The sequence below is a fragment of the Dipodomys spectabilis genome, unplaced genomic scaffold, assembly GCF_019054845.1.
Source record: "Dipodomys spectabilis isolate Male_0828 unplaced genomic scaffold, ASM1905484v1 ptg000001l, whole genome shotgun sequence".
In the NCBI taxonomy this organism is placed as follows: Eukaryota; Metazoa; Chordata; class Mammalia; order Rodentia; family Heteromyidae; genus Dipodomys; species Dipodomys spectabilis.
The window spans coordinates 6,852,278-6,924,366 of record NW_024870678.1 but is presented as its reverse complement, the minus strand read 5'-3'; the positions used below and the strand labels follow the sequence as shown (position 1 = coordinate 6,924,366).

General features: G+C 38.3%; 1 protein-coding gene across 1 annotated transcript; it reads left to right on the top strand.

Moving 5' to 3' along the window:
• The first annotated feature begins 39,251 nt into the window (after window positions 1–39,251).
• Window positions 39,252–69,335, top strand: Hdac2 (histone deacetylase 2). Its single transcript, XM_042695845.1, has 14 exons — window positions 39,252–39,547; window positions 51,032–51,144; window positions 51,528–51,645; window positions 53,983–54,057; window positions 55,622–55,760; window positions 57,892–58,033; window positions 61,150–61,242; window positions 61,320–61,428; window positions 63,774–63,914; window positions 64,084–64,192; window positions 64,844–64,974; window positions 65,743–65,898; window positions 68,526–68,583; window positions 68,962–69,335. The coding sequence occupies exons 1-14, from the start codon at window positions 39,496–39,498 to the stop codon at window positions 68,990–68,992; spliced, it is 1,467 nt and encodes a 488-aa protein (XP_042551779.1). The 5' UTR covers window positions 39,252–39,495; the 3' UTR covers window positions 68,993–69,335.
• Window positions 69,336–72,089: the final 2,754 nt, after the last annotated feature.

The following is a 72,089-nucleotide window of genomic DNA, read 5'->3' as shown; positions in this document are numbered from 1 at the left end:
TATATTCTAGTACTTACTAAATATTTAATATACATTTCTAACTGCATGCCAGTATAATTTCATTTTTAGTAATGCCTATATTTAACAACTGGGTCTCAAATTTTCCAATTTTATCAGCTAGTTCTTAAGAGCTTGTGTGGGCCACCTATAATACACCACTGATTGTCACCTATTGTCTGGCCAGGTGCCACTATTGAGAGTCATTATTTTACTGATGAATAAGAGGATCTCAAAAAGGTTAAATAACTTAGTTGGAATCACATAGCTAAGCTATGTCTATGTGACTTCCATTCTTTAAGTTTCTATATTCTATTATACCACACAGAAATTTGGTTTTAAATTGCTTTATTCTTTATCTGAAGGAATAGATTGTGTTTCATGCAGACTGGAGCCCTCTGAACTCATTGAGTCTGTGACCATCAGTGTGTGATTGAGTTCACTGACACTGAGATAATTTGGCTGCTGAAAGTACTGCTAAGCTGGATAAGATGCCAGTGCTGGGCAGGACATAGGCTATGTGGGCATGTAGAAGACCAAAAAGGACTGATTACCCCACGTTGAGCCTTCCACTCACAAACAGGAGGAATCGCATTAGTCTCCCCTCTCAGTGTGCTTTCTTTTCCTTAAACTAATTCCAACTCAAAACAACTGTTTTAGTAAGCAATTCCATTTTTTTGAACAATGAATCTAAAAGCATTCACTTAATAACATTTCAGCCACTGTTTTCAATGAATTCATAATACTTGCTATGGTTCAGTTGTCATTTTTTCTTATATCATAACATGGTGGTGGTTTTTTTTCTTTCTAATAAGGGACATCACTAAAAGGAAGAATAGAAGCTACTAAGAAAATAACCTTACAAATTAATAACACCATATGCACAAAATAGAAAGAGCAGAGAAAATGAATATATTTTGTAATTCAAGTGTTTAGTACATATTTATTAGGTAATATTTCATCCTTTACATGATTTGTCCAAAGGTTCAAAGGCAATTGTTTGCAATCATGAGTGTTATCAGAGGATACTAAAATTAACTACTGTCATCTCTTTTCAACAACAGTACATTTTGTGTGTTTGTGTGTGTGTGTGTGTGTGTGTGTGTGTGTGTGAATTGTTGTGAAAACTCATTTTCTCTATCACTGGTTAAATTATTTTCGTATGCATTTTGTATAGTGATCATAGGGTTTGGAAAAATGTGTACATAACTTTTAGTTATGTCATCAATTTATAGTATTATTTTTCCCCGTTTTGCCTTGGGGACTTTACAAGAAGGTATAAAAAACCTTGTGCGGCCTGGAAGCCTGATCTGATATTGGATGTGGTTTTTCTGCTTATCTTCACAATTCTGCTTCTCTGTCTCCTGCCCTCAGTTATTCTCTTGTTTTCTTGTGGATTCTCTCATTTCCTCCTTGTCTTCTCCTTTTCACTCCTGACATTCAGTAATGAAGCATGCGGGAAGGCAGAGAGGAAATTGGCTATGTGTCTTTAATTTCAGTGTAACTGAAGCCTGGCAATTGTACCTAACACATCTTTGGAGCCCAGAAGAAAAATGAGTAAAGGGTTAGGAAGAGTACAAGAAGCAGAGGTCCCTTATTCTATATTTACATCTTTTGTGCTAATCTTTTATATATGAGAGTTTTATTTTGCATTGAAATACAGAACATACTGAAAAGATAGAGTGAGGAAAGAAATGAAATATAAGTAATCAAAAAGTTTGGGGCAAGAATAGCTAAACAACTAAAAACACTGTTTTCTTCTGTTTTTGTTCTCAGCACGAAGCCAAATGTTTCTACCGTTTTGATGTGATAAGGCAGAGCTAGTCTATACTGACACTATTTAGAAGCAGGGGAGATTTACTAACTAAACTCATAACTCAGAACAAAAGGGGATGATCATGGATGATGAATGATAAAATGAAACATTCCATTGTAGTTAATATACTTGTGTTCTTGAAAAAGTCCACCAAAAAAAAGTATTTGGCAACTTAAAATGTACCTGCTGGATACTCTGCTCAGAGCAATGGTTGCCTTTCAGCATCTTTGTAATATTCCTTCTTCAGTAACTATAGTAGTAATAATTATTTTTTAGATACTAATCACTAATATTGATCAAGTGCTCTGTGACAAACACGGTTCTAGTTAATTAATGTTTCACAATAACACTATGTAATTGGAACTATTATTATTCTAACAATAGTAAATTGAAATACAAAAAGATGATTCTGCTTCTTAACTGCATATTATTCTAAAGATAAATTCCAGATTCATTAAGATTCTAAGCAAGACCTTCCATGATCTAATTCCAAAAGATTTTTCAAAGTTAGATACTGTTCTTAGGCTGAGAGGTGTGACTGTCATTCTCCCCACTGTCCCTTCCAACCAGCCCTCTTCCTTGTTTTCTGTCTACTTGGATCTGCTTTATCACTCAAAACTGGTAGCACCAACTCATAGTGTCAACTCTTTGACCACAGTCCCACAATGACTTTATACTCCTCTGAACTCATAACCGACACTTGCTAATACGGCCTAGTAACTTTACCGGACTTGTCTCATATTATTTAAATCACCATTTTGAAATCATGTTCTTCCACCTAGGATGCTAACGTGGTATAAATCATGTTCCCATAATATATCTACAATGCTTGGCACAGTTCTGCATAAAGTTACGTTCAATGCCTTTTTTATTAAGTTAATGTATTCTATAGTTTATGTAGATATTATTCATGTCATCAGAATGCACATTAGTCTTCTTGGAGCCACACTGCACCAGTGTTCAGTATGAAAAATACTCCACGGGCCAAAGGCTACACTTATTCTGGTAAAAACAATTAATGAGATTTATCTATTAATCAGAATACTTCTTATTCCATACCCAAATTCTTTAGTGCATTTTCATATTCCAAAAAATTAGAACATTAAAAATAAATCTAGTTGAAATAACATTGGGAAATATATACACTTATACTCCCAGCACTCAAAAGGCAGAATTAGGAGAATCACCAGGTTCAGATAAGCTGTGATGCATAGTGAGGAATAATCAATCAATCTATTTATCTATCTAATATAATTATATAATGTATAATGTATAGTATAATATGAATATTGTATATTATGTATTATAATATTATATATTATGTATTGTGTATATATTATATATTAGTTATATATACATTTATATATGTCTATACATATATCATTGAGAAAAGTCATAACAGAAGCAAGAAATAAGAAGTTAAATAACTTTTCATGGACTAGTGTAGAAAATCAAAAGTCAGATAGCTTTCAGGGAGGCAGAGTTACTTTTGAGAACTTCAAAGATCTTTGAAGATGGAAAACTTACAAGTATTTAGATAAGGAAGAAAAAATGTTAATGTTAGGTGAATTAGAAACTTTGGAAACATTTCAGGTTCCTAGTTTACAGCTTTCTACCTCATTTTAAATGAGGTAGAAACTGACAGTATTGACTTGTTTGGGGGAATAAACAAGCCCAGCACTGACGAGGAGTAGATGTGGGGGTATTGTACCAGGGAGAAAACACATTGAATGCTGCTTACCTCAGGTTGAGGATGGATCATTAGGCTAAAGATGAGAAAGAAAACGAGAACGGAAAATAGCACTTCACTTAAAATGGAAGTAATAAACACCCTAGCTGCTTTGAATCTTCTTTGCCTGGTATGATGCTCCTTTGGCATCAGCTATCCATCATCTCCTGCAAGAGGGCAGCAGGAACCGTATTTGTGTCCCCTAGTGATCCCTGTTTGCTCAGGAAACGAGAATGAACGAGAGTGCAGGGTCAGCATTTACTGACCACACTATCAAAATTAGTCAAATGTATTTTTAAAAGTCTTGATGGGATAAATCTTTAGCCCAACATTTAATTATCTGGGTGATTTCACTGGAGTAACATCAGCCAAGGATTCCTGAGAAATTCGTGAGATATTGAAATTAGGTAACCATAAGAGCCCAGTAATGTGCTAGATTCAGACATTTGAAGGTTTAAATTCTGTCCTCAAGAAAGTCTTAGACTTTGTATTTAGAAGCAAGTAGGATTTCTAATAGACAAACCTTCCCTTCATTACAAGGATCTAACCCATATACATACAGGATAATATGCTTGATCTCACTAACAGAGGTAATAGCAATTGTCATATTTAGATGATTAGAGCTGAGGCACCTAAAAAGGAAAAGTCAATATCATGATTAGATTTCCACAAAGTACAGGAGAGCATTTCATATTCGGGCTATGAGGTATAGAGAACAGGGTGAGGGAGGGGCTGGTAATGACCTTCCAAAGGCTCACTGTTAACACTCACATGCCAGAAACAAGCTGTAACCTTGGAATGTTAGAAGGTCTCAGGGGTAGTGCCCTAAGTGTGAAATTGTTATGTACTGAGGAGCTGCTTTTATTAAATATAAATAATAGATTACAGATTGTCTAAATATATGTCTCAATATGGAGGACAATATGATATTAAGAACCATTACTGAGTGAGAAAAATTCAATCCAACACAAAACTTGATCAATCAAAGCTATACTTCTCACCTGTTCTGATTTCTGGGGAGCGGGGGAAGGTACAAGTAGACAAAAGAACTTATCTAGAAGTTTCTAGACAAAAGTATATGTCTCATATTTCTTATCACAAACTTTCACTCTAAAAATATACATTTGGCATTGGTCAGAACAGCTGGCTGATTCAGTCCAGTTCCACCAATCATAGGAAGGCTCTCAGGCAGCTGTTACTGACAAACTTTCTTAGGTATTGACTCTCCATTTTGGTGACATAAGATTATTCAAAGATGTAAGTGATTTCTTAAGAAACAAGATTTTCCCCCATGGGTGTGCTAACTTGTTCAGTTCCTAGACACTTAAGCAGTAAATGCTACCCCATCACCATCACCAAAAATGTATTGAGACAAAACTGGTGGGTAAGTAAAGGCCCAGAGATTGGAGTTCATCTGCTTTATCTAATTTCAATGTAATTCAAGATTACTATTGCAAATGTAATGGAAAATAAATGTAGAAAGGTAATTAAGATGCCCATAAACTGATGCTATTTCTTGAATATCAGATTTAAAGATTCTGCTGATATCTAGAAAGGTAATGAGATGCTATGAACAGAATGGGCTTAAAGAGTGAAGATGGAGAAACCATCAAGAAAACTATCTCAATTATCCAAACCAATCCAATCAAACTCATGTACTAGTGGGCCAAAGTACAAATCAGGCCCACAGCTGATTTAAGTTGGCCTACCTATTTCTGACAAACTCAAAACGAAGCACCAACATTTTAAATGGAAGATTTTATACTACACCCTAAATTTCCTACTTTTTTTGTCAGTGTTGGGGCTTGAACTTGGGACCTGGGAGCTGTCCCTCAGCTCTTCAACTCAAGCTTAGTGCTCTACCATTTGAGCTATAGCGCCACTTCTGGTTTTCTAGTGGTTAACTGGAGATCAGAGTCTCACAGACTTTCCTGCCTGGGCTGACTGAATGGCAATCCTCAGATCTCAGCCTTCTAAGTAACTAGGATTAAAGGCCTGAGCAACCAGCACCCGGCCAAATTACCTACTTTCTCAGCAAGATTGTTTCTTTACCATCATAGTCCCAGTCCTTAGTATTCCTATAGTCTGGAAACCCTACCCTACTTTCTTTTTTTTTCTTTTTTTTTTTAAATTTTATTTTATTTTATTTGAGAACATACTGTACAGAGGGGTTACAATTACATGGGCAGGATAATGCATACATTTCTTACCAAGCATTGCAGCCTCCTCCTTTGTTTACCCTTCACCTCCCTTCCCAGCCTCCCCCCTCCCTCCCACCCAATCATACCCCCCCACCACCCCCCCACCGACATTGTAAAGCTGGTTTTGACATGACATTTTGTACTTCTCATTGTTGCAACAGGTCCACCTGAATCCTTAAACGACTTGTTTGTCCCCATCTCCTCCACATGTTATACTGACATCAAATATAGTGAAAGCGGGGGTTACACTGTGGGGGAGGGACATACAAAGCAACAAAGAAATAATCTTATAAATGCGTTAGAAACACATGCATGAAAGAAACAAAAACATTAAAATACATATTTGAGGTTTCGTTTTCCTAACATCACATTCTCTGACTTTTTCCGCTTGACTCATACCTATACTAGATATTGCAAATAAGGGAAACCATGGGACCTATGTTTCTTTGGGCCTGGCTTACTTCACTTAATATAATTTTTTCCAAGCCTTTCCATTTCCTAACAAATGGGGCAATGTCATTCTTTCTGATGGAGGCATAGAATTCCATTGTGTATATATACCACATCTTCTTGATCCATTCATCTACTGAGGGGCAACTGGGTTGGTTCCATGTCTTAGCTATGGTAAATAATGCTGCAATAAACATAGTTGTGCTGGTAGCTTTAGTGTGGCCTTGTTTGTGATCATTTGGGTAAATGCCCAAAAGTGGGATTGCTGGGTCATTGGGGAGCTCTATGTGGAGTCTTTTGAGGAACCTCCATACTGCTTTCCAAAGTGGTTGAACAAGTTTACATTCCCACCAACAATGAAGTAAGGTTCCTTTCTGTCCACATCCCCTCCAGCATCTGTTGTTGTTAGAGTTCTTGATTTTTGCTGTTCTAACTGGAGTGAGGTGATATCTCAATGTTGTTTTGATTTGCATTTCTTTTATGGCTAGGGATGTTGAACATTTCTTCATGTGTCTATTGGCCATCTTTCTTTCTTCTTCAGAGAAGCTTCTCTTTAAGTCTTTCGCCCACTTACTTATTGGGCAGTTGTTTCTTTGAGGATTTGTTGTTGGGTGGTTTAATTTTTTGAGTTCCAAGTATATTTTAGATATGAGACCCTTGTCTGTTGTATGGCTAGTAAAGATCTTCTCCCAGTCCGTGGGCTTTCTATTGATCTTGCTAGCTATGTCATTTGCCCTGCAGATACAATCCCATTTGTCCAGCCTTTCTTTGATTTGTTGTGTTTCCGGGTCTCTATTCAGAAAATTTCGGCCTGAGCCAAGGAGACCCAGGGTTTCTCCTATTCCATCCTGTAATGTTTTCAGAGTGTCTGCTTTGAGTTCAAGGTCTTTGATCCATTTGGAGTTGATTCTGGTGCAGGGTGATATATAAGGATCTAGCTTTAGTTTTCTACATGTAGTTAACCAGTTTTGCCAGCACCATTTACTGAAGAGGCTGTCTGTCTTCCATTCTATTGTTTTAGCTCCCTTATCGAAGATTAGATGGCTATAGGTCTGTAGGTTCATTTCTGGGTTTTCAATTCTATTCCATTGGTCCTGAGGTCTGTTCTTATGCCAATACCAAGCTGTTTTGATTACTATGGCTTTATAGTAGAGTTTGAAATTTGGTATTGATATTCCTCCAGCCGTGTTCTTTCCGTTGAGGAGCGTTTTTGCTATTCGGGGTCTTTTATTGTTCCATATGAATTTTTGGATTGCCTCTTCTATTTCCTTGAAGAATGAGGGTGGAATTTTGATAGGTATTGCGTTGAATTTGTAGATAGCCTTGGGAAGTATTGCCATTTTCACGATGTTAATCTTTCCAATCCAGGAGCATGGGAGGTTTTGCGATTTTTTAAGTTCTGTGTTGATTTCCTTTTTCAAGATTTTAAAGTTTTCATCATAGAGGTCCTTCACTTCTTTAGTTAAGTTAATTCCTAGGTATTTTATTTTTTGTGGGGCTATTACAAATGGAGTTGCTTCCCTAACTTCAGCCACACTTTTCTCATTGTTGGCATACAGAAAAGCCATTGATTTTGGGGGGTTAATTTTATAACCTGCTACTTTGCCAAAGTTTTGAATCAACTTGAGTAATTTGGGAGTGGAGTCTATGGGATTCTTTAAATACAAGATCATGTCATCTGCAAAGAGGGAGAGTTTTATTTCTTCTTTCCCTATTTCGATCCCCTTTATGTCTGCATCTTGTCTTATTGCTGTAGCTAGGCATTCTAATACTAGATTGAAGAGAAGTGGAGAGAGTGGGCATCCTTGTCTTGTCCCTGAGTTAAGAGGAAATGGCTTTAGTTTTTCACCATTGAGTATAATGCTGGCTGTAGGTTTGTCATATACAGCCTTTATTGTATTGAGGAATGTTCCATGGATTCCTAATTTTTCCAAAACCTTCATCATAAAGGGGTGTTGGATCTTGTCGAATGCTTTTTCTGCGTCTATTGAGATAACCATGTGGTTCTTATTCTTGCTCCTGTTGATATGATGAATAATATTAATTGATTTGCATATATTGAACCAGCTTTGCATCCCTGAAATGAATCCTGTTTGATCGTGGTGTATGATTTTTTGGATGAATTGTTGAAGTCGGTTGGCCAAAATTTTGTTGAGAAATTTTGCATCAATGTTCATCAAAGAAATGGGTCTATAGTTCTCTTTCTTTGATGAGTCCCTGCCTGGTTTTGGGATGAGGGTTATGATGGCTTCATAGAATGTGTTCGGTAGTGAGCTTTCTCTTTCAATTTCATTGAAGAGTTGGAGGAGAATTGGTGTGAGCTCTGCTTTGAAGGCCTTGTAAAATTCCGCTGTGAAATCATCTGGTCCTGGACTTTTCTTAGCTGGGAGGTCTCTTATTGCTGTTTCTATTTCAATGCTTGATATGGGCCTGTTAAGATAGTTTGCCTCATCTTGGTTTAGTTTTGGCATGTCAATATTTGCTAGGAAGAGGTCCATTTCTGTCAAGTTCTCAAACTTATTAGCATAAAGTTTTGAGAAGTATTCCCTTATAATGTTCTGAATCTTGCTTGTTTCCGTGGTGATGTTTCCATTCTCATCTCTGAGTTTATTAATTTGGGTGTGTTCTCTTCTTTTTCTGATAAGATTTGCTAAGGGTCTTTCAATTTTGTTAAGTTTTTCGAAGAACCAACTCTTTGTTTTGTTGATTCTTTCTATAGTTTTTTTGGATTCTAATTCATTTAATTCTGATTTAATTTTGATTATTTCTTTCCGTCTACTGGATTGGGGTTTATCTTGCTGCTCTTTTTCAAGGAGGTTTAGATGTGTCATTAAATTGTTAGTTTCAGATCTCTCCAATTTGTTGATGTAGGAGCTCAGAGCTATAAACTTGCCTCTGAGTACTGCCTTTGCTGTGTCCCAGAGGAGCTGGTATTTTGTGTGTTCATTTTTGTTGAATAGCATGAACATTTGAATTTCCTTTCTAATCTCTTCGATGACCCACTCATGATTCAGCAGTGTGTTGTTCAGCCTCCATGTGATACCGGACTTTCTTTGGTGGCTTTTGGTGTTGAGTTCTAACTTTATTCCCTTGTGGTCAGAGAGAATGCAAGGTATAACTTCAATGTTTCTGAATTTAGACAAGTTTGCTTTGTGGCCTAAAATGTGGTCTATTTTAGAAAACGTTCCATGTGCTGCTGAGAAAAACGTGTATTCTGATGCTGCTGGGTGAAATGTTCGGTAAATGTCTGTTAAGTCTAGTTGATCTATGCAGCTGTTTAGATCTGCGGTTTCTCTGTTGAGTTTTTGCCAAGTTGATCTATCTAGTGGGGAGAGTGGTGTGTTAAAATCCCCAACAATTAATGTCTTTGGATCTATATGGGATTTGAGGGAAAGTAGTGTTTCTTTGATAAATTTGGGTGCTCCATTGTTTGGCGAATAGATATTTAGAATTGTAATATCCTCCTGAAGGAGAGATCCTTTAATTAGTATGTAGCGACCTTCTTTATCTCTTTTCATGAATTTTAATTTGAAGTCTATTTTATCTGATATTAGGATTGCAACTCCCGCCTGTTTATGCGGTCCGTTTGCTTGGTAGATTTTGTTCCAGCCTTTAACATTGAAAATGTGTTTGTTTTTATGGGCAAGATGTGACTCCTGTAGGCAGCAGATAGAAGGGTCTTGTTTTTTAATCCAACTAGACAGTCTATGTCGCTTAATTGGAGATTTCAGTCCGTTAACATTAAGAGATAGGACTGAGAGGTATTTGGGAGTTCCTGCCATGTTATCTACCTTTTTGGGGGCTGCAAAAACTGGGTTCTTCCTATGGTTCTTGGATTCTCAGTTTGGGTGCAGTTTCTTGGCCTTTATTGCGGTCTTGTTGGTTTTCTATGTGTAGGACATCTTTAAGAATCTTTTGTAGGGCTGGTTTGGTGGAGATGTATTGTTTCAATTTTTCTTTGCTATGGAAGATTTTTATTTGGCCTTCAGTTATGAAGGAGAGTTTAGCTGGGTACAGTATTCTTGGTTGATAGTTGTTTGTTTTTAGGGCATGGCATACATCATTCCAGGCTCTTCTTGCTTTGATTGTCTCTGCTGAGAAATCTGAGGTGATTCTAATTGGTTTCCCTTTATAAGTGATTACCCTTTTCTCTCTGACAGCTTTAAGGATCTTTTCCTTGTTCTGAGTTGATCCTGTGTGGATTATAATGTGACGGTGGGATGTCCTATTCTGGTCTGGTCTATTTGGGGTTCTAAAGGCTTCTTGTATCTGGACAGGCCTATCTTTTTGCATGTTTGGGAAGTTCTCTGCTAGGATCCTGTTAAACAGATTTCCTAGACCATTAACTTCTGTTTCTAGTTGCTCCTCTACACCCATTATCCTTAGATTAGGCCTTCTGATGGTGTCTTCCAGGTGTTGGATAGATCTATCATATTTCTTGGACTTGTCTTGGATGGTTGTATGTTCTTTCTCTATAATATCTAGGCTGTCTTCAATCCCTGAGATTCGATCTTCTGCATGGTCTAACCTGCTGTCAAGACTCTCTACTTTGTTTTTTATCTCTTTTCCTTCTAGTTGGTCAGCTTTGATGCCTTCAAGTTCTTTGTTGAAGCTCTGTTTTAGGTCTTGTATGAATTTCTTTACTTCCTTAATTTGGTGTTCAGTGTTTGTCCTCAAATCACTTAGTTGATTGGTTATGGTTTCTTTGGGCTCCCATTCCTTCTGTTGGGTTCCATTCAGCATTCCCTTTGTGGTCTCCCTGACTTCCTTCAGCTCTTTGTTAATGGATTCCATGAATGCCTTTAGTGATCTTTGTGTGTTCTCTACCTGGTCTCTCAATTCCTGTATTACTCTTTGATTAGCTTCCTCCCGTTCGTGGGATTCCTGCAGATCTCTTTGAGTGTTCTCAGCCTGCTCACGCCATTCCTCTCTTTCTCTTTGAGTATTCTCAAGTTGTTCACGCAAATCCTGTATCAGTTTTTGAGTAGCTTCCTCACGCTTATGATATTCCTGTATAAACTTCTGGGATGCCTCCTCTCTCTCCCTATCACGCTCATACAGAGTCCTTTGTACGTTGTCAAACTTTTCATTTATCATGTTTGCCAGCAGTGTTTGTAGAGCTGTTTGGGAACTCTCCTCTGGATTATTCATTATCTGTTCTAACCCCTGATTATCAGGATTGGGAATTGAGATACCCGAATTTGCCATTTTTCTTGTGTTTTTCCGGCTTACTCTGCCCATTTGAGATGAAGATAGCACCAGTTTTGTGCTAGAACACTATCTTAAGGCAACCATCAACCAAAGTTTGCATTTGTACAGTCAATAGTCTACAGATACAATCTAGTTCAACAGATACATCTATTCGACATCAAACAACTATATGGTAAAGGACTTCGAACCGCAGAGAAGAATTTGGAAAACCAGAAATTATTAGGGTTAGGGAGAGATGTGGGTAAAAAATAGGAATAGATTGGTGTGGGGAGGCACAGGGAGAGTTAACTATGTCCTAATCACAATGCAGGAAATAGGTTGGGTAGGATGTAAGTAGAGAGAGAGAGAAAAAGAAGAAAGGGAAAGGGGAATGAAAAGAGACCAGAAAATAAAATAGAAACGTAAAAATTAATGTTATTTTAGAGATTAAAAGACCATCTATTTATAGAGGAATATGAATATGTTGAGAGAAAGGGAGGGACATAGAGGAGATGAGAAAAACTTTAAAAAAATGCTTAAAATATTATATAGGTATAAAGAGGTAGTACTGCTATTAATGAATTTAAGTCTCAGAGGTTTTGAATTGAGTAATAAGTTTGTGGATTAAGTGTGTACACAATGGGGGATAGGGTCTACTGGTTAACTACGGGTTTATCTGTGGATGTGCAGGACAAGAGTTAAGTCACATAAAGATGAACAAAGAGGAAAAGATGGAAAGGATAGGAAAGTGAGAAGAAAAGATCAGAAGTTCAGTAGAGCTAGAAAAAAAAACAAAAAGATAATTAAGAATGAAAGAAAAAGAGAAAGAAGACAAGAAAAGAAAAGAAAACACACATTCACGTATTCCTAAAATAAAAATTATAAGAGGAGAAAAAAAAAAAGTTAATGGAAAACAATTATTTTTTCAGAAGAGGCGAAAATTAAAGATTAATAAAAGTTTTAGAAAAGCAAAAAAAAATTTTACATATATATAAGGTAACAAAAAATGAAAAAAAAACAAAACAAGGAAAAGAAAAAAAAAGAAAAGAAGATGAAGAAAAAAAAAGTTCTTTGATTTTTTTTTTGGGGGGGGGAGGGGTGGGAAGAGTCCTGTATCTCCCTTTTGTCTGTAACCAGAGTCTGGTTGGAGTCTCTGGTCAGCTTGAGGTCCTGTGGCTTGATTGGTTTCTTAAGTCAGTTTGTTGGAACAAGCAGAAAAATGCTCTGCTTTACCCAAGTTTTTGAGATTCCCCCTCCCAGGTTAGTTTACTGGGAGGGTGATCTGCTTTGAGAATCACAAAAGAGGGGGATGCAGTGATGAGCCTAGGTTCTGGGTAGAGTTGAGGCCTTTCAACGAACAGTAGCTTTTCCCTGGGGCTATTTTGTGAAAAAAAACTCACAGCACCCAGCCTGGAGCCATTCTCAGGGTTTCTGTTTTTCAATTGATTGTGGTGGCTGCTAGAGGGCGGGGCAGCCTCTGGCTCTGGTTACCCGGTGAGGAGAGCCACTCCAATGGCTGGCGCCTGAGCTGGGTGACTTTTCCCTGGATGGAACTGAGTCTGTGAGGTCACTTCGCCGTTAAGTTCTTGTGACCTGCTAAATGACTAGTTTTATTCCAAGGCCTGAGCTGGAGCTAGCCGCTCCTCCGAGCTTTGTCGGTATCCAAGATGGAGATCACTGGTGCTGGGGGGGGGGAGGGGTGGCCTTCCCTCCTCTGCTCCCTGGGAAGGAGTGAGGAAATCGGGCTTCTACTCACGCGGAGTCTTGGATCCCGGGTCGTCTCTGGTCTGCAAAGTGCAGGATGAAGTTGTCCGCTCCTTGTCGGTTCTTGCTGGTGTTGAGTAGAATCCGCTCGTCCGCTGCGTCTGGCTCCTTCGTCCCGGACTGCGTCTCAGGTATGCCTCCGCGGCGGTGGTCGCCGCTGCGACCCTGCCGCCGCAGCGGCAGCTGCTCAGATGTGTCTGCTTGGCTTCCCCTCTCTTGACTAACTCTCTGTCCTGTGATGGCACACTTGGTGTGATTCTCTGGCTTGGGACTGTTCACTGGAACTCTGAAACTGTTTTCTATGCAAGAGCTTGTTCAGATTCCAGCTTCTCCTCCGCCATCTTCCCGGAACTCCCTACCCTACTTTCTATAAAACACCAACATGAATACACAACCTACATTAAGCATGATCACTACATAACTTTTAGAAGTTGCTTTGTATGCAATGAGTTTTGGATTTTACTGAGACTAAAAGATTTATTAAAAATAAAATAAATGATTTATTTTAACTTGCAGTTTGTTTTGAAGGCCAAAGCATTTTTTTTCATTCTAAGTTAGGTATATTTTATCAGCTCTTAAAAAGCTCTAGACTAGGATATGCTTTTGTGTAGTACATAAGACTAAATTAGAAGATCTGGGAATAGGAGCCAGTAATCTATTTGTAGAAACCTTTCAGATGAAAGTCCTCCAGTCTGAAAACCAATATACTTTAATTATGTCCTAAATCTGCTAAATTTGACGATTTGACGGTCATCATTGCCAGTTGAGAATGAAGGTCTTGAGACAGTTTGGAGGAAAGAATGAACTGCTGAGGGCAAAGGAAAGAGGATTAATAAGAAAACACGTACGTGAGAAAGTATGAACAATTCCACTTGGTTGGCTTTTAGTAGAGTCCTGATTTGAGCTCCAGAAAAATAACCCTTATAAGTGTAACTATAGCTGATTTTTTCCCTAACTTTCTTTAGTATTGTTTTAGAGATGATATATATACCACAGGGTTACCTTTACACACACCAGGTAATAAGTACATTTCCTTTCACATAGTGTGATTTCTTGGTTATGGTTATGAAAATAACGAACTTTAATAAGGCCTGCTTTGCATTTGGGGCAAACTAATGTTCACCTAGAACAGGGCCTAGAACATATTCATTCTATTGGTCCAGCTCTCAGACATACATAGTCCAGAAATAAAGCAATTTAAATAAAGCAATCTATAGTATTCCACCTCTCCACCACCATCAGTCAGGGTCACAATATTCGTAGAATGTTTAACAAACAAAGCCTCTTCAGAGAAGTTCAGTTCACACTAACGTTTAATATACAGATTATTCCAAGACTGTCTCCTTGTTTGCTATTTGTCCCAATGGGTATGTGGAGAAAGTTCTATGAGGTAGAACAATCATAATGGCATTTCTCATCTCATACGCTTAGGAGTGTGTATTTCAGCAAGACATACTCAGTTAAGTGAATTTATGATCTATATTATGTATGATAAACTAGCCCACATACAATGAATACATGATTTCTGAAAGTTTCCTGCTGGGACATTAAGTTGTAGATAATATGAATAATTCAAGCACAAGGAGCTGGCAGAGCTGAAGCTTCTCCTTCTCTCTACACGGTATGTTCTTCAAGTATGCTATGAGTTAGAAGCAATCACCATATCAACTATACAAAAAGGTGGTCAAACAGTCTAAGACATCTAGACACCTATTGAAATACTGCCTTACATCCATAAAGGTGAGTTTTATCCAATTTGTATGTTTGAGATATTTTCTATTGTTAGTATAAGATTATCAATATTAATAAAATATTCAGGCAATGAACAAATGCACACATACATATATAAACATACATGCATGCATATATAAATATGTGTGTACATATGCATATATTTATTCACAACAAGAATGAATCTCAAAAATTTCACACTGAACAAAAGAAATGTAAGGAGGATTTGGTTATTTGGATGAATTTATGTAAAGCTTATACCAAGTAAAATTCATCCATAGTGTCAGAGGTCAGGCTAGTAATTATCCTTGTGTGGTGAGATAATTATTGGAAACAGGCACAATGATGCTTCTGGGTACTGGTAATCTTCTCTTCCTGGTCCTAAAATAAACCACAGGTTGTAGAGCTTTGTTCAATTTGTGACTTTGAATTTAGAAATCATAATTTGGGGAATGAGAGCTAATCAATTTGCTGAAGAGAATATGCTAAAAAGAAGAAGAAGAAGAAGAAGAAGAAAGAAAGAAAAGAAAAGAAAAAAGAAATCCCACCAGTCTGGGCAAGAGTTGATGAGTCAATAGAAGTAGGGATGGAAGAAGACATGAAGGAAAGAGAGGATAGGACGAAAGAGTCTACTGGTCCTGACAATGAGCTAAGCAATAAAGAAGAATCTCTAGAGTCCCCAGTGGCTCCCTATTTCCACGTGTCCTCTGAGAGGCAAGTAATTCCCTTCATCAAGACATGAAACCTGGGGACACGATGGGTTTGGGAAATTGTAGATATTGGGAACTTAGAAGTCACTCATCTTTTGTCCTTTCCTTTCCTTTCTTCCTTTTTTTGAGACAGGTCTTGCCATGTTGCCCAAATGAACTCACAATCTTCCAGCCTCAGCCTTTCATACTACGATTACAGGTGTGTAAGATGCCACCCAACTACACCATCCTTATTTCAGTCTGTAACAACAGCCATGTCATATGATTATTGTTATTTCCTAAAGCCACAGAAAGTGGCTTTAGAAAAACTCTATCACTGTGTGCTGATATTGTGTACTTCACTAGAAGGATAAGGCAGAACTGGTGATGAGCCACACTTGGTTCTGAAGGAAGGTCTAGGAAAACTTATTCTAAAATCAAGTGTTGGGTTATTTTTATAAGTATAGAAAAATGTAGGGTAGTGCAATTAATCATCAATTATATTCTTAAAATGTAAAAGTCAGAGAAATGCAGTTATTTTTAATTGAGGCTCTAAGAAAATGTTTTGAAATCAGCATCGTGAACATGTTATTAGGACAAAAAACATTTGCATCTCCCACAAAAGACCCCATTTTCAGTAATGTGCATTGAGTGTATCGACTTTAATAAGACTTTCTCCTTGCTTGGCTATTTTTTTTAATCTAAAAAGCTTTAATTTCTTGACAAATATTTATCTACCTTCCATATGTCTCATGAGGATAATTGTCTGGTAAATTAAACCACAAAATGATGCCTGCCTATCCATTCAAGCCTACAGTGGCTGGCTGAACTCAGACAGGAATTCTGTGCACTCCATCCAGCTCTCTTTACTACAATAAAAATCACACTAGAAAGCTGGCAATTCAGATGGGATCCCCCCAGACGTGACAGAGGACAAGAAGCACCACAGGAAGGAAAGAGACATACAGGAGGAAGAAAACAGATTCCTCTGCTGCCATCTCTTACTCTCCTCTGAAGTGCTGCTTTTCTGGCACTTATATTCATTTTCTGCAAGAAAAAGAAGTTTTCTTTTCTTTCCTTTTTCTTCTTTTGTCCTTCTTCTTCCTTTCCTCCATAGTTGTGGATTGCTGCACAAAGGCCTTTAGTGTCTTAGGAATCAGAGATGTCAATGGAATTGGCATACAAGTCCCCACATTCAAGGATTTAGAGGACATATATATGTATATATGTATACATATATATGTCTATATACATGTCTATATGAGTATATAATTAAACATTTATATGTATGCATGTGTGTATCTATGGATATAAGTATTCACACATATAAATACATGTGTATGTTTTATATGCACATATATACATACATGTATGTGTATATATGTACGTATGTGTGTATACATATATTCTGAAAATATTGATAGGTTTACACCTTAAAATTAAATGTTTCCCTAGACTGGTCTTTTCTTAAATAAATCCTGGTTACAAAGGACTAAAAGCAAAGTCTACTTTACCTGTGGCTAATGCTTGTGTGTCTTCTGAATGTAGAAATTTCTGAAGGAAGATTCCTGGCTTCTTGGTGATGCTGTTACAGTGTATATTGAGTATACAGTGTATATAGAGTCCCTAATACACTATATTGATGATGTTGGCATAATGTAAACACCTCTTAGAAATATACTAATCACATTATAAGATTATACTTTCAAAAAGTCTGGTTATGACTAAGTATAGTGGCTCATACCTATAATCCTAGCAACTTAAAAGGTGTAGACTTGGGGGCACTGTGATTTGAGGTCAGTCCAAGCGAAAATTTTATAATATTCCATCTCAATCAATAAGCTGAGCCTCATTCACCCCTGTCATCCCAGCTCCATAACAGACACAGGTTAAGAAAATCAAGGCCTAAGGCTAGCCCTGGACAAAAAAATCTGAGGCCCTTTCTGAATAAACTTAAAAAAAAAAAAAGCAGGGGTGAGGGGGAAGGTGGGGTAAGAGGTGTGGCCCAAGTGGTAGAGTACTTGCTTAATAAGTGCAAAGCTGTAAGTTCAAATCCAAGTACAACACACAAACAAAGAAAAACAGAAAGAAAGTATTAATTGTTTTTCTCCCTGATCACACATTATGGGGTTCATTCTAAGATTATTTCATATAATAACTCACAGACCCAGTGAAATGGTCCTGAGCTATAATTTACTTTCTTATTCCTCCACTAGGTATGGAAGTTGGAAGATGGAGGATTTTCCACAGGAAAAAGAGGTTTCCTAGAGATTTCTTCTCCTAGACAGAAGCCTTTCCCCATCCCCACTCCATTGTTTGCAGATCTGTGGCTGCTAGTGTCTGATACAGTGAAATGGATAAGTAAACAAGAGCCAATTACCTGAGTGTCCCCCTGGGACTCTGTGGTATATAAAGTATAAAGTGTAAAATATAAAGTTCCTGGTGTGGTTGGGAAAGTGAAGCACCAAATGGGCTGCTCCCAGCTCAGGGTCTTCTTCCACTGACACAGTCCAATATAAAGGAACCACAGTCATTGCGCCTATGGTGCAGATTCTTGCCTAGTGATCTGCTGTAAAATGCAATCAAAGCCTTTCCTTTAATGGACTGAAAAGAAATCCAAACCAGCTAGAAAACTGTCTGACCTAAACAGTGGTTCAGTTGAGACTAGGAAAGAAGCTATTGTCTTTAGTATACTTCACCTCTTCCCCAAAACAAGCCTTGATGCTTTCAAAAAGGTTAAAACGACATCCATGCAGCAAAACTTAAAAATGGCCTGCCTTAAAGGAGCTTACCCTTGGGAGCAAAGGTTGGAAAAGCATGGCTGCTCTTTTTCAGTGGAAGATCTGGAGAAGTGGGGGGAATGAAACTTGGTGATACCAGTGTTTATCAAACCCATGAGAGGAGGTTTAGGGCTGTGCATCGTCCTATTCAAAAGATAGTACAAGAGCTATGTGCTGGTGGAGCAAACCTATAAACCTAGCTACTTGGGAGGTTGAGATCTGGATCACAGTTCCAAGCCAGCTCAGCCAGGAAAGTCAGTGAGACCTTTATCTTAATTAACCACCTGAAAAAAGCAGAAGGGGGAGCTGTGGTTCAAAGTGGTAAAGTGCTAGCCTTGAGCAAAACCGCTCAAGGATAGTGCCCAGGCCCTGAGTTCAAGCCCCATTACCTACAAAAAAAAAGATGGTACAAATCTTGGTATGACCACGTGCAGAGATGAGGAGTCCATTTCTCCACTGGAGACACCTAGATATAACGAGGACTTCAACAAATTACAACTGAGTCAGGCTAAAATATATCAAATACCGGGTCCCTGTGCAAGAACAGGGCCCCTATAGAACGCAGTGGTCCTTTCGTATATGTGATAAGACTCAGAAGCAATGAGCTTTAACAAAAAGAGCAATAAACCAAAGGAACCAAACTATATCTTCAGCTAACCCACTTGCCACCTCATCTGGTTCCAGGAAAGTCTTCAGTAGCTAGCCAGAAAAACTAATACTGAAGCCTTTGGGAACAATTCTGCTCCAAGAGTTTGTGGACTGGTACAGCTAGAACAGAATGAGGAAGGGCAAGAATTCTAGGAAATGAGATCACAGGAAGGTACCAGGGAGCTGGAAACTTGGAATACACAGCCTACTGCCTGAGACACGACCCCAGAATATTGACAGTAGTTTCTGCCTTTAGGCCTCTTTACACCTACTAGAGAAGCCCACTGAGCAGGAATCAGCCTATCTATGTTTGTACTTTTAGTCCCTCTCATAGTGTCAGCACAAAGAAAGTGCTGAATGAATGATGAACAAATTATTTACCCTAATTACACTCATGAGACTGCTATGTGAGGTCAGATCGTGAATTTATTAATTTACAACATGTAATACACCTCTCTAATGCATTAATTATATCAGTCAGCTATGCAGGGCACTTCCTACCAGAACGAGGTAGTTAGGTAGCCTAATTAATCAATAGAAATCTGCTTAATGTGCATGGAGTAAAGTCAGAGAGAGCTGGATAGTCTTAAGGGATGTTTTTCCACAATCCTGTCTTCTTTACTGTAGCACTTTTGCAGGTCAGAAAATGTGAACTGTAAAGTGGGTCAAAGCAGGCCATAGAACACTCTGGAAGAGCTAGTTAGTTGCCTATCCAAGACTCATCCTCTCTCCACATCCTGCAATGGCTGACAAGCAGATTGCAGGGGCTACCTTCAGGGTACAAGGACTTTCTAAAAATAAAGAAAATATTCCATAAGAATTCCCCCATCAGTCTCATCATCAGTGAAAACTGGTCAAAGTTTGTCACTTGCCATATTGGTTTAAATCATCATACTTTCCTTCATTTTTGTTGCTAGAACTCAGTAACATACCCATGAAAATAATCAAAGGCAAAGAAAAGGAGAGGCATAAATCCAATGATAGGTCATCCTTTATGGTTGAGAAGGGGTTCATGTTTCCTGAAATGGATACCTTCTTGACTTGACTAAATCTAGATTCTGTTAACAATGAAGCATGCTGGGATACAGGTAAAACAAGTGCATTATCAGGACCCCCTGAATCACTGCTGGAAGTGCAAATGAGCATCTGATAGCAACATTACTTTGGGAAACGTTGGAAGACCACAGAGATGATAGGTAAAGTGTTTATAACACTAGTATCCCCTAAAAATATCAGAGAGACTGATGGAATTAATGAGATATTCTCAACAATACACCAGGGGAAAAAAGGGTATACAAACTAACTGATAAATGGCTTTGACTTCAACTGAAATTGCATAAAGACAGTATGCTAAGAAATATTTTGGCCAGGTACTGGTGGCTCACACCTGTAATTGTAGCTACTCAGCAGGCGGAGATCTGAGGATTGAAGTTCAAAGCCAGTCTGGGTAGGAAAGTCTGTGAGCCTCTTATCTCCAATTAACCATCAGAAAACTGGTGATTAAAACCAGGCCCCAAGTTCAAGCCCCATGGTGACAACCAAAAAAAATTCTGTCATGCTTATCAGGAGTGCCTATTGGCTGTTAAATACATATAGAATAAACTACTTCAATAAATAGATGGTTAGATTTGAAAGTCATACTTCAAATATCAAAGACTTAAAATATTAAAAACATAACAGAAAAATGTTTGAAGGATCATTGATGGTGAAAAATACAAATTATTAATATAATAAAAAATCTGAAAGACTTTATCTCCCCAAGATCCAGGAATGCCATTTTCTTAAGGAGACGAGCAGTGACCATTCCCATATGTTAAACAACTTGATCTCAGTCTATTCTGTCCCTACGCAGTGTTTTCACTCTGGCCTTATCATTATTGTTCTATATTGTTAACTTATGATGCCATCAGGACTTCTTAATTAAGTGCATTGGTTAATCTAAGTAGGATATTTCTTTCATTCTATAGGAAAAGGGCCAATCAACAACAAGCATTTAAATTTCATCTAAAAATATATTTATTTTACACCATAGACATTTGCATTTTATACCCTGTAATTACCACCTACTAATAGTAATTTATTTAATAAATAATATCAAAGAGTAAACATTATTAAAAATTAAGAACATTTTCATAAATCCTACATTTTCAATAGAAACAAATATAATAGCAATTTTAACAAGACCATTAATTAAAGCCGTAGAATGATAATAAGAGATGATTGCATAACTATTGAGTATTATACGGTCAAAAAAAAAACCCAGCTAATTTCTAGAAGTAACGATGGGGAGGAGAATAAAGTGTAGGATAAATTCTCATGTGTTTTGAGTATTTCTTATGACACTACTGAGAATAGTAACATAATTGGTTTGGACAAAACAATGGCTAGAAAGACAATGACACTGATATTTCATGAATATCCCCTACCTCCATGCTTTTCTTTTTTAATTAACACCTAATCTTGTTCTACAGCCAAAAGACATAATTAGCCTGCTAAGGATCTGCAGAGCAGATGGACCTTGATCTCAAAGTTTACTGGGAGATGTTCTAGGAAGAATTATTTTATTGTTGTTTTCTTGGGTTGTATTTTGTTTTTGTTTTTCTTTGTGCCAGTTCTGGGGCTTGAACTCAGATCCTGAGGAGCTGTCCCTGAGCTTCTTTTGCTCAAGGCTGTGCTCTACCACTTGAGTCACAACTCCACTTCCAGTTTTTTGTTTGTTTATGGTGCTTAATTTAAGGTAAGAGTCTCATGAACTTACCTGCCTGGGATGGCATCAAACACAATCCTCAGATCCAAGTCTCCTGAGTAGCTAGGATTACAGGTATGAATCCCTGGTGCCCAGATGAAGTGATTAGCTTCTTAACTCAAAACAATTCCACTAGACAGAATCTTCACCAACTTCTATGAAATAAAATCTATTTACTTGTTGGTTGGTTGGTTAGTTGGTTAGTTGGTTTGGAGTTTGGAGGATTTTTGTCTACTTATTTAATTTGGTTTGCACTGTCTAGACCAATTTGACCTCAAACTTGGCTCATGCCTGTAATCCTCGCTACTCAGGAGGTTTAGATCTGAGGATCACAGTTCACAGTCAGCACAGGCAGGAAAGTCTGTGAGACTCTTATCTCCAGTTAACCACCAGAAAACCAGAAGTGGAGCTGGGGCTCAAACTGTTAAAGCATTAGCGTTGAGCAAAAAGAGCTCAACGACAGCGTGTAGACCCTAAGTTTAAGCTCCACAACCACCACCAACAACAAATGCCTATTTTAGGTGAGAAGGAGACAATGTAAGGTAGTGAGATTTTAAGAAGATAGATCATCTCTAATTTTCAGTAGCCAATGAAGAGTGACACAGGGAATGCAAGCCAAAAAGTAAATATCAGAGAGTCTGAGGCCAGGAGCAAGGAATGTTGAACTCTCAGATTGATGCAAAGGCTCCCTGTGATCAATTCTTCATGACTTTGAGCCTGACTCACACATCTCACAAATGACAACACACAATCAAGTAAATGCCATCGGTTGAAACTGCTAGGCTGGCCTCTCCAGGGAACCTTATCAATTCCTTATCATTTTTTTTGGTGGGGGGGATGGGGAAATTACAATTCGCTAGTGTTTTTTTGTAATTTCCACTTTTCAGAAATTTCAGGCTGCCTCAGATGTAGCAGCCTAGAAACTTTCTCCCTCTAGAAAACCTCACCTTGTCATTCTGCCATTTCTAAATCCAATTTAGAATTGCTTTTCTGGTTTTTACAACTCTACATGGGTTTGCTCCGCCTTCCCTTTCCAAATTCATTTCTCCTTATCTTCATCAATCTGTCAGCTTCAACTCCACCCCCTCACTCCACTTCCTGGCTCTTCCTGCAGTTACTGTGTGAATGTGAAAAGTGAAAATCTCATTTATCACTGTGAGAAGTCTGGCAGGAACCTATCAGCAAGCCTCCCTCCCACCCAGCCTCCAAAGGAGAAGAGAGAGCCATAGCATGACACCTAAAAAATGGATCCCTGAAGAGGAAGTATCCCTAAAATACAATGCAATAATAAACTAATGCTGCTGCGCTTTCTTTTAAAGCAAAGCAGGAACCTGGAATCGGGCTTTCCCTTTTTGAATGGGCTATTATCAAAGCACTCCGCCTTGTAGAAAATCCCATAAATTACTAAAATTTTCTTTGAAAAAATAAAATCCATGATGTTCAAAGACACAGTAGACAAGGTTGCAAAGGCAAAGCCCCATTTTTCACTTGGTACCAGTACTGCCCTGGTACATATTACACCTCCCAAAGAGTTGGCAATTGGAATACCTGTTGTAAGGCACATATCATCAGAACTGGTGCCTGAAGTCAGACTGTGTCCTGCCACAGGCTTGACAGATGGATGAGTTCCTAATGGCCTCAGAAGACATAGAGACAATCGCCACTACCATTTTAGCCCTAGAGAACTTTGCTTTCCGCTTTGGGCAACAAAACCAAGAGGGTGTCCAACTATATAAATTAGGGATCTAGGCTCAAAATGCAACATTTTACCTATTAGCAGGAATGACCCACAGTGTCATTCATCTTCATCCTGTGTCATGTCTTCATCCTGTGGCACACATATTCCATGAATGACAGCAGACAAGGAGACATAATGGAGGACAAAACAATTTGCCTACTGCATCCCTCCTGAATGGATGGTAGCCAAGAGTTTCGACTGAACTATGTTGTCGCTTACTGGAAATGAAACTGTAAGTCCATAGAAAACTACCTGCCCCCATGGCAGCATCCTTACTGATAATCACCAAGGGTGTTTTGTCTTCACCACGCAGTAAAAAATAACTTTCAAAAAGGAAGGTAGCATGCGCTTGAAAATGCAGGAATTATGCCAAGAATTGTATGCATAGATGTGTCCGTTAGTTAAGATTCCATTTTACTCTGTAACATAAAAGACATGAAACTCCTAGTAAAAAGAAATGGCAGCTGCTTCTAGTTTTCTACCACCAAGATATTTCTACTCCTGTGAGGCCTTGAGTTCAAACTCCTAGTACTAAGAAAAAAAGAAAAGGAAAGAAAGGAAAAAGGAAAGGAAAGGATGGATGGAGGCTGAGAGGGAGGGAGGGACGAAAGAAGAAAGGCAGGGATAGAGGAAGGAAGGAAGGAAGGAAGGAAAGAAGGAAGGAAGGAAGAAAGGAAGGAAGGAAGGAAGGAAGAAAGGAAGGAAGGAAAGAAGGAAGGAAGGTAGGTTTTCTACCACTGAGTCACACAGGCTTCTCTCTCCACTTTCAGATTGTGATTAAAAATAGACTAAGGATTAACTGTATTTGCAGAGACACATCAGAAGTTGTTAAACCTTTATTTGGTCTTCTTTCCTTGTGGAATTTTTTTCTTATACTATGATTTTTCCATATTTGCTTTTTGCTCAAAGTTGGCCTGAAATTCAGATTTCTAAAAGTGTCGGGCTGTGCTTATAGAAATGGATTTTATTCCAATTTATTTTTACCTACAAAGTGTCATGTAGGGTAAAATATATGTGTCTCATTTGGGGATGAGGCTGTGACGAACATCCAGTAAAGATTTTACTTCCTAGAGTGTTGTGGTCATAGCTAGGGAAAGAGACAGGGACCTATTGTTGTTGTCATTTAAATCTGTGGATTCTTACTGTTGGTATGACCCCCTTGCGCAGAGTGTAGTGTACCAATTAACATCTGTTTCTTATGAGGATGCATTACCTCCCACCCATGGGTTTTCTAGTGATCAGTTGTCTTCTCCTCCACATTTTCTCCTCTTGCCAATTGCTCTTCGGATTCACATTTGCCTTTTCATTCCACTTTCTCAGTTCTAACATTTCCATTAGCTTTCTTACCAGTCGCATTTTTCTGGTAATTCTCTAGTGACAGTGAGTTTCTATGGCTAGGGTTATTATTTTCCCTTCTAAAGACTGGGAGAATGGATACAAAATATTTGAAAATAACAAGCTTTATAATCAAGAGAGGGGTAATAAGTGAAAGCTGGCATAGAAATCCTGGATACCAGAATGTGGTTTATTTTTAATCAACCACATAAAACATAGGTGGAGATCCAAAATCAAAGCAGTTAGTGTTTTTAAAAAATTTATTTTTAGAGGAGTTTTTCTTTCTACTGAACTAAACACAATTTGGGGGGGGAGTCATGGGGACTGAACTCTGGGCCTGGGAGCTGTCCCTCAGCTCTCTAGCTCAAGGTTAGCACTCTTATCACTTGAGCCACAGCGCCACTTCCGGCTTTTTCTGCTTATGTGGTGCTGAGGAATCAAACCCAGGGCCTCATGCATGCAAGGCAAGCACTCTACCACTGAGCCACCTTCCCAGCCCAAAACACAAATGCTTTTTCTCAGTAAGACATGAGTTACCAAGTAATTTCATCCACAAAGACAATGAACTGATGAAACAATGATATTAATTTATTTTTACAATTGAGTAAGAAGTTCTTAGGAATTCCATCAGTGCTACAAAAGCAAAATTCCAGGAACAGAAACAGTTGGATTTTTTAAAAATAAAATAGAGCTCTCATCTTTTTAAACTAAAACAACATCATAAAGGTAAAATTGACATTTTAGCTAAGTGATATTTCTCTTAAGTGTAGAAGCTTTGTTGGCCATGGGCCCCACCTGCTGTTGACCTTTTCATTGTTTGAAATCCTGGATAAAAGCACTACAGACCTCATCTGCTATATAGTTTAGTGGTGGTGATTTCTTCTTCTTTTTTAATTGGGTTAAAGCTGAGAATTATACTGGTTGCCTCCCCTTAAATATAATGTAAAATGTAAATGCAGACAGACCAAGGCCTGTACCCTGAGGGAGAGAAGAGGAGGTTAGGAATGCACAGTGCTTTCTGCAGTATTACCAGGGAGCCAAGAGCAAGCTGGCAAAGGCAGGCAGGCAGCCCAGAGTTAGAAGAAGCAGGCTGAGAGTGACCTCGGCTGGGAGAAATGAGAAGAGCCTCTGAGTGGTGAACTGAATGGGATTGTTCAGGGGAAAAAAAATACCCTTGCCTTTACTGAAAGAGCAAAGGGCAAGACTCCTTGGGCAGCAATGGGCAGACAAATCAAGTGAGCTGCTAAAAACCAATGTCTATCTCCTCTTCCACTGCCACGGTCTTGAGACCTAGGGATCTTTGTTTTAACCCATCAACACAGGTGATTGGATGAAGCTCTTCCAAAATGGTGCTTTAAAATATCCCTGGACAGAGGTCCTGCGTGTCTGACTATAAACATAATATGCTAGTAAGAAGGAAAATGTGTTTCTACTTGGCTCTGCTTCAACTCTTAATTATTTATTTATTTATTTATTTACTTATTTACTTATTGCTTAAAGACAGTTGTGGATAGTTCATGCCTGGAATCCTAGCTGCTCAGAAGGCTGAGATGTGTGGATAGCAGTGACAGGTAATTGACCCAGACAGAATGAAACTACCAGAAGGGAGAAGAATCACACACTCTGTTCTCAAGACAAAGATGTCTCCAGTCAAGTGGATTATCAGACCCCTGGCTGTATCTGGACCAAGCAGCACCTTGCTTTTATTATCTGTCTTGTAAGAATATTGACAGGATAAACTGCTTGGACATTAAAAATATTATTTTTCATTTTCCCATCATAGTAAGTTACTTAGCACTATTTAAGAGACATGTCTGCATTCTAGTATTTACACTTCTTGTCAGGTGATGTGACTCTATTGGGATGTTCTAAATATGAGCTTCCTTTTACAGGAAAACAAGATGTGTATTGCTACAGTTGTTATCTGTATGTGTTGCTTTTATTCTTCAAAAAGTCCTAATTTCAAATCCCATTACCACCAAAACATTTACATAGAAAAATATAGACAGACAGACAGACAGACAGACAAATAAAAGGCCAAGTTTGCTTACTGCTATTTTCCCTCATGTTTTCTGCCCCAAGGAAATGCTACATTCTGGTAATTCTTTACTGGGGCCTTTTTCCTCAGTTTCTTTGCTATGGAACTCAGAATGTCTCACAAACAGTTCTACCACTGCTAAAATGTATTATCTTGAGATATACATTTTTTTTTTTTTTTTTGGGTCCGGTCATGGGGCCTGAACTCTGGGCCTGTGCGCTGTCCCTCAGCTCTTCAGCTCAAGGCTAGCGCTCTACCACTTGAGCCACAGCGCCACTTCCGGCTTTTTTCTTTTTGCTTATGTGGTGCTGAGGAATCGAACCCAGGGCCTCAGGTATGCAAGGCAAGCGCTCTACCACTGAGCCACCTTCCTAGCCCGAGATATACATTTTTGTGATCAGATAGAGGACTTCAGAGGTAGAGCATTTGGTATCTGATAGAGACAAGTGCATTAAACCTGGGGTGAAAATCAAAAGAAAGATAGGGAAGAGAGAAAAGGAGGAAGGGAAGATAGGGAGGGCGTGAGGGAGGGAAGGAGAAAGAAGGTAGAAAGGAATAAAGGAGGAAGGGAAGGACTTGTGAAATTATTTTAGCCATATACATTTTTTTGGCAATGTCTTAGAGTTGGTCATGAAATGGAAACTTTGCCCAAGAAAGCATACTACTGCCTTCCAAAAATTCACATTCTGCTGTTGTACTGAGGGAAGGTTACAGTCAGTTTTGAAAGAGTCAGCTGTAAATTTATTAAGTGGCAAAAAAAAAACTTTGAAGGCTTTATGGAAAAGGGAGTTCTTTTTTAGATAGCCTGCAAACATGTACTGACTTTAAATAACCAATTACATAATGATATTTGAGATACAAAAAAACCATTAAAAATTGTAGGAAAGCTTTCAGGAATATAGAAGGGCTTTCTTTTTCAAAGCGCTAAAGTGAATTATCAGTAAATTGTCACATGATTTTTAAAAATGGTTTAACAAACTGGAAACATTGTACCTGGGATAAATGTGAGTATTAGAGATTCTGGGATGGGTTCTCTTTGGGGCCTGAGGCTTTTTGCCAGATCTCCCTCAGCTACCACACATCCCAGGGAATGGGATAAATGAACCATGTGTTACATAGGGAAAGGACAAGGGAGGGGGGATTAGTGTTTCCGCTGGGAGATGGAGGTACAGGACTTCACACGTTTCTTATGGCTGCCATAGATACAAAATCCATGCTGACATTCCCTTTCATTCTCATATTCTTTTTTTTTTTGGGGGGGGGGGGGTGGGTCCGGTCGTGAGGCCTAAACTCTGGGCCTGGGTGCTGTCCCTCAGCTCTTCAGCTCAAGGCTAGCACTCTACCATTTGAGCCACAGCGCCACTTCCGGCTTCTTTCTTTTTGCTTATGTGGTGCTGAGGAATCGAACCCAGGGCCTCAGGCATGCAAGGCAAGCGCTCTACCACTGAGCCACCTTTCCAGCCCCCATTCTCATATTCTATCCTTAAGCACAGCAAACTAAATAATGATGTCAGTGGCCAGCCTTGTGTGTTGACTACTTGGCTAGGAAAGGTTGAATGTATGGCATTACTACAAAGGTGATGGCATGGAGAGGTAAGAAATGCCAGTCTACTGCCTAGCACCAAAGTGTTTGTGCTGCATTGAAAGAAGCCACAGAGACCCTTCCAGAGGTAACTGGGGAAACAGCAGGAGACAGAATTTAAGGCAAGAGTGTGAAGGAAGTAAAAGTCAATTAAGTATCACTCAGGATAGTGCTAGCTAGACGTTGTTACTCTAAGACTTAAGTGGCTTTGTTCCCACCCAAGTTAACAGTCCTTGAAAATGTTCTGCCTGGAAAAATCCAAACCTTTTTCTCTTTCTGGTGACACTTGGGTCTTTCTTGCACTTGCTAGGCCGATGTTCTACCACTTTAGCCACACTTGCAGTCCTGCCTAATTTTTAGCTGATAATTGTGGAGACAGAGTCTAGTGGACTGTTCTGCCTGGGCTGCCTTGGACCATCATTCACCGGATCTCAAGCCTCCTGTGGGTCTATAATTAAAGGTATGAGTGACCGGTATCCAGCCCTAAACATCTTTTTTATATATTTTTAATTTTTTTTATAAAAAATTATTGTCAAGTTGTGTACAGAGGGGTGACAGTTACATAAGTAAGGCAGTAATTACATTTCTTGTCTAACTTGTTATATCATTTTTCTCCCTCTTTCCCTACCCCCAGTCCTAAACATCTTTAACTTCTAGTTCTATCATCCTCTAAACTTACAGAAGCCTCTCCATATAGACAGAAGGGAGTAAGGAAAACACAGATGCCTTTTAAAAAGTCCAATCTGGAAGGTAACATAAATCTCATCTTCATTTTGCTGATGAGAACTAGTCACAAAGCTGCGTCTAGATGCAGGAAGGGCTGGATGATGCAGGCTTTGGGTGGACAGCTGTTCCATAGTGATATCTCCACCCTACGAAATGGTGACTTAATTTGAGGGGCAGTTGACCATACAAATTTGTGAAGGCATAATGGACAGGACAAAGAAGGAAGCCAGAAATCAAAAAAGCAGAAGCTATGGAAGCTGAACAAAGTAGTTTACGAAAGAGAATTGTCTTTTCCTAGTAGCCTTGCATGACAAACAAAGACTCATGATTGAGTTCATTATTACTGAAGTTTTGAGGTAAAACAGACCAAGAACTGAGGCATGCTTAGGTTAAATAGCCCTACCCAGTATTCAAATGAGAGACATTCATAGATTGACATATGGTTCATAAAAGGAAAATAGCCAAGTCCACCATAATACTTTACCTGAAACTTAATGCCATTTTGACAGGCTGCATGTTCTAGTGTTCTGTCTTGACTTGCAATCGTCATTTTATATCTTTTTCAACCAATTCTTTTGACAAGTTTCTATATAGCTAATAAAGGATGATCTGATGCTCATGCTTCCTATTCATCTTCCATGTTCCCTTCTTCCTTCCCACCTTTGCCATTAGTGAGAGATACATTTCTGCCTCACATAGAGCCATGCTTCTAACAAAAGACTGAATCTGTCTCCTGGAAGGGGAGTAATTTAACTTCTTTTTGTAATGGGACAAATACAGAAAACAATAGTGCTTGTGTAACTCTGTGGGATAAAGGGAAAAGGCCACTCTGGTTCAACATGACTGGCCAGATCCATTGTTGGCTTCTGCATGAGAACAAATGGCAGCTAAGGCCTAAAGGGTTCAATATCTCTACACACATTACCCATTCTTAGCATAAAGAAGAGTGTTACAGGCTCCAAACCAAAGTCTGTGTGACTTTCTTATGGTCAGAGTTACTAGGTAAGGATAGACTTGGGGCCCAGTTGACCAAGTAAGCTCATTAAAAAGACATGCACCCTACTCATCTTTTTCTCTCCTACTAAATGAGCAAAGGAAGTTTATTGTCTAAGTCAATACCAGCCGTAGGATGGGGCTTTCAGTGGTAATATGAAAAGTGAACTTGGTCTCTATCAAAATTGGTGAGCTGCTGAACCAAAGTATCTTGTTCTAATCAAAGCTGCTTTGGTTATAAGTAACAGAAATCCAAAGGAACTTATTTAAGCAAAACTGGTAAGTATTGGTCCTTATAACTGGGGAATGTAGAGGTTTTACAAACTTTCAGGTTGGCTAGATTCAGAGTCTCAAATGTTATCTACCTACCTACCTACCTACCTACTTACCATCTGCCATTTCTGTAATCAATTCTGCATTTCTCTCCATTGCTATTTGTGTAGACAGGCTTCTCCTTAAGGTCGAGGAAGAGAGCCAAGAGCAAATAGAATAAGTCTCTCCAATTTGCTCTATCAGCAATGTCTGAAGGGAATACTCTGGTGCAATTTGGATCACAAGCACATGCCTGCAATGTAGGATGGACACTATATGATTTACAACACTACCAGGACCCTGGCCTCACACAGGGGCAGAACAGGGTGCTAGGAATCAGAAGGAGAGAGAAGCAAAAGGTGCTAAGCAGACAAAAACTTTATGCTTTTATGCTGTGTCCTTTAAGCTTTAAACTTCATGATTTGTCCTTTATGCTTCAGTTTTTATATTCTGATGAATCCAACATAGGTAACTATCTATCAAAAGCTTTTAAAAGTAAATATTGGACAAATGAATAAGGATACATGATATTTAATTTAAAGGAAGCACTCTTTATAAATGTCCATTTTTCTTTTACTTTAGCAGAGGTTAAATAATCCATGTTATTAACTATTATAACCTAAATTGGATCTAATATTGATCATTCATTTTCCTTTATTTTATCAAGAAGTGGTTCATTTTCTGATTAAAAATTTTATAATGGAAGTTACAGTTTTCAGGTAAAGAAACATGATCCTTCTCAGTCTAGTAACTATCGATGATGATGATGATGATGATGATAATAATAATAATAATAATAAATAAGCTGGATGGTTTTAGTTGCTGAGCATTTTGACGCCCCCACCCCTTCTGTTTGGGCAGTTTGCCTAAGGCATGTTATGACAACTACCAAAGTTCCATCTCCCATCAAAAAGGCCAGGAACTTTCTCTGGGTGATTCCTCACAGTTGGACAAATGACCTGGCAAGTGTTTGTTGGATGCGCCCACCAGGGCTTTTATCCTGAAATGCATTATGCAGAGAAGGAAGTTGTTCAGAATCTGCCTTGACAATAACAGGGTCAAGTGCTTACAGATTCTGGGGTGATGATTCTAACAATAAAATTTCCCAGTGTGCACATGGTAACCAGACTCCTCATATGAAAATACTCAGTTGTGGTTCAGTCTCACATCTGTCACTTCCTGTCAATTTCCTAAGCCTGTTCCTCTGGCTTCATATTCAATTCTGTGAGCTAGGTATAGTCTTTTAAAGAAATTTCTGAAATGCTATTCATAACCAGAATTGGCCTCCAGGAATCTGATAGTAATATACTCTTGCCTAAGAAGTCTTAAGGAAAGGTATTGTGATACATTTTTGGGGGTGGGGGTCCGGTCGTGGGGCCTGAACTCTGGGCCTGGGTGCTGTCCCTCAGCTCTTCAGCTCAAGGCTAGCGTTCTACCACTTGAGCCACAGCGCCACTTCCGGCTTTTTTCTTTTTGCTTATGTGATGCTGAGGAATCGAACCCAGGCATGCAAGGCAAGCGCTCTACCACTGAGCCACCTTCCCAGCCCTTGTGATACATTTTATAAAGTAACTACAGTATATATTTGTGGTATGTTACAAAGCCTAGATTAATCTGTGGACATTTATTAGCAATCATCTCAAATCCAAAGACAAATGTTATACAGTCACTGTTTGGGGTTGAATTTTGCCCCCTCACAAAATTCATAGGTTGAATTCCTAACATTCCTGTATATTAAAACATGATCACATTTGGTGATAGGTCTTTTTAGCAATGAAGCTAAAATGGAGTTGTGAAGGTGAGCTCTAATGCAATATGACTGGGGTCCATTCAAGTAGAGGATACAGACAACTGAGAGGGATAATCATATGAGGACAGAGGACAGAGTGAGAATGGTAATCACCTGCAAGCTAAAAGAAACCAACCACCAAACACTTTAATCTTGGACTTCTAACTTGCAGAATTGTGAGAAGAAAAATTCCTGTTAAGTCCCTCAATTACGTGGGTATTTCAATTTTGCAGCCCCCTGCTTGCCTTATAATTTTATAAAGGGAGAGATCTGAATGTGAATAAATGAGTAAAACTTTAGGCATCAGGCTACAAAATAATTCAGAAGTCAGTCGAGGATAACTATTAAGAGCCGAGAGAGAGAGAGAGAGAGAGAGAGAGAGAGAGAGAAAGAGAGAGAGAGAGAGGTTAGGAAATGCTATGTAAATTTAGATACTTTTATGTCAGATTTTTAAGCAACTAGTTGAACTGGTTGTTCAAGTTTAAGAAGGAATGAATATGTGTTTGGCTAATTAAGCTACTATGATAAATGGAAAGATGGCTGTTGCTATAAAGCAACCCACGTGTGGGTAAGCCGCAACACCCTGTTTGGATTTTATTTTAACATTTTTGTTTAAAAAAAAAACATGCTAACAAATCTGAATACATATTAGGCCAAAAGAGATCATATAAAACTAAGTTCAGACAAGATAGCTTTATGATGACCAGGTCATCACACTGAACAGATGTGAGGAAAGAAGAAAGATCAGTACTGCCACCACTAAGTCAATAGTGAAGAGTTTAATGCCCTAGAAAATGTGGAAATTTTACTTCAGAAAAAGAGTTAGCAGCACTAAAGAACATTCTCAGTGATCGTGAGACCCAGGTAGAAGTTACAATACTTAGGAAGGGGCACAGTACTAAAACATTAGGAAAATAAAGAAAAGTTCAATTAGAAAAGAAAGGCAGGGGGCAAGGCTGGGTATCTGAGGCTCATGCCTACAATCCTAGTTATTCAAGAGGCTGAGCTCTGAGGATCAAGGTTTGAGTTAGCTGGGGCAGAAAAATCTGAGACTCTTTTCGCTAATTAGTGACCAAACAACTGGAAGTGAAGGTGTGGCTTGAGCAAAATGGCTAAGCAAGGCGTACTCAAGACTCTGAGTTCAAATTCCAGTACTTGGAGAGAGAGAGAGAATCTGCTCACATAATTTACCATCTATTGTTGCTGAATGGTAATGTCCATGAACAGAAGAGTTGGACAAAAGCATATCAATTTCTTCCTGTTAACTACTAACCCAATAGAGTTTTCCAACTAAACTTTTCCAATTCTTATGTTCCTAGGAATAGTCTCATTTTTCCATGTATGGTCAGAAAGAAAATGATAGGTTTTATTGTGAGTTAGACATAAAAAAATCTTTGAGGGGGGTAACATTTTAAGAAAAATTTCTCTTTGCTAAGAATGACTTTGTATTACATTGTAATGAACTGGAAAGCATTGGAGATGTTATTTATTTTTTTTTTGGTCCGCTCGTGGGGCCTGAACTCTGGGCCTGGGCACTGTCCCTCAGCTCTTCAGCTCAAGGCTAGCACTCTACCATGAGCCACAGAGCCACTTCCGGCTTTTTTTTCTTATGTGGTGCTGAGGAATCGAACCCAGGGCCTCGAGCATGCAAGGCAAGTGCTCTACCACTGAGCCACCTTCCCAGCCCTGGAGATGTTATTTTTCTTGCAAGCTAGTAAGTGAATGTTTTACAGATTCATGAATGCTGGTCAGGTCACAAGATTTCTGGGTCAGAGACTATTTATTGTTCACAGCACAGCACAGCAAGCAGCAAAAGTATCCCACACATTTATGCTAGTTTTCTCTTGCCTCTAAAACCCATGGGAAATAAGTAATAAACACAAATGATGCTTGCTTGCTTAGTGGATTGCATTGCAAGAGAGAAACCCAAGATTGAGGGACAAAACTTCTCGAGCAAGCAGCAAACAAGCCAGTCCTCTTTCCCCTGACAGCGAGAAGTTACATGATAGGCATGGTATGGTCCCCTTGACCTACTTAGTTGTCTCTGTGCCTAGCAACAGACACTGCTCATTCTCAGGAAAGAGATAAGACGTGCAATCTGGCACACTTAGCAAAAATATGTAGGAACAGTCAAAAACAATGCAGGTCTGCCTCTTGTAACAATCTAACTTTACTCTCTCACCAGAACTCAAATTTTCACATGAATATGTAGTCTCAATGACCATTTTTGACACAGGCTTTGTTGCTCACAGCCTGTGTTACTCTATATTTAGTGAAGGCCATCAACATCCGAGTAGCAGGATGAGGTCAATCTATAATATTGACATGGATCATCACCTCTAAACTTCTATCATCCCATAAACAGGTAGGATTTTAGAAAACCACTGGCTTTCTCCATAAGCCTTCCATTTGACCTTTCTTCTTGATCTGAGGCATTAATCCAGGTACAACTGGATGCATTAGGGATGGATAGGGGGAATTCTATGGTCTATTTAAGGAACTGATCAGTGAGCCTCAGTTCTCTGCCCTCTCACACCCTCTCTCTACTTTCACATTCCTTGTCTCTGAAACTTATGCCCTGGATCTTTCTTACCTTAGCTACCTTTCCTGCTACCACAGGGTAGCAAGCATGGTGGCCTGTCCAGTCACACTGTTGTCTCTTATGCTTTCTTGTTAGCAATAGAGGACTGTACTGCTTAAAGTTTTTGTAGGAAGATTACAAAAACCATGAGTCGTAAAATTAACTTCCTCAATGCTGGGTACTGATGGCTCAGGCCTGTAATTCTAACTGCTCTACTCAGGAGACTGAGATCTGAGGCTTGCAGTTCAAAGCCAGCCTGGAGAGAAAAAGTCTGTGAGACTATTATCTCTAACCACCAGAAAGTGCACCATGCCTCAAAGTGGTAGAGTGCTAGCCTTGAGCCAAAAGTGCTCTGAGTTCAAGCCCTATGACCAAAAAGAATAAAAAATGAAAATAAAAAATAAACTTCCTCATACACAGTTTCAAACCCCTCCACTGATTTCTTAATAAGGGTCAATAAAGAGGAAGAACATTTGTTTTCCCAGTTAACCATATAACCTGGTCATCATGTTTATTACTAGTCTGGGTGGCTTTGCCTCACATTCTGTTAGTTGGTTGACAAAGCCCTCATCTTTCTTTCTCTAGATAGCCTTGCTCTGTTGTGATCTTATCTCCATAACGCCAAACTTGCAAGAAATACAGTGTCTCTGGTGCTAGCATACAGAGAAACAGCGATCAAATTCGCAAGTTTAAAATGTTGAGATAGGAAAGAAGAGCTAAGGTACACATATAAAGTGATTAGCCACTATCAAGAAACTTATTAGAACATTTAGGCAAGGAGGTGAATTAGGTCAAAGTCATACTGTGTTTTTAAGGTCAAGGACAAACACGTGAATTATACAACAGGAATGACTTAAAATGTTTAGCTCAACTGAATCATATAGTAGATGAGCTGTACTTAAAAATAAAATTTTAACAAACAAGGACAATTTGAATTTTTGCACAAATGAACAGTTTTAAATATCCTTTACTTTGGTGTTACTGTTCAGATTTGGGAGTTACAGTTTGTAGAACTGTGTAAAAATAGGCACCATACTTACTCAGAGATTAGAATTTAGCTTGAGGTTGTCTCTGTTCTCAACACCCTAATGTGTCACTTTATTTCTCTACCGTCTATACAACTTTATGGAAAACAAATTGACTATATGTACAGTTTAGCAATAAGAAGTCTAAATTTTCTAAGAGTGGAAACTTTTTTTTGGTACTAGTGTTTGAATTGAAGGCCTAGTACTTGTTAGGAAAATATTCTTCCACTTGAGCTCTACCTCTCACTAATATTTCCTGTTTTTTGTTGCTTGGTTGCTTGAACCAGGATCCATACATGATCTACCTATCATAACTGATAGAGAATGTGTTCTCTAAGATTTATTTTCCTTTCTTGATTCTTTGAGACCAGGTCTCTCCATGTAGCCCAAGCTGACTACAGTATCTTTATCTATTGGCCTCAGCTTGTGGAGTGCTGGGCATGTGTCAGCATATCCAGCTAATAATTCCTTTGAAGAAACTGAAAAGTATGGTGGGTGCTGGTGACTCATGCCTATAATCCTAACTATTCAGAAAGCTGAGATCTGAGGATCTTGGTTCAAGGCCAGTCTGTGTAGAAAAGTCCCTAAGACTCTCATCTCCAATTAATCACCAAAAAGCCAGAAGTAGAACCAGGGTTCAAGTGGCAGAGTGCTAGCCTTGAGGAAAAAGCAGCTTAGGGACAGGGACAGTGCCCAAGCCCTGAATTCAAACCCTAAGACACACACACACACACAGAGACACACACACAGAGACACACACACACACAGAGGTAAACTATTTGTTGTACTTTTCAATGGGGCTTAATTTTTAGCATATGCTTAGGTGGTTGCTTTATAACTAGTCCCATATCCCCATATCTATATAGTGTGTTTATATTTAACATATCATTTGTGTGTGTTTGTGTTGTGTGTGTGTTTGTGTGTGTGTGTGTGTGTGTGTATTGCTCCTGGGGCTTAAACTCACAGAGTGAACACTGTCTCTGAGCTTTTCTGCCCAAGAATATCCCTCTAATACTAAGCTACAGCTCCACTTCCAGTTGTTTTGAGGTTAGTTGGAGAGAAGGGTCTCATGAGTTTCCTATGCTAGCTTTGAACTGTGATCCTGGATCTCCACTTCTTGAGAAGCTAGGATTACAGGTGTGAACTACCATCACCCAGCCAACATATCATTTTATTGAAATAATCTCAGAGCAGTAAGCATTTTAAAACTGAAAATGAAAGTTACCATGGACAGAAGAGCAACTAAATGCTCTCAGCTTGTTTCCTTCTATTGTATATTGCCTAAAACTCCATATTTTAAAAGGCTTGAAAGAGAAGAGCTTGACTATGATAAATGATGTAAAGCTTGTCAGTCCCAGTGACTGATTCCTTATTCACCTCTGATAGCTTCAAGTTCATTATACATGGTTAAAGACATAATTCTCATGGCTAGCTCCTTATGACTATATAAAACTCCTTCAATGCTGGTTTTTAAGAGTAACATGTTCTATTCACTTAAAAATCATTAAATAATATCTACGTTCTACAACCAATTGAAAGCTATATCCAGGCTCTTCTTACAAATTTAAAGCTTGATCTTAACTGATGCAATAGCTATTGTTACAATTATTAAAACTAATCATAATAGTACCTTATATTCCTATAGTTGTTTAAAACTATTAATTTTCTTAATGAGCTCATACATATTCATATGAGGAATCAATCTCCAAATTTTACTGACAGATAAACAACTTAGACACCAAGTTTAAGTGACTTGTTGAAAGGTATGACATATATGTTCCCTCTTCTTATGAAATTCTATCCCAGTGGGCCATTCAGACAAGCCAGTAACTGTTACATGGTAAGTGTTGAGCTAGAGGGGCACAAAGTATTACTGCCACATGGAGAACACAAAAAATCCACTAGAGAGAGGAGTAAGGGAAGGAAGATTTCCTGAAAGATGTCTCATTTCAGACTTTATTGTGTTGGGTCTTAGGAAAAACATTAGTCTTAGGATCTTCCAGATTGCCTTTGGAATTGATAAAGAAAACTTAGAAAGTCAATACTATGTAATTAACTTGTACCTCTAAGCTAGTGTTTCTCTTACTGTGATATCTGTACCTTCTAAATTCAGCCACCTGGAGTCTTGTTAAAAATACACTTGGGGCAGGGAGGGGATATAACAAGGGATACCTCCAGACTTATTGTGAATCTCTTGGGGTGAAATCTAGGAAATTGCGCTTTATGCATGAGTGCTCCTAAGATTTTGGGAGTCAAGTAGAAAAATAAAGACCATTTTTGTTAATGGCTCTAAATGGTTTGTGCTTCTATATGGCCTCACTGGGCGAGTAGGGGATAGGAGGTGCACAGAGTGCTCACATGAGGGGAATTGTCTGTCTGTCTGTCTGTCTACAGGTAAGAGTGCAGCAGTGCAGACTGTCAGCCTCCACCCCTCACCTGCAAGGTTGCTAGCCGCCTTTAGGGTAGATGCTCGATAAATGTTGAAATCCTGGATATAGGGATTCTGGAATTCTAACTTGCAAGTTTTTTTTAGCTTTCGACTCCAATTTTTCAGCAATTTGATGGAACAGGTCTAGGATCCGGAGTCTGGAGAGACTGAGGTCAACACCCATGTAGGCCCCACCCCTTTGGACATTAGCCCTTGACAGACAAGAAGAGAAAAAACAAATTCTCTCATCTGTCCCCACAGAAAAAGAAGGGGTGGAAACAGCACTGACTTTCCACAACTGCGGGGACGTACAATAAGCGCTTATTATACACAGGTTACGGGTTAAAGGCATGATAGATCCAGATGCTGGAATCTCTCTTACAAATGAATGGATCCTACCATCGCGAATTCAGACCCAGATGGTGTGCTCTTCCCTTAACAACTGCACTGGGCCAGGAACTCAATTAAAAGAAAAAAAGAACAAAAAACACACGAAAATCAGCCCCCCCCCCCCCGCGGACTGTGGCCAACGGCAATAACCGGGAGGTGGGGGTCCCCACGGGGATCCCGGAGCGGTCTCTCCCCGCCCCGCCCAGGGCACGTGGCGGACTCCGGTGGGAGCTTCGCGACAGTGGGGGAGGGGAGCAGCATGAGGGTCTAGACCGCCAAGACGCCGGTGGAGGCGCCTACTGCGCAAGCGCGGGATAGGCGCAACCACTGTGCGAAGATACGAAGGGGGGAGAGGTTCAGCCGGTTCCAAGCTTGCTTTCTCTTACGAGCGGAGGAAATGCTTGCTTTTCTACCCCATTTAAAGACTTGTTTATGAAATCATCCTCCGCGAGTTACTCATCGTTATCAGGACTCTCTCCCCAAGCCAGGAGCGGCCTCTTTCTCGTCCACCCCCGTGGGGGCCAGAGTGGGCGCGTCCCGCCTGCCCCCGGTCTCCGGAGGTGGCTGGGCGGCCCCCTCCCCCTCCCCAGTGTCGCGCGTTGGCGCCGCTGCCGCCCCCCGCTCCGCGCTCCCAGCGCCTCAGCCGGGCGGTTCCGAGTCCAGCCGGGCCCCTCCCGCCCTCCGGCCGCGCTGCACTCCCCTGCAGGACTGGTCCCCCAGCCGGCCCTTCGGTCCTGTCCTCTCTCCGCCGAGCCGCGGCGGCAGCCCTAGCAGCGGGAGGAGGAGCCGGAGCCGGGAGGCGGCGGCCGGCGAGCCCATGGCGTACAGTCAGGGAGGCGGCAAGAAGAAAGTCTGCTACTATTACGATGGTGAGCGCCCGGGGCCGGGGCCGGGGCCGGGGCCGCGCAGGGTGCGGAGGGGCCGGCGCGGGCGCCCGGCCGCATCCTCGTCCGTTCCGGGCGGACGCGGTGGGTGGAGGCCCGCGGGCCCGCTCCGCCGGGGCCCCCACGCTCGCCCCCCAGCCTCGGCGTGCGGCCCGCCGCCCCGGGGCCCCGCGGCCTGCCCCGGGCTGGCCCGTCCTGCACGGCGCGCCTCTCTCGCCTGCATCCCGAGGACAGAAAGGGAGGGGGGGGGGTGTTGAGGCAGGTTTGGGGGGGCGCCCCATCGGGCACCCGACCCTTCCCTGCAGAATCAGAATTGCCAGCCCGGCCCCGGCGACACAAAGCCCCGCGGCCGCTGGAGCTCCGCCCCTCCGGGCCTCCCCCTCCCCCGGCCCCGCCGGCTCCCCTCCTCCCGCACGTCGGGTCTCGGCCCCTCTTCCCCCGGGTCCAGCCTCCGTCCATCCCCCGGTACCCCTCTCGGATCCGGGTCGGTGTTGGGGAGTCGTCGCGAGGGCGGGGGATCCAAGTCGGGCGAGGCCCGGCCCTCGCGCGGGTCCTGAGCGTGGGCTCCATCCCTCCCCTTTGTTCCCCGGGTTCTCCGAGCGCCACTTTCCCCGGGATTCCCGTGGGAAGGCTCTCACGTCCCCAGTAGCACAGGGAGGATGTTGGGGTTGGAAGTGGGTAGCAGTGGTGGAGGGAAGGGAGAGGAGGGGAAAGATGGAGCCAGCTCGTGCAAGGCTGCCGAGCAGATTCGATGGGTCCTGGCTTGCTTCCGTGGGAGGTGGTTGCCACCCTTCTTTGTTGCTCTTTATTGGGAAATCGATCCATCATCGGTGGGGGTTTAGGAGAGCCTTGGCATCTTTATTAGTCAGGGCAGGATGTTCTGAAGTGGTGGGGATCTTGGTGTGGGCAAACTTTGGAAGGTGTAGTACACAACACTGTCCTCACTGCCCAGTGAAATGATAAAAGGTGATTTAATTCCAGTGGTTCCCTACTTTGGAGTACGAATCGGAATCTCCAAAGCCTGTTTCCCGTGCCAGTCTGAGTTATACTAGATGGAATAGTAGTAACCTGTTTCACAGACTTCAGACTAGTAGATTACCCTTGAGAGGTGGAATAAGAGAATTTAACGACAAAAATCTACCAGTCAACTGAAAATCCTGTCTGATTCGCACACCGCAGTACTACAAAATTTCCTACATAATGGTGTCTAGGAAATACCATCCCTTAAAGAAATAGATAAGACCCGAGAGGATTAGATCAGAGTAGCCTTGACCTTAACTACCATCTCTTCATTAGGCAAAGATTAATCTTCTAATGCTTGTTTTAAACAAAATAGCCATCTGTATCACTTGCTAGAAAATCTAAAATCTTACAGAAAGTTAGGTCAGAATGAAAATAGTGCAATGATTTTTGAGAGGACCACATGTGTGTTGTATACAATGATTTGAAATTATACCATCACAGAGGAAGTAAAGTTATGAGCACTTGAATTTTAACATAAATTACATTGTATATTTTATGTTAGTGGCATATCATTACCACTAACAAGTGAAATTGAGTTGAAAGGAAATAACGTAGTTTGTATAAAATTATTTTGTTTCTAAAATAATTCATTCCTCTTACAGTTTGGTGTTGAAGGAAAGAGTATTTCGGGAACACTGATGCTTGAGCTTTTGTGGCTATCAATTGCTGTTGGCAGTGTTGGGTTCTGGTGGGGTAGTAAGCTGCTAATAACTTCTTGTCACGAGGTTTGTACTGTAGAACCAGGTTCACTTGAGAAGCAGTATTCTGAGCAGTTATTTGTTCTTGGCCCCTGTGTGATGAGACTTTGTTGATGTAGAGGACAGACAGTGATCCCAGAGATAGAATGATGCAAGTTTAACAGAGTGAAAGTCTTTGTGACTAAAGTACTTGCATGGTTTAAAGCAACCACTTTCGTTTTTTTTTTTGGGGGGGGGGTGGTCTGGTCGTGGGCCTGAACTCTGGGCCTGGGCGCTGTCTCTCAGATCTTCAGCTCAAGGCTAGCGCTCTACCACTTGAGCCACAGCGCCACTTCCGGCTTTTTTTTTCTGCTTATGTGGTGCTGAGGAATCGAACCCAGGGCCTCATGCATGCAAAGCAAGCGCTCTACCACTGAGCCACCTTCCCAGCCCACAACCACTTTCTGTACCTGATGGTTGATAAGCAGATGTGTAAATCTAGTAGGTTATTTACGACTTTGTTTATTTAATGGTGCTGGTACTGGGGCTTGAACTCAGGATCTTTAGCTCTCCCTTGGCTTTTTTATTGCTTAAGTCACACCTTTAAAGTGAACTTACACTGAATATTCTTTGGGGTTATTCTTTGGATGAGGCTAACAAAATTGCAAAGATTCTTGAAATTGGATAGTTAGAATTATGTTAACGTGTAATAACATGTTAGACTTTGGACAAATTAATTACCAAAATTTTTATCTTCATTACCAAAAGTCCTGCTTTGCCAGGAGTAGTGGTACATGCTTGTAATTCCAGCACCTGGTAAGTTGAGGCATGAATATCTCCAGTTGTAGCCAGCCTAGGCTATATAGCTACTTTTAACTTGGGCTGCATAGCCAAAACTTGTCCTCAAACAAAGCAAGAACAATCTACTTTGGCAGCTCTTATGAATAACAACAATTTTTCCCTTTTTTAATTGTGAAAAAAGGGTGTAAATAAAATAGTTTCTGTAACAACTGTGTGGCATTCAGGTATACTTGAAGATTCATTTGGGAGTATCAGTAGTATTGGTCCTGAATAATTTACTAGCCTAAATTAGTTGGTTTTAACTTGGTAAGAGCTAGAAGAAACAAAAAGGAAACGAATAAAGTAACAAGTTCCTAACCCTAGATGATATTTAGACAGAATGAGGTCAATCAACACATTTGACTTAGGCAAGTCAAAGAGAATGTTGTATACTTCTATTTGTAACCTTTAAATTACTGTAATGGTGGTCCCAACTGAAACTTCAGGTGTTGATGCACAAGGTATCCCTTCTTACTTGTCTGACTGTGGCTATTTATTTATGCCTCCAAAGTTTCCAAAAACAGACTTCAATCTTGTTCATTCTTTGATATACAGGACTACCACTAATTGTAGAATTATATATTGCTAACTAGGTAGTCAGTAAGATCCTTTCTGACCCTAAAAAGATATGATTTTTCTCTAGTTAAATGTCATTAGCAAACCAAGCCAGTGTAGTACTCATATTTTTATACTTTAGAAATGTCAGCTACAGTTGGTTTTGAATTGAGGTTGGGGGCCAATTGCATTTAGTAAAATTGAATATGTACATAACTTATATAATTAAGTACAAATTGTTCTGTGCTCTTCCCCTGCCTCCTCTGATTGGGATGTGTAATCAAAATGTTTCAGAAAACAAGTAGTTGAGAGAATAACACTCAACTCTACAGAGGTAGAGGTAGAAAACAAAAGATAGGTAAATTAGTATACGGGAAAGTATGATTTTGCTAACAGATAGTAGAGATTGTATTCAGCAATCAACTCTTGTCAGGTTTTTCTTATATTTAAGACAGTATCAGTGGGGTTGGCTTTTTAATTTTTTTTGCTAGATATCTCATATTACAGTTGTATGTGTTCTTAGCAGTCATGTACTTTTTTGTTTGTTTGTTTTTTGTTGTTTTGTTTTGTTTTTTGGTCTTGGGGCTAGAACTCTGGGCCTGGGCGCTGTCCCTGAGCTCTTCAGCTCAAGGCCAGCACTCTACCACAAGCCACATTACCACATCCAGTTTTCTTGTGGTTAATTGGCCATGAATCTCAGGGACTTTTCTGCCCAGGCTGGCTTTTAAGCATGATCCTCATATCTCAGCCTTCTGAGTATCTAAGTTTACAGGTATGAGCCACCAGTGCCTGGCTATTCATGTAAATTTTTGCTTTCCATAAAATGGGTAGTTAATTCTTTGAGGCAAACCATTGCTGAATGAGTTAGTAGTCGTTTGTGAATATTAATGATATCACTTACACATAGTTATTTAAACATATATTTCCTGTGCTTGAGTCTTCCTTTAGAATTCCTTTTCACTTTAAATTTTACTTTGTGACCTTGAGCCTTGCTTTATTTTTTTTTTCCTATCACTTTGGTGATCTAATTTTTCTCTTTCTATTAGAACAAAAGTTTCATAAGGGCAAGAAGTATATACAACACAGGGTACCAAAATCAAAACTGACAAGAGATAAACCAAAGGGGGGGAAACAAAAGAAAAAGAAATAACTTCACACAGTACATTAAAAATAACAATAACAGATGCTGGGGGGATGTGGACAGAAGGGAACCTTTACTGCTTTGTTGGCGGGAGTGTAAACTTGGCCAACCACTTTGGAAAGCAGTATGGAGGTTCCTCAAAAGACTTCACATAGAGCTCCCCTATGACCTAGCAATCCCACTTTGGGGCATTTACCCAAATGTTCACAAACAAGAACACACTAAAGCTACCAGCACAACTGTGTTTATGGCAGCATTATTCACCATAGCTAAGATATGGAACCAACCCAGATGCCCCTCAGTAGATGAATGAATCAAGAAAATGTGGTATATATACACAATAGAATTCTGTGCCTCCATCAGAAAGAATGACATTGCCCCATTTGTTAGGAAATGGAAAGACTTGGAAAAAATTATATTAAGTGAAGTAAGCCAGGCCCAAAGAAGCATAGGTCTCACGGTTTCCCTTATTTGCAATAACTAGTATATGTCTGAGACAAGCAGAAACGGTCAGATAAGTTGATGTTAGGGAAATGAACCCTAAGATATGTATTCAAATGTTTTTTCTTTCATGCGATTGTTTCTAACATATTTATAAGATGATTTCTTTGTTGCTTTGTATGTCCCTCCCCCACGGTATAAGGGGAAGGAAAAAAACAACTCATTTAAATAGAGATACAGGTGAACCCATTGCCACAAGTCATTATGTCAAAGATCTACAAGTCATTATGTCAAAAAACGAACTTTACAACTTTGTCGGGTGGGAGGTGGGTGGTAGGGGAGCACAGTGTGGGGGATTGGGGAGACGGGAGGGGGGAGATTGGAAGGGATGGGAAGGGGAAACAAAGGAGGAGGCAACAATGCTTGATAAGAAATGTACTCATTATCTTGCCCATGTAATTGTAACCCCTCTGTAAGGTATTTTCACAATTTAAAAAAAATAACAAAAACCTTCTTTCCAGATTTTGGAGTTCATTTCCATTAGCATCATTTTATAAGGTCATATGTACATAGCTATTGTGATCCTCTGCTAGGTCTATCCTAGACATACACTAATTATTACAAATGAGGCAAACCATGGAGCCTATGTTTCTTTGTGTCTAGCTTACTTCACTTAATATGATTTTTATCAAGTCTTTCTGTTTTCTTATGAATGGGACAATGTCATTTCTTTCTGATGAGCATAGAATTCCATTGTGTCTGTATTGCACATTTTCTTGATCCACTCATCTATTGGGGGCATTTGGGTTGGTTCTATATCTTAGCTATGGTAAATAATGTTTCAGTGAACATAGTTATATTGGTAGCTTTAGTATGGCCTTGTTTGTTTGAGTGGGATTACTGGATCATAGGGGATCTCTATGTTTAGTCTTTTGAGGAACTTCCATACTGCTTTCTAGAATGGTTGAATCAATTTACATTACCACCAACAGTGTAGTAGTGTTCCCTTTTGGCAACATTTCTGCCAGCATCTACTATTAACTTGTTTTCTTGATAATGGCCATTCTAACTGGGGTGAGGGGAAATCTCAGTGTGGTTTTGATTTGCATTTCTTCTATGGCCAGTGATGTTGAACATTTCTTCTTGTGTCTTGGCCGTTCTTATTTCCTCCCCAGAGAAGTCTCTTTAGTTCTTTAGCCCACTTATTAATGGGTGGTTGTCTCTTTGAGGATTTTTTGTTGGGGGGCTTAATTTTTTGAGCTCTAAGTATATATATATATATTTTTTTTTTTTGGTCTGGTCGTGGGGCCTGAACTCTGGGCCTGGGCACTGTCCCTCAGCTCTTCAGCTCAAGGCTAGTGCTCTGCCACTTGAGCCACAGCGCCACTTCCGGCTTTTTTCTTTTTGCTTATGTGGTGCTGAGGAATCAAACCCAGGGCCTCAGGCATGCAAGGCAAGCACTCTACCACTGAGCCACCTTCCCAGCCCTCTAAGTATATTTTTAATATGAGGCCCTTGTCTGCCTACAACCATTCTTAAATTACAGACAGGATGTATGAGAGCTTTGTCCATGTTGTAGGTGAAAGTGCTCCCTCAGCATACCACTTTCATTTTCCACATTGGCTCTAGTTGGAATGTCCAAGGAGACATTACAACTACTTGTGATTTTTTTTTTTTTTTTGCAGGGCGGGATGGGGGGCGGGAGATGAACTCAAGACCTGTGCTTGGTAGGTAGGGTTACCTTTTTGTGTTAGTTATATGTGAAATTAAGTCTCATCTTTTGCCCAGGCTGGCCTGGATCTTGATTCTCCCATATACTTCCTACCATAGTTTGGATGACAGATATGAACTGCTCTGCCTGTCCTTTTCTGTTGAGTTGGAGTTTCACTAATTTTTTTCTCAGGCTGGGTTGGAAATCTCAGTGCTCAGGATCACTGTCTCCTTAGATGCCACCACACCTGGCTTATTTAAGTCTTCACAAGGAAATGAAAAACTGTTCCTTAAGAGAAGAAGAGAGGGCTGCAGGGGATAGAGCTCACTGGTATCAAACTTGCCTACCATGTACAAGGACCTGTGCTCAATCCCTATTACTGGGAAGGAAAAACTGAGAAGAAGAGTAAGGGGACTTGTTAGAGACCATTCTCTTAAAATAACTGGTTTAATGGTGAGATGTAAACTGGATGTAAGAATTGAATATATATTGATTCACATAAAATGAAATGGGTGGTTTAGATAGGTATGGACACACTTAAGTAATTAGGTAGGTCTTAGTACCACTACTCACTAAGGTTGTAATGACCAACCAGTGGCCCTGTTTTCAATATTTTGTCTTTGAGATCTTAAGTATTAAGTTCAAATGAAAATACAGAGACTGGTTATCTCTGTGACCAAGAGAAGAAAGCTACTATAGCAGGGAAAGTGAGACTTCAGATTAGCCTGTATAAACAGATATAAGGACCTAGGAATCATTTCCTCTCCCCCCCCCCCCCCACCTTTTTTTTTTTTTTTTTGGTGTGGGTCCTGGGACTTGAACTAAAGGTCTGGGAGCTGTCCCTGAGCATTTTTGCTCAAGGCTAACTAGTACTCTTTGAGCCACCACTCCACCTCCAGCCTTTTTAGTGGTTAATTGGAAAGAGGAGTCTCATGGCCTTTTCTGCCTGGGCAGTCTTTGAACTGCAGTCCTCAGATTTTAGCTTCCTGAGTAGCTAGGATTATAGGCATGAGCCATTGATACCAGATTGCCAGTATTGTTTGTGTGTGTGTGTGTGTGTGTGTGTGCGTGCGTGCGTGCGTGCGTGCGTGCGTGCGCGCACCTGGTCCTGGGGCTTGAACTCAGACACTATCCCTGAGCAAAAGCTCAAGGGTAGTGCCATACTGCTTGAGCCATAGCTCCACTTACAGCCTTTTGGTAGTTAGTTGGAGATAAAAGTTTCATGGGCTTTTCTGCCTGGGCTGGCTTTTAACAGAGATCCTCAGATCTTAGCCTACTCTGTAGCTAGGATTACTGCTTCTGACTATTCTTAAAATAAGACTTAGGGTAGAACTCTTATTCACTGATGGGCTCAAGCACCTACAATTATGCTTGCCTGTAAAGTGATGAGCTCTTGATATGTTAAATAATAAATGAACTTGAAGAAACCCTGATGTTTAAAATTCAGTGGAGGAGTGGGCGTGGTGTTAATAAAATCCAGGAAAATAGCATTATGGAAACCAGACTCGGGGTATATCAAGGAGGAGGAACCAGTTGTGTTAAAACCTGCAAGTGGACTAAGTATTCTGTGGCAGACAAAGATAATATAGTTGCCTTTTCATACCTTGTTTCTTGTTTTTTTCCTGAATCTTTTTTGCAGTCAACTAATCTTCAGGGGTAAAAGTACATTTCACAGTCCTGAAATCCAAAATGATCTGAAAATCATAAGTTTTTTTGTGACTCATTTGGAATCAAAAACTTAACCTGAATTATTAATGTGATGTTATTATATCTTCCCACTTGTGAATATTTTCACCTTTTGTTTCATTTATAGAATTCTGCCCAACCTTTAGCATATTATTTATGACCTTTAACAAAAGCTGAAAAAGTTTAAGATTTGAAATATATCCAGTACCAAAGATTATAGATAAGTGACTGTGGACCTCAGTAGCCACTCCCTTGATGATCTCTTGAACAGTGAACAATTTCCTGAGATTCTTCCTATTGTCAAAGAAAGGTTGTTGTGGTTAGGAAATCACCCCCCCCCCCCTCCGTCAGTCATGGGGCTTGAACTCTGGACCTTAGCTCTTCTACTCAAGGCAACCTGCTCTACCACTGGAGCCACTTCTGGTTTTCTGAGTGGCTTATTGGAGATAAGAGTCTCACTGACTTTACTGCCTGAGCTGACTTTGAACCATGATTCTTAGATCTTAGCCTCCTGAGTAGCTGGATTACAGGCATGAGCCACTGGTGCACGGCTAGCATTAACATTTGAATGCTTGCTATGCAGGTATAATACCTCCATGCCTCCAGACCAAGAAATCAATGAAAGTAGTCTAGCATAGCTGATCATTTAAATGAGATAAATGAAAACTATAGCTAATGAAACTAAAAAAGAAGAAAGCATTTTATCTTTATTAGGAATGAAAAAAGGGTTGGAGGCATAGTTCAGTTGGCAGAGTGCTAGACCATGAGAGAAAGTGTCAGGTACCCAGTTAAAGTCCCTAACAAAATAAAAAAAAACAAAGAAAATATCTACAGAACAGCCATTTAATGAATTGAAGAAAAGTTAGAAATGGTTCTTTTATAAAGAATTCTTTTTTCTTTCTTTCTTTTTTTTTTTTTTTTTTGCCAGTCCTGGGCTTGAACTCAGGGCCTAGGCACTGACCCTGAGCTTCTTTTGCTCTAGGCTAGCACTCTACCTCTTGAGACACAGTGCCACTTCTGGCTTTTTCTGTGTATGTGGTACTTAGGAATAGAACCCAGGGCTTCATACGTGCTAGGCAAGCATTCTACCACTAAGCCACGTTCCCAGCCCAGAAAGAATTCTTTTTCTTTTCTTACTTTCTTTTTTTTTTTTGGTTCTAGAACTGGGGCTTGAACTTAGGGCCTGGGCACTGTCACCTAGCTTTATTACTCAAGGCTAGTGCTTAAAACCACTTGAGCCACAACTCCACTTCCACCTTTTTAGTTGTTAAAATTAGATATCTGAGTCTTGTAGACTTTCTTGCCTGTTGTGGCTTTGGATCTCAGCCTTCTGAGTCACTAGAGGATTACAAGAATGAGCCATTAGTGTTGGGAGGAACTCATTAATCTGTAAATTGGCTTCCCTTAAAGACACGTCTTATAGGCTGTACACATTCTTTGTGGACAGTCTCAAAATGTGTCCAAGAAATTCTTTGAATGCCTTATAAATTAATATAAAAGGTGAGGACCCTGTTAGCAATGGTCTAAATTGCTTTTCTAAATTAAAGTAGGTAGTTCTTTTGTTCATTTTTTTAATGAACAAAAATTTTTTGTTTTAATTAAAAATACTTATACTCAGTACTTTCCCTTTTTTGTCTACCATTTTTTTTGTGACCGAAAGTGCCATTATTCTGGTGGTGACTACTGCTTACATGAGTGTTGTGAACTGGCCTTTCTGATGTAATGTAGCTCCTCTGCTTGCTAGTTGAATGACTTTGGTCCTGTTACTTGACTTATCCATAGCTCATGATTTTTCATAATTACAAAATAGAGTTGTTTTAAGATATAGTAGGTAATATATGTGAAGTGCTTTGAATAGCACTTGCTCTTGTGTAAGTATTAAATGTTAATTACCAGTGTTGTCTTTTTCAAACATACTTGCTGAGAAATTGTCACTATCATTTTCATTTTATAGATTACTGGAGTCTGACTTTCCATTGGAGTTTTAATGTCTATTGACTAAAATATTTTAATGTATAAATGTGAAAGATATTTCTTCTTAGTAATCCTAACACAGAAGCAGCTAGAACTTATATGAAGACTGAATTTTCTTTATTCTTACTGTATTGTTCTCTTTTGTAATGATTACTTTAAAATATCTTATTTGCATTAAGTGTACATGATGCTTACTTGTCCATATCTAATAATTCAATGAGACTAAACTGCTTTCAAAGACCTTTTTCTACTGCCTCTGTGTAGGGCAGAACTTTGTATTACATCCTTCCTTGATAGTTTGTGCTTTATATTCATAGCCTCTCAGTTGTGATATAAGAAATGGTACATAGCACTGTAGCCCTGCTTTGTGACTTGTTTGCATTGTTCCTTAGCTTTGTTGTTAGCACTTGGGCTTAAAAAGATGGCCTTTCTTGTAAGCAGGCCCTCATGTGGATTGTTTTCAAAGAGGGCTTGTGTTGAAAATGAGGTTAAACAAATCAGAGGTGCCATGCTAACAATATCCATTAGTCATATTATTAGAAGCATAGGTTTTATAAAAATTGAATGTTCAGCCACAGTAGAGGTGGAGGCAAAGAAGAGCTTGAGTTTCCGGTGAGCTTAGACTACACAGTAATACTCAAAAAGAAAAATAAAGTAAATGTTCATCCTGGACAGTGGTTGAATAGATAGAGTACAAAAGTTAGTTTTTTTTTATTTCCATTAATCAGACAAAGATTTAAGGACACATATATCTTAAAGATGGGTAAATGGTGTTCTTTATCCCAACAAAATTTCAGAATTGAATTGAGTTTTTGAATAAACAGTGCTAAAAGTAATTTCTAGTTTAATAAAAATATTGTAAAAAAAAGTACTTATTGCATTAGAAAAATAATATTTAAGAAAAGACATTGTGATAAGTTACTTTAGAAAACAGAATAGGAATTACAACTTCTTGGTTATGAGAAATGGCAAAATATCCTTATTATCATCAGGAATGTCAAGAATATGTTTTAACATAGGAGAACTTTGTTAGGACTGTGGATGTGTCAGCAAATCATCTAAGAAGCAGTATTTGTAAAAAGAAATCTTAAATTATACCTTTAAAAAATAGGGAATATACTGTAAACATCTAAATTTGCCACCAATATACTAAAAGCAGATAACATTTTAGGGAACAAAAACTAAAAGTATACTTAGAATAGCCAGTAAAACTTTGCTTAATATATACAAATAAAGATGAATATTCATCAGCATGTGTAATAATACCTTGCTCTTTAATGTGGTTTTAAACTTTCTAAATGCATTCTGAAAGAATTAAAAATTTTAGTAAATATTTAAGTGATAAATGCCGTCTGTTGGAATACATAAATCGATATAGTTCATGAAGATTCTGTTCTTAGTTGTTGTCTTGTCTATTTTAGGTGATATTGGAAATTATTATTATGGACAGGGTCATCCCATGAAACCACACAGAATTCGGATGACTCATAACTTGCTGTTAAATTATGGTTTATACAGAAAAATGGAAATATATGTGAGTATACCTTTTTGTAAATATGTAGCACTCTTTTAAAAGCTAGCTCTTTGAAACATTATTCCTCTTTTGGGGAGGGCATTTAGTCAGATAAAAAGGTCTTGTTTTACTCTTCAGAGAAAGCCGTTCTCTAAAGAATTGGGAGTAGTAGCCTTCTTTTGCCCCTCCTTTTTTTTATTTATTTTACAAACAATTTCTCATACCTTAGGCTTAGTATGTTTCTAGAGAATAACTGGTTCAATATATATATGGAGTTTGAGTTAGTTAACTTTGGAATTTACTCTGGTAGACTTAGTTCTTTTGAAGGGACTTAGGGTAGCTTAGATATTTTCTTTGGTAATTCTGATATAATCTATACTAATTCTTTTTTTTTTTTTTAACAGAGGCCGCATAAAGCCACTGCTGAAGAAATGACAAAGTATCACAGTGATGAGTATATCAAATTTCTGCGGTCAATAAGACCAGATAATATGTCTGAGTATAGTAAGCAGATGCAGAGATGTACGTTATAAAACATATATTTTAGTATTGATTAATATAAATGAGTATTTTTAGAAGATTATAGGTGAAATTGTCCAAATTGATAAATTTCCTGTTGGTCTTATGTTACTTTAATTGACTAAAAAAGCTAGTCTTATAATTTTAAAGCTACTTAAAAAAAAAAAAACTGTCTGAATGGCCGGTTGATAGGTGGTGTACTTTTATTTTGCTCCCGTGATAATTTGAGAATAAAGAATGTTTATAGAAATCTCACTCTGTTGCTTTATTTAGTTAGTCCTGATATGTTCCTTTTTTGTATTCTATTTGGGTGTTCCGGTTGAACTGTATTGTAATACAAATTTTTTCCCCTTTGTTGAGATAATAAAGATTTCCATTTAATATTATAATTCTCCTTCTTGTAGGCATTATAAAGTATTTTGTCTTGATATTGGAGTTCAATCTCATTACTGAGAGACATACTTCTTTGATGCTATAATATTAAAGTTAGTGAGGTTACTATATGCCTCAGAAACTCATAGAATTTCTTAGACATTTCCACATAGATGATCTCATTTCATGTAATGCCATAATTAAACCAGGTATGAGAATGGTGATGATTTTGCCACTACTTGTTTGAACGCAGGGCTTTGAGCTCTCACTTTACTTTCTTGCTCATGGTTGGTGCTCTACACTTGAGCCAGGCCTCTAGTCCAGCTATCCCTGATGCATACATTTTTAGTGGGCATTCAGACAGTTATGATATACCTTGGGCAAACAAATTAACAGGACTGATTTATAAACTGTTATGAAGAAGATTAAGTACATAAACTGAAGTCTTTTTCCTAGTCCCAGGAAAAGCGACACAAGACCCTATTTGAAAAATGAGGCAAAAAGGGCTTGGGAGTTTGACTCAAATGCTAGAACATCGGCCTAGCAAGCAGAGGCGTAATACTGAGTTATATTAAGTATCATATCTGAACAACAAGAAAGTAAAACTTAATAGTGCTATAAATTGTAGGTCTATAAAGCTGTGAGGTAATAATTTGAGGCATGGAGAGTAACTGAAAATGTCCTTGTCCTTTTTTTTGTCTCAATCCTAAGAAACTTTCTTAGTATGTTTCTTTCTTAGTATGTTTCTCAGTCGGTAGAATATGATGTATCTGTATGTAGTATTTTCTTGAGTACCTTTTGTTTCTATACCTTTGTTCCATGAACATGGTTAATTCTTACCATCTTTTAAGATTGAGGTTAGCCATGGGTATAGAGAACAGTTAGTTTAATCGATGCTTTGTTTATCAAAAATGTGTTAAGTCATAAAGCAGTTGGAATTATTTAATTTCTAAAGTTTTTATTATTTATAGGAAATGTCCAGAGAACTTAGGGCATACTCCCAGCCCTTTGCTTTTGGGGCTATTTTTCAGATAGGGTGTCTACTTTTGCCTATTGTAACCTTAAATCAAGGTTCTCCTACCTCCACCTCCCATGTAGCTAGGATCACAGGTGTGTATTACCATGCTGGCTTGTTTTTATTTACTTATTTAGTTTTTTAGACAATGTCTATGTAGGACAGGCAGTCTGGAACTCTCTTAGGTCTAGGCTGGCCACAAACCCAGTTAATCCTGCCTCAGTCAGTTGATTCTCAGCATCAGTGACCATGCCAACTAAAAAAGAAATTTAATTTAATAAAGCAAAGATCTTTTATGCATTTAGCATTTTCTTCAGATCATACACATTTTATTAGGTGCTGTTACTTCCTTGAAGATTTAACGTTTAGAAATAGTTTCTGGAGAGTTAAAATTACTTTAGAAAAAATATTTCATAAGAATCCTTAGCTGTAGGCATAATAAAATGTATACTTTGAAAATTGATCAGAAATTCATCCAGTCTTGTCACAACCATGAATTACCACAAACAAATTTACAGTTCTTTATAAAGTAGTGAAAGAGTAGTCTTGAGGTCAAAAATTGGTATTATTTGTGATACTTCATTTGGAAATAACATGTTGGAAAGCTTTTTTTCTTTTTCTGGGTACTGAGTATTGAACCTAGGACTTTGTATTTGCTAAACAAGGACTCTTCTGCTTGAGCTCTCCCCCAAGCTGTGAAAGCTGTTGATTTTTTTTGTTAGTAGAACAAAAGTACTTCACAAATAATCCTGGTGAGATGTGGTGATATTTCAAAAGAAGCATTTTAATTACCTTCAGTAAAATATCAATTGAAATTTGCACATTTGGGATTACTACCAAGAAGTGTATGCTTTATGATTATATTAGACAAATGTGATTGTTAAAATAGTTTTTTTAAGCAAAAGCTTTCAATAATGTGTATGATGGATATTAATGAATTTATTCTTCCACAGTTAATGTTGGAGAAGATTGTCCAGTGTTTGATGGGCTCTTTGAGTTTTGTCAACTCTCCACTGGTGGTTCAGTTGGTAAGTGACCTAACTCAATCAGGTTTAAAAGTTAATCTGAATGATGATTTCACTTACCATTAAGTAAAATGAACCCCAAGATAGGGACACAGGGGTTTTATCTTTGTCACTGTTGTTTTTAATGAATTGTGATTTTTTTGTTTTCTTTTTGTATGTTCTCCCCCCATGGTATAACCTTTGTTTTCACTGTATTTGCATCTTGTATATACATTTTTCTAATTTGGGGAGGGAAAGGGAAATAACAAAATGCTGAAACAACAAAATGCTGAAACAAGGATAGCAGTTGACCCATTATAACAATGAGATGTACAAGACACTGTGTTGAAAATGAACTTTACAACTTTGTGCAGAGGGGGAGGAGTTAGGGAGGTGGGGAGGAAAGAGATGGTAGGGGAAAACAAAGGAAGGGGTAACAATGCTTGATAGGAAATGTACTATTACCTTATTCATGTAACTGTAACCCCTCTGTACAATATCTTTACAATACAATTTTTTTAATGAATCTGAATATAGGTATGTATCCTTTGGGCTGTTCATGTAAAACAGACATTTTAATAGTCTGGCCTCAAAACAGTCCTCTTTCTGCAACTACCTCCAAGTCTCAGAGTACAGGAAGTGCCAACGTGTCCTTGCTTTATTGTAGTGGATTTTTGATAGCAAGAGAAGAATCGCCATGGTTGTAGAATTGCTTTAGTAGCTTTATATTACTCTAACAAAGTACCTCATATAATCAACTTATAAAGAAGAACAGTTTATTCAACTTCTTGGTTGAGGTGGTTTCATTCCATGAGCAATTGGCCCTGTTGCTTTGGGCCTATGATGGTATATCAGGTTGGGAGCACATAGTAGAAAGAAAGCTTATTTGTATCCTGGCTGGTTAAGAGAGGGAAAGAACCTGTAATTTAGAATATCTCACTAGGCCTTGATTCTTAGAGATTTCATCATCTGTTATTGTCATACCAGAGAGTAACTCCGGTTTGTTTTAGAGTGGGTTTTTTTCCCCCAATTTTTATTAGCATATATTGTGCAAGGAAGATTTCATTGTGTTACTTCCACAAATGTAAACGATACCATGATCAGCCTCACCTTTTATCAGAGACCAAGTCTTTAATTCTTGAGACTTCTGGGGACATTCCAGATCTAAACTTGCAAAGATAATTGTACTTAATCCCCCATGTTTATGATAAAAATGACTTGAACTTTTATTAGTTTGTATTATTATACAGAAGGAGATTTCTTTGTTATAATTTTATACATTAGAGCTTTTAAAATTTTGTTGGTTTCTCTTGGCAGAGTGGGGGTGGTCCTGGGGCTTGCACACTGGACTTAGGCGCTGTCTCTGAGCTTCTTTTGCTCAAGGCTAGCACTAACTTCCTAGGTATACATATAAAATACAAGTCACAACTATATAGGGAAGTGCTTGTCCAAGGAAAATTTTCTAGCTGTAGGTGTTCTAAACAATAATCCTTATCATTAATGACTTTAAACTCTTACAAGGTATACTGGGCACTTTCTAGTATACTAGTTTTTCAATCATATATGTCTTACTATTTCTACTCCTCAGCTGGGGCTGTGAAGTTGAACCGACAACAAACTGATATGGCTGTCAACTGGGCTGGAGGATTACATCATGCCAAGAAATCAGAAGCATCAGGATTCTGTTATGTGAATGATATTGTGCTTGCTATCCTTGAATTACTCAAGTAAGCTAATTTACATTGACAGATTTCTTGTGACAAAATGCTTTAAAGTGCAAATAAAAATCTGGCTGAAATTTAAGTTGTAGTTTTAGCTAATGATTGATATCACTTCGGAAATTTATATTTTGGCACTTCATCTATTTTGAACTTGAAGACAAAATTTTGAAACCTGTGTGAAAGATAACTTGATTACATATTGGATGAGTAGATAACTGTCTGGTTTCTACATCTGAATGGTACCTTACTCTACTAATGGACATAAAATTATGTAATAAGTTGCTTAAGAAGTTGTTTACAGATTTGCTTTCTAAGCTTTGAAAATATTCTTGCTCACAGTTATCTTTGTATATTCTATTGAGTTTTTATTTTTCACTGAAACGATGCTAACTTTTTTTTTTTGGTTGGTTATGGGGCTTGAACTCTGGGCTAGAGCACTGCCCCGTGCTCTTCAGCTCAAGGCGAGTGCACTACCACTTGAGCCACAGAACCACTTCCGATTTTCTAGTAGCTTATTGGAGATAAGAGTCTTATCATTGACTTTCCTGCCCAGGTTGGCTTTGAACCTGGATCCTCAGATCTCAGCCTCCCAAGTAGCTAGAATTACAGGCATGAGCCACTGACAACCAGCTGATGTTGCCTTCTTAAATAAATAACAATAGTGGTCTCAGTGTAACGTCTTATTGAGTCATCAAGGGCCAAGGAAGACCTTTTGAAATCATTTGCCTTGTCTTTTGATTGACTTGATTATTCCAGTGTTTTCAAAACTGAGCAAGTTCTTGCCAACTGGGCTAATAGTCTTTCTTTATGTGGATACACTTCTTCAGCTAGTAAAGTGTAAATTCACTTGCATGAACCATTCAGTAACTTAACATTGTCACGGCTTCATTTTTGTAGTGTTTAATTTTGTGAAGAAATTCTGCTGTGAGAAGATAATGCTGTTTCCAATTTTTTTTGTTTTCTAAATGTTGGTTTCCTGTAAGTTAAGAGAATTACAAGTACCTAGTCTGATAATAACTTACATTGTATTCTTTTAGCACAACTTTGGTATCATTGCTTATTAATTACATTGTTTGGCCACATGCCCACACATATATATTTCCCATTTTAACTGTACTTTAAAAGCATAACATATAAATACATTTTTCCCCTTTGTATTTCAACGTGGGTATAAACTGGTAATGAAATGTGATATGGTGAGATGAATGACTCTTAAAATGCTCTTGTAATTTTTCTGCAATTTACAGTGCTCCTAGCATCAGTATGAAATGGTAAGAGTACCATGAGCAACTCTTTTCACTTGTAGAAAAAAGAAATCAGGAACAATATATAAATGTTTGAATAAAACTTTCTTATGAGCCTGAAAATTTGAATCTATATAATTCTCATGTGCCACAAAATAGTCTTGTTTCAACTTTCTCACCTACTTGAATACTTATATGTATGTGGTAATGGGGTTTGAACTCAGTTGTTAGATAAGCACTTTACCATTGAGACTCCCCTAGGCCCTGTTTATTGCTGGTTGTGTTTTTAGATGAAGTCTAAAAACCTATTCATACCTGATCACATGTCTGTACCACAATCCGCCCTATTTAAGCTTCACATCTTCAGTTAATATATGAAAATAAAAATTTTGGCAGAATTTTTTTAGTGCAATATTTTTAAAGCATGTAGAATTGGGGGGCTCGGAAGGTGGCTCAGTGGTAGAGCGCTTGCCTTGCATGCATGAGGCTCTGGGTTTGATTCCTCAGCACCACATAAGCAAAAAGAAAAAAGCCGGAAGTGGCACTGTGGCTCAAGTGGTAGAGCGCTAGCCTTGAGCTGAAGAGCTGAGGGACAGAGCGCCCAGGCCCAGAGTTCAGGCCCCACGACTGGACCCAAAAAAAAAAAAAAGGCAAAAAGCATGTAGAATTGGATAAGTTTTAACAGAGAGTAAATGTATTCTCTCACATTGGGTCCAGATTTAAGTCTAAGGTTCAAATTGTAATTTCAAATATTTGAATATTTTCTTAGATGAGAAGTAGAAAGGGGGCTTAAATCTGGAATTGATGAGCTCAACAGTAGACTTCCTGAATTTGCCATCCATCTTAGAACCATTGAAAACAAAACAAAACATTTTCTTATGGCTTTGTTTTAGGTATCATCAAAGGGTCTTATATATTGATATAGATATCCACCATGGTGATGGTGTTGAAGAAGCATTTTATACAACAGATCGTGTGATGACTGTTTCCTTCCACAAGTATGGGGAATACTTTCCTGGCACAGGAGACTTGAGGGTAAGACCAAATTTTGTCAGGATAAATATAAAGTTGATGTAGATTAGTAGTCCTGTACTTGAATTAATGTTTTTCCTGAGTCACTATTTTGAAATTTATATACAAGATTAAATAACTTTATATTCTGTATCATCTGTTAGATTTCACTTTGTCAACTATTAGCAGAAACTTAGAACTAAAGGACTATTTTTTATCTTTTCATTTTTATTGACTCAGTATTTGTGAACCTCCAAGGAACATGAGGAGCACTTTTCTTGATGGTCAGTTTCAATCTTTGAAGCTACATTGTAATCCACATTACTAATTGGCTGTAATTTGACTGGGATAAAACAAGGTCTTTGTATGATCTTCAATCATCCTCTTGGCTCTCTTTTTTCGTTAGGTTTCTAAATGCTGTAGCAGTATCATCTAGAAAGAAAGCATACATACTATGCCTTAGTTCAACCAGGTTATTAAATTAAGTGCATTTATTTCAGTTAATATGTTGCTTATGTTTCCATTTGGTGCTTTTGACTTTTAAAGCACACTACATGCATATTGAAATTTGTTCAGTAATTTAACAGTGGTTTTTAATTTATACTAGAATAACTTAATTAAATGGGAGATTTGATTTAATATGGCTTTTGAATATTTTAAACTTTTGTTAAGGTTATTTTTCTAGACTGATGTGTCATTATGGGTTAGTAGGCAAAGTTTAAAGAACAGTATGAAAGTATTCTTTTGTTTAACAATGTAGTGGTCTCTTTTACCATACTGAAAGTTAGTCCTAAATTCTTTTACTAAAGTAAAAGTTTTAAAAGAGCAATCACAGCTGAAAGAGTAGCACTATTTTCTTCAGATAAATGCATTTTCTTTATTTGACCACAAGGTGGTATTCTTTCTATACATTCAAGAGTTATGATGGTAAAACCTTGAGTTTATGGTTTTAAAATTGGAGATACATAATTTCAGTTTCTTGCAAATAATGTTCCCAAAATAAGCAAGATCAGTGATGCCTGGAAATCCATCAGACGTACACATGCTTAATTCCTAGAAACTTTGGGTGATTCTGAACAGTTTGAATGTTCCTGCTATAAACAAATAGAATATATTTGTGTACAACCCTTATGTTTCAATAGAAATCCAGCCAAAAGGTTTCTTGACTTTTAAAGGACAGAATGGTATCTTATTAACATATAAGTAGCAAATAGGGATCTCTTTTAACTTCCAAAAATAGATTGGTGTCACTGTGGTCTCGATTTTTTTTTTTTTTCTTACTAGCATACATAAGCTACACAAAAGAAGATTTCATTGTGACATTTCCACACTGTGTATACAGGGTACTGCAATCAAAGCTCCCATCATTCTCCTTTACCTTCCTCCTCACTTCCTACTATTTTAAGAGATTTCATTGTTCTGTTTTCATACTTTCAGGTAATCTATTTGGATAATATTTATCCTCTTTCAACCCTTGCTAACCCAACTTCCTGTCACTGTTTGATTGTTATTTGTAATGCTTATAATTGTTCGAAATTTTGGGAAATATTTAGCAAAACATGTTTTGGAAGAATTTGAGAAATGCCTACAACATGTATTTTTCTCATTTAATTTTTACAGTGACTTATGAATAGAAATTCTAAGAATAGTGGTAGAACATATCCATAAAATTTTGTAAAATCATTACATATGTAGCTGTGTTTGCACTTTCTGCAAAATTTATGTATATCAAGTTTCATTTTAAGTGGGTATTTATTTTTCTGTCTGATAATCCATTCTAAGACAGAAAAGATTACTTACCCTTGCTAATCGTAAAAACTTGTCTATGGTTAGAATATTTTAGGTTAGAAGACAGAGAAGTGTGATAAAATACAAGGTGTAGAATAAGAAAAGGGATAAAACTTAGTTTAAAACGGATAGCAATAGAAGTCTAGGGGTTCTTGGTTCTTCCATTTATCTATATCCTTTAGGAAAAATTCTTGAAGGAGGACATACAGTTCTGCTTGCTTTCTTTTCATTAGATTTTGGGTGATATGACTAAAATCTTCCTTTTGTAAAAATAGGTCTGTGCTAAGATCAATTCCATACAGATTTTGGGAGAACTTACACAACTTAATAGTGATTTTTAGGATTTATATTCTTAAGATGAATTTAAAAGCATGTAAGGATTATCAGTCCTTTGGAGTTGAGGCTAAAATATTGCTTTCTAAAAATATCTGTATGTATCCCGGTGCCGGTGGCTCATGCCTGTAATCCTGACTACTCAGGAGGCTGAGATCTGAGGATCACAGTTCAAAGACAGCCCGGGCTGTGAGACTCTTAATCTCCAATTTACCACCAGAAAACAAAGTGGTGCTGTGGCTCAAGTGGTACAGTTCTAGCCTTGAGCTGAAGAGCTGAGGGACAGCACCCAGGCCCAGAGTCAAATCCCATAACCAACAAAAATAAATATAAATAAAAATTTTAAAAAGTCTTTATACATATTGTTACACAAGAACTTAGACATGTTTCCACCTAGCTATGTATACAGAATTACACGTGCTGATATAGATACTTCAGTTAACATCTCCAAATATTTAAATATGTTCATGTATCTAGAGTCCACGTTTTGCTTTCTCCTTTAAATCTTTGGTAAAGGACAAATCTGATGTTTTAGTCCATAGCTATTAAAACTTAAAATTCAAGCTTAAAGCTTATAGTAAATTATGAGTCTCCAAAAGGATCCTGCACTAGAAATTGTTCTGTTTTCCACATGTTTAAATTTGTTTTTCATCTTAGATATTCTGCTTAAAATGAATTTCTTGGGTAAACATTAAAAGTGTAACTTAATGTTTCATTTATGTTTATTTTTTCTCAAATGCCCATTACTGTTATAACCTGTTATTTTGTACAATTAATATAGACTCATAAAACTAAAAAATGCCATCAGATTAATTGGAAGGATTAGCCTTCACAAGCAATATATACATTTTGGAACATGCACTTTTTTAATTTCCTTTTTCAATTTGCATTCTTCCTATAGTAACTAAATTGAATTCAAGATTGGGTTTAGTACTTGGCCTTTTAATCCTTTAAAACTACTGTCAACAATATATCATGTTTTTATTTGAAAATATTAAGATCTGTATTATGTATTTTAGGATATTGGTGCTGGAAAAGGCAAATATTATGCTGTCAATTTTCCTATGAGAGATGGTATCGATGATGAGTCATATGGGCAGATATTTAAGCCTGTAAGTATTATTTTCAAAATAAAAATTGAATTTTAAAGTGTTAGTAGATACATTAACATTTGTTACTTTGTGTATAGATCATCTCAAAAGTGATGGAGATGTATCAACCCAGTGCTGTGGTATTGCAGTGTGGTGCAGATTCATTATCTGGTGATAGACTTGGTTGCTTCAACCTAACAGTCAAAGGTAAGCAATTCAAAGGTAATATTCCTGGGGGAAAAAGTAGTTTTTCTTCTTGTAATGACTTCCCACATTGTAGTTTTTGCCTGTCATTTTAACACAAGACTTTTTGTGCATAGGTTTGTGTATGCATGCAGTTATACTTAATATACACATTTATGGGTGAATAGTTTCATAAAGCTTGTTGCCATTTCAACTGAAGCAGCTGTGTTTTACCTATTTGAGTATAAAGGAAAAATAATAAATGTCTTGGGGTTTTTGGTTTTGGGGGTGGGGTCAGGTACCTTTACAGGTTTGGAAATTAACTTTTTGTATGCTTTTTTCAATCCAGTGGGTTTGGTTTTTGTCGGAGGGAGGGGAAGGTGTCAGTCATAGGACTTGAATCAAGCCTGGGCACTGTCCCTGAGCTTTTCCTTTCAAGGCTAGCATTCTACTACTTTGAACCACAGTTTTCAGGTTAATTGAGGCGGACTTTCCTGACTGGGCTGGCTTTGAACTGTAGTCCTCAGATTTTAGCCTCCTGAGTAGCTAGGCTTACAGGTGTCAGTCACCAGTACCTGGCCAGAGGGTTTTTAATCTATTATAAGAAACACATGAGCCGGGCGCTGGTGGCTCACGCCTGTAATCCTAGCTACTCAGGAGGCTGAGATCTGAGAATCACGGTTCAAAGCCAGCCCGGGCAGGAGAGACCGTGAGACTCCTATCTCCAATAAACCACCAGAAAACCGGAAGTGGCGCTGTAGCTCAAGTGGTAGAGCGCTCGCCTTGAGCTGAAGAGCTGAGGGACAGCGCCCAGGCCCAGAGTTCAAGCCCCACGACCGACAAAAAAAAAAAAAAAAGAAACACATGGCTGGGAAGGTGGCTCAGAGGTAGAGCACTTGCCTTGCATGCCTGAGGCCCTGGGTTCAATTCCTCAGCACCACATAAGCAAAAAGAAAAAAGCCGGAAGTGGTGCTGTGGCTCAAGTGGTAGAGCACTAGCCTTGAGCTGAAGAGCTGAGGGACAGCGCCCATGCCCAGAGTTCAAGCCCCACGACCGGACTCAAAAAAAAAAAAAGAAACACATGTTTTCCTAGTAGCAATAGCAAAAAGTAGGTTGTCTAAGAATATATAATGGTCAATCTTCAGTTATGGAGAGAACTTTATAAGTAAATAGTCCTTAAGTGGTTAGGACTTTAGAGCACTTGAGGATTTTTTTTCTTTGTAACTTTTTATTTCCCTAAAAACTCTTGCAACACGAGCTTGGTGCCCATAGCTCACACCTATAATCCTAGTTACTCAGGAGCTGAGATCTAAGGGATCACAGTTAAAAGCCAATCCGGGCAAGAAAGTTCATGAGACTCTTATCTCTAAATTAACTACCAAAAAGCAAGAATTGGAGGTACAGCTCAAGTATTAGAGTGCCAGCCTGAGCAGGCACTCAAGGCTGGCACTCCAAAACTTGAGCTCAAAACCTCAGGGGGACAGACAGTACCCAGGCCTTGAGTTCATGCCACAGAACTAGAATTTAAAAGAAGAAAAAAAAATAAATATGCATGAATTTTTTTATGTATCTGAGAGATTTTCTTTAACGATGGCTCCTGAATGATAATACACCCAAAATTTTCTAGATTTTATGTTAAGGATTCAGTTAAAAAATATTACCTAAAGATAGTCATTAAAATTTGAACAATCATTCTTCATATATTAGAATGGGAAATGGAAAGGATTTTATACTTAATACAAAGAAACAGTTCAGTTACACACTGATTATACACAGTTTAGATTCTAATATTTCATTGTATGCAATCTGACATTTTTTTCTCTCATGTGACTTTGCAAGAATATCCTTTCGTTAAAAAAAGTGGGTATGTCCTTTCCTTGGGTGGGAGGCGGGGGTGGTGATTATGAGGCTTGAACTCTGGGGCTGGGCGTTGTCCCCTGAACCTCTGTGCTCAAAGCTGTCACTTTACCACTTGAGCCACAACACCACTTCCAGCCTTTTCTGAGTAGTTTATTGGAGATAAGAGTCTCACAGACTTTCCTGCCCAGGCTGGCTTCAAACCTTGATCCTCAGATTTTAGCCCCCTGAGCAGCTAGGATTACAGGCATGAGCTACTGGTGCCTGGTGGTATCCATTTTCAATCAATAGTTATCATACCTTACTTACCTATAAGACATTTACTAGAAATATCGAGTTATGTCATCTTTATTATTGGGTGAAAAGTGATTAATAAGGAGTTTTAAACTAGCAATTTCTTGTTTTTATTCTTTCCACATATTTTTCAGCAAGCAAGAACTTTTGCTTTTTGTTTGCATTTATTATCTTAAAATTCGTTTCTTGACCTGTTACTCAAATCTTCTTTGTTTTAGGTCATGCTAAATGTGTAGAAGTTGTGAAAACTTTCAACTTACCATTGTTAATGCTTGGGGGAGGTGGATATACAATCCGTAACGTTGCACGGTGCTGGACATATGAGACGGCGGTTGCCCTTGATTGTGAGATTCCCAACGGTAAGTGTTTGTGTTATAGTGCCTATCTGTAAGAATATGTAGAAATGGATACACAAGCAAAACTTACGTAGTTCATGAGAGCATGAAATAATTTGGAAATAATTCTGGATTCTGTGCATGGTTTTTATGCAAACTGAGCTTTTACATGGTACTTCATTGTTTTTAATAGAGTTGCCATATAATGATTACTTTGAGTATTTTGGACCGGACTTCAAACTGCATATTAGTCCTTCAAACATGACAAACCAGAACACTCCAGAATATATGGAAAAGATAAAGTAAGAAATCATTGAATTGTTCATCTTGACAAAGCTTGTCTTTATCTTTTCAAGAAGGATTTAAAACCTTAGGTAACTGATTTCTTGTATTTATTAAGAGACAGGTATGAGCTTTGGTTCATCAAAAATATTTTTATTATTTGAAATACATTTTTAAATTACAGAGGGTACAATAAGTTTTACCCTTACTGGCTTTGCATAGTGAGTGATTTATTTGCATTATCTGAAGCCTTTGTTAAAGCTTTATTTCTTCTATGATGTTTGGAGAGAAATCACATTATAAAGGTTTTGATTTGTGTCCTTTCTGTTTTAGAATGTTAGCTACTAGGTGAGTTCACTTACCTTTGTGCTTTTATTTTCTCACTGAAATGAGTATTAAATAGTACAGATTTACAATTTGTAGTTAAAGTATATAAAGTATCAGTGCTTAATAAATATTATTTTAATTCATAGACTAAGCTATGCAAAAGATGAACTTATGTGTTACATTCGCATATTAGAGGAACTTTAAGGACTGGAGGGTAGCTAGCTCAGTTGTAGACACTTGCCTAGCAAATACAGGGTCTCTGGGTTCAGTCTTCAACCTGGGAAAAGGGGTGGGAGTATCAAGGAACTTGAGCTTTATCTAATGACTTTGCATATGTAATTTAGACAGCGTTTATTTGAAAATTTGCGCATGTTACCTCACGCACCTGGTGTCCAAATGCAAGCTATCCCAGAAGATGCTGTTCATGAAGACAGTGGAGATGAAGATGGAGAAGATCCTGATAAGAGAATTTCAAGTAAGAAATTAACTTGAAAGTTTTGGTGGCTCCAGAATAGCACTATAGGATATGTCACATGAACACATAACATCCTTTGTCCATTTTTTTTTTTTTGTAGAATTAGCTTCTTGATGTCTCAGCCTGATGAAGTTAATTTATCATAGATACATACATACATATATAATACTACATATGTATAAATGAAAATTTCTACATTAGACATTTTGATTTGGGAATGATTGAAAAATAAAGTAGAATGAGTTAAGTACAGCATGCTGTTTGATATTACAGCTTATCCTATAATAAGAGTTAGTTAGATTTTCATTATAATGATATGCCGCATACAGAGTGAAATCTTTGTATTAATGGTACTTTTGCCTTGTTCCTTTTATAGCTGTAACATAAAGAAAGCACTTTTAGATAAGGATACTGTTCCTTTGTCCTATAAAGTTTTGCCTTTAAAAAATGACATGTCCAACCAAGGTGGGCATCAGTGGCTCACTCCTGTAGTTCTAGCTACTCAGGAAACTGACATGGACCTGTGGCCTAAGTGGTAGAGCACCAGCCTTGAGCACAAAAGTTCAGGGAATTGAGTTCAACCCCACCATGACCAGCGTATTTTTGGTATGCTTTTTTTAAAAAAGGACATCTTTAAATGTTCTCATGTCTCCTTGAATTGTTTCCTTGTAAACTAAATTTTGGCATTAAGCAAACCATTCATTTAACTTAAATCTTAAAATGACTATGTTGTATTCAGTTGATATTGATTCATCTTTTATGTATTAGTTCGAGCATCCGACAAACGGATAGCTTGTGATGAAGAATTCTCAGATTCTGAGGATGAAGGAGAAGGAGGACGTAGAAATGTAGCTGATCATAAGAAAGGAGCAAAGAAAGCTAGAATTGAAGAAGACAAGAAAGAAGCAGAAGACAAAAAAGCAGGTCAGTTACTTTTCTCTAGATGATTTAATTTTGTTGAAAATTAAGAGCTACACTGCAGCTTTTATGAGATCCTTATGTCAGCTACTCAGGTATCAAAGTAGGTGGGGGGTAGGTGTGTGGTGGGTGACTTTTTCTTTCTACATAGACCAACTGTAGACTGCTTAGAAACTGAAGGAAGCAAAAACTCCGAGGAAAGATTTTTGGGGTGAGCTGTGGAGAAGCTACTACTTCCTAATGCTTCCCCATACTTCAGAGTGCTGTCAGCAACTTTAGGCAATTGAATTTACAACTGGAATGTGTTATCTTTTAGCACATTATATTGTAGCACTTTCTTAAGGAATTTTATACTTGCATCGAGCTTCCAACGGGGAGCAGGTAGGATATAGTATTCTAACTAAATGTATTGCTAGTACTTGATGTATTTCCTCATGCAAATAATGATGATGAGTGTTAGTTTTAATTGATCTACTAATTTTGTTATTGTAACATGTAAAACGACTGGGCCAACATCCTTTTCCTATCCAGTTGTAGTAGAGTAAGCTGGAGTGTTTTTTTTGTTTTCTTTTTAGCATACGTTAGCGATACAGGAGGGGTTTTGCTGTGACATGTCTACCATGTATGCAGTATGTTAGAATCAACCTCACCTCAGTCACTGTCTCTATCTTACTCATTACTTTTCAAATAATTTCAACAGGTTTCACTGTTCTGGTTTCACATATGCAAAGCATCTGCTTTCATTATATTCATCCTCATTCACCTTTGTTAGCCTTCCCTGCCAATCCACTGGTGCCTACCTCCTTATCTAAAACTGTTTTTACTTTCCTAGTGCTTTTTTCTTTTTTTGCTGTTTCTTCTCATTTGAAATCTTTATCTTTTTGGTGATTTTTTTTCTTCCCATTGAGATGTTTTTATTCTTGTTTTAACTAAAAATGTGAGTACTAATAAGTATCTTAATGGTCCAGTGGTGGATTGAGCTTATAATTTTCAACTCCTTAGCATTTAGAACATTTTCTAAAACTCTTGTTTGATGTTATTTGGTGCTATAACTCTTCTGATAGGCCTTGTAATTGTTAAAGTCTCTGACCAATAGAAAAGATAGATAATACTATGAATGTTGAATGGTGATTAGTAGAAGAATGGGGAAGAATGGGGACTGTGACAGGATAAAAGGAGGTTGTATTTGTTCACTGTGTGCTGTGCGTTTGTATGGAATGATCACACTAAGCCCCATTAATGAGTACAATTGATACGTGTTAATAAAACCTAATAGATCAAAACTTAGAATAGGGGTCATTTCTTCTCCTCTACCTGCTTTTAGCACTTTGAGTTAAATTTTCCATAGCCAAAATAAACTCCAAATTAACACATTTGTAATAATTACCTTTGATGATCTGGAGTTTGCAGTGTTAGTTACTATAGTTAGATGTTAATTTTGAGTATTTATTTAGTGGTAGTTACAAATTAAAGGTCTTTGGGGGCTTTGTCTTGTCCAGGCCTCTTCCACCATTCTCTTCGTTGGCTTCCTGGCCATCATGGCTTGAACTGCTCTGCTCTGCCATTCTCTGCTGTTGATGGACTGCACTTTTGAAAGTGTAACTCAAAATACATTAAGGAAAAAACTGTACAGATTTGTAATAGGATTTAGCTTCTGCCATGTCTCTAGGCTCGTGTGTTATCTGATTCCCTTGCTTACATCTCACCTGTGTTGGTTATTTGATTCCTTTCAATCTTACCAATATCTTCTTCCTCAAAGTTCTTCTAAGTTTTGTTTTGTTTTTTCCACTTGAAGGTAATCCTTCTACATAGAAAATCCTTTAATTCTTCAGCATAGTTTTTTAAAAACCAGTATGGGGTTTGAATTCGGGGATTGGTTGGTACTTGGTTAGCTTTCTTGCTAACTTTGCCACCTTGAGTCATGCCTTCAGCCCAGCTTCAGCTTTTGTTTGCTATTTTGGAGATATTGTGTCTCAGACTTTTCTGTCCCTGCTTGCCTCAAACCTTGATCTTCTGTGTATATCAGCCTCTTGAGACTAGAATTACAGCTGTGAGAGACCGACTCCATGTTAAAACACCTTTTAAATATCACTTCATAATCACCTCCCATAATAGCACTCAGGACTGTGTTCTGAACTTTTCACAGTACCTATCCCATCAGTAATGCCACGATCCTACTGAGTCAAAAGTTCAAAAGGAGCAAAACCACACTGCCATGTGTATACTCTGAACCTGTATCATTCAGCGCAGTACCTAACAAGCTTATCTGTTGCTAAATTCATGGATCATAAGATTATATATGACAGTTTTTAAACTGTATTTTAAAATACAATATAAAAATTCATACCAGGCGCAGATGGCTCATGTCTGTAATCCTAGCTACTCAGAGGCTGAGGTCTGAGGATCATGGTTCACAGCCAGCCTGGGCAGGAAAGTCCGTGAGACTCTTACCTCCAATAAACCACCAGAAAACGGGAAGTGCTGCTATGGCTCAAGTAGTAGAGCACTAGCCTTGGGCTGAAGAGCTCAGAGTCAGCACCCAGGCCGAGAGTTCAAAACCCACAACCCACAAAAAAAAAAATCATACTTTTTTCAAAATACATGTTAACCTTTCCCTACTTTTTATTTTTCAGATGTTAAAGAAGAAGATAAATCCAAGGAAGGTAGTGGTGAAAAGACAGATACCAAAGGGTAAATAATACTGTTAATTTATATACTAAAATAATATCTAGTAGTTATTTTGTACTCAAATTTATGTACAGTTTTTTTTAAGTGTTGTAAAAAGAAAATTTAAGAAAGATTAGGATAACACAATTTGAAAGTAAAAATATAGCTGATGCTTTTCTTGTCATGATTAAAGCATCGGTACCTGGGCGCATAACAATTTTGTGCTAGCTTTGAAAGGATTACTTAGATTGTAAAGCCACTAGAGGCACTCACTACTACAAAAACACGTAAATCTTTATCAGCTGTTGGCATGAACCTATAGAAACTTGAGCAGTAGAATTAGATAAGTATGTTGAAACTCAGACTGCCATTTTTAATATTTCACATTGCCTCTTTCAACAGAGCCAAGTCAGAACAACTCAGCAACCCTTGAATTTGAGAGTCTCCTCAATTTTAGGAAGCCATCTAAAAAATGAGAAAATATTGGGACAAACTTTTCTTTTTGAAGACTTCAGGCTTCGTTTTATACTATTTTGGCATGGACTATTTATTTTCAAAATGGCTTTTTTTGTTTTTGTTTTCTTGGCAAGTTTTCTTGTGAGTTTTTCTAATTATGAGGCAAATTTTTTTTTCTCCACCATGCTTTATGTGATAGTATTTAAAATTGATGTGAGTTATTATGTCAAAAAAACTGATCTATTAAAGAAATAATTGGCCTTTCTGAGCTGATTTTTTCCATCTTTTGTAATTATCTTTATTAAAAAATTGTACTTGGATTGTGTTGTGTGTTTATTATAATATGAAGACTTGTTTCCGAGGCTAGTGACATTTCTGAATAGAATTAGTATATTCTGAAAGTGAAAAATTGATTATGCCTTGAAAAATAGTGACTTACTGTTTCTTAACGAAAAAATACAGTAACAATTGTTTCCTATTGCAGTAGAAGTTCTGCCCCTTTACCCTCCTAGCCAGCCAATGTGAGTAGAGATCGGATCTCTGAAATTCATAGTAACTATGCAGTTGAGACAGTGATCGCTTTTGGGTTGTGCTGAACTAAATACTGGAAGTGGGATTTTTTCCCCCCAATATTTGGGTTTAAGTTTCCGCCCTCACATTCCTGAGTGTTCTCCTGCTGAGCCACACCTCCAGCCTACAAATTCTAACTTGCCAAGAAGAACCCATAATCAGAAAGGAAACTGAATGTCTCTGTTGAATTACACATCGTTTCATTGGTCCTCTCACACTGTGCCACATGGAAATAAAGTAGTATGGCTGAGTTCAGTTGAGATGTACCTATGTTTTATATCCAGTTTAAAGGAAATATGCTAGTTAGGCAGAATGTCTTTTTTGAGTACTGGATTTTGAGCTTTGGACCTCACAATTTTTAGGCAAGATAATGGTGCTTTTACAACAAATATTTATGTGAATCCTGGGTTCTAATATGCCACTTAGGTTTCTAAATCAAGTAATTTAAGTGTTTTATCATTGGACAACTATTGATTATATATATTTTATGATTTGGGGAGTTGTTTATAAATGAACCTAACTATAGAAAAACGCTTTCATTTGTAGCTTACATGGTAGTGGAAGGAAGCAGACAAGTGGGGTAGTTTCTGTTACCAAGATTTGCAAATAATTTTTTGTGCTGGTACTGAGGCTTGAACTCAGGGCCTGGGTACTCTCTCTAAGCTTTTTTTCCCTCAAGGCAAATACTGTACCACTTGAGCCACAGATACATTTCCAGCTTTTAGATGGTTAAATGGAGGAGTCTCTGTCTTTGAAATCCTCAGATCTCAACCTCCTGAGTAAGCTAGGATTGATTACAAGCATGGGCTAAACTATAAAGTTGTTCTAGGAACTTGTCAAAATGGATGAACTCTTTTTTCTGCTAGATCCAAATTGATTGTTTAAAAAAATTACAAAATGTTAGAAGACAGTTGAGACAAAAGATGTTTCTCTGTTAGTCCTTACCAAAGCAACTTGACTTTTGTAATGAACAGCTTCGTACCATCCAGAGGTTTACTTTGCCATGCTTGCTACAGATGACTTCTTAAATGAACAGAAATTGGAGCCTTTACACACTTTAGCCATTTATATTTCCTCTTCTTCCCATTCTTCAGAAGTAACTACTGAAGTTTAGATAGCTTATCTCTGTGAACAACTTATAAAACTGAAGTTTAGCTAGCTTATCTCTGGGAACAACTTATAAAACCATACCATTAGAAACTAAGGAATTAAGTCCATGCATTGTGGAAACTAAACATTTAGTGTTGAGATACATAAATTTTATCTCTTGTATATGGCTATAACTTGCTTTTTTCATGCAGTATTATCTGCCCTCTGGCAAGTTGGAAGTATAGTTTAATTGCCATGTGTTACATTTGTTAAGTGAACACTAAAATATATAAATGAATCTCCCTGGGTGCAATTATGCTTTCATATTTATATATAGAGACATAAACTACCAATGGTTAACCTAAAATAAGCCATTCAGCCAGGTGTTTAGCACATCAGTATACAGACGCCAGTAATTTATACAAACCATCACATCTTTTGAAACAAATGAAGATGCCATTTATAATAGCAATAACCAAACTTTGATACAAGCTACTGATGCAGTAGATAATGATTAAAGTCTGTATAATAGGATAGATGCCAAATTACACTTAGAAGTGAGTGTAGAGTAAAAATACTTAAAATTGATAAAGATCCGCCAAGTGGTGTTGGGACAGTAGGAAGCCAAGCAGCAAAATTGGCTATCTATGGGAAGAGTGGGAATGAATTGATAAAATGGACTTGATTTTTTTCTTGTGCCATCTCCTGGGTCTTGAGTTCTGGGCTAGAGTGCTGTCCCTTAGCTTTTTCACTCAAAAGCTGGTGTTCTACTTGAGCCACTGCATCATTCCAGCTTTCTGACGGTTAACTGAAGCTAAAGCTCATGGACTGGCTTTAACCTTGGCCCTCAGACCTCAGCTGCATCACTATCAAGGTCGGCAGGCATCGGGGGGCACCAACACCCAGCTTTTGCACTTAACTTGAGGTCAAAATTATAAATAAAAATTCCATTCTGAGAGATCAATGTGCAAGTGATACCAGACTTTTTCTGCACTATTCAGATTAAAACAAGGTAAATGTTTTATATGTGATTAATTAGATTATGTCAAAGAATACTGTGCAGCCATAAGGGGTAGGAGGAGATAGTGGAAAGATTGTCAGAATCCATAATGATAATGATCTTGTCAACTGATAAAACTGGGACAGAGGATGTACTTTTGTGCAAACTACACAAAAATACTAATAGAGCTGTCTAGGAAGGTAATCATTAAATGAGAACATTGGACCATTGGCTACCTCCATGGATAGGAATTTGCTAAGCTATTTGGAAGTTATAGTTTTAATAAGGAAATACGAAAGCCGGTAATTAGTCCAAAGGATAAATATGTTCTATGCCCTGATACCTTAATTGAAATGACTGACCAATTTATCCAGTTCGTAGGTTTCAGAACTAAGTTGCAGAGTTTTATTTCTTC

Coding starts and splice junctions, on each gene's coding strand:
- Hdac2 (XM_042695845.1), top strand. CDS start 39,496: ATGGCGTACAGTCAGGGAGGCGGCAAGAAGAAAGTCTGCTACTATTAC. Junction 64,975..65,742: donor TCCTGATAAGAGAATTTCAA/GTAAGAAATTAA, acceptor TTTATGTATTAG/TTCGAGCATCCGACAAACGG. Junction 65,899..68,525: donor AGCAGAAGACAAAAAAGCAG/GTCAGTTACTTT, acceptor TTTATTTTTCAG/ATGTTAAAGAAGAAGATAAA.